At 46.3% G+C, this 72,089-nt stretch overlaps 1 protein-coding gene, 1 long non-coding RNA gene, 2 other non-coding genes and 2 pseudogenes across 5 annotated transcripts; 4 read left to right on the top strand and 2 right to left on the bottom strand.

Moving 5' to 3' along the window:
• The first annotated feature begins 14,031 nt into the window (after positions 1-14,031).
• On the top strand, positions 14,032-14,921 carry LOC123166091 (16.9 kDa class I heat shock protein 2-like; annotated as a pseudogene).
• Positions 14,922-15,059: 138 nt separating this feature from the next.
• Positions 15,060-15,221, bottom strand: LOC123171603 (U1 spliceosomal RNA). The gene has a single exon (XR_006485312.1). It is a non-coding gene; the product is annotated as a U1 spliceosomal RNA (small nuclear RNA).
• A 27,536-nt stretch (positions 15,222-42,757) lies between these two features.
• Positions 42,758-43,718, top strand: LOC123166089 (17.4 kDa class I heat shock protein-like; annotated as a pseudogene). The gene is made up of 2 exons (XR_006483364.1): positions 42,758-43,039; positions 43,133-43,718. The product of XR_006483364.1 is annotated as a 17.4 kDa class I heat shock protein-like (transcript).
• A 57-nt stretch (positions 43,719-43,775) lies between these two features.
• On the bottom strand, positions 43,776-43,936 carry LOC123171601 (U1 spliceosomal RNA). Its single transcript, XR_006485311.1, has one exon. It is a non-coding gene; the product is annotated as a U1 spliceosomal RNA (small nuclear RNA).
• An 834-nt stretch (positions 43,937-44,770) lies between these two features.
• Positions 44,771-49,048, top strand: LOC123166090 (uncharacterized). The gene is made up of 10 exons (XR_006483365.1): positions 44,771-45,167; positions 45,265-45,297; positions 45,485-45,573; positions 45,805-45,857; positions 46,054-46,125; positions 46,422-46,634; positions 47,067-47,135; positions 47,367-48,015; positions 48,274-48,389; positions 48,744-49,048. It is a non-coding gene; the product is annotated as an uncharacterized lncRNA (long non-coding RNA).
• A 1,655-nt stretch (positions 49,049-50,703) lies between these two features.
• LOC123166088 (uncharacterized) lies at positions 50,704-56,003 on the top strand. Its single transcript, XM_044583853.1, has one exon. The coding sequence runs from the start codon at positions 54,331-54,333 to the stop codon at positions 55,534-55,536; it is 1,206 nt and encodes a 401-aa protein (XP_044439788.1). The 5' UTR covers positions 50,704-54,330; the 3' UTR covers positions 55,537-56,003.
• The last annotated feature ends 16,086 nt before the right edge of the window (positions 56,004-72,089 follow it).

Raw genomic sequence — 72,089 nt, 5'->3', positions numbered from 1 at the left:
GGGGGCAGAACTGACCACAGTGATGGGGTGACCCTGGAAATAATGCTTAAGCTTCCGGCTTGCCATGAACACACCATAAACAAGCTTCTGCCAATGTGGATACCGCTGTTTGGACTCGATGAGCACTTCGCTGACATAATAAACCGGCCGCTGAACCGGATGCTCCTTACCCTCTTCCTTGCGCTCCACCACCACAGCCACACTAACGGCTCGTGTGTTAGCAGCCACATACAGCAATAAAGGCTCCTTGTCAACCGGAGCAGCAAGGACTGGGGGCTCTGCCAGCTGCCTCTTCAAATCCTCAAAAGCAGTATTAGCTGCATCATTCAGACAAAGTCATCAGTTTTCTTCATCAACTGATATAATGGCATGGCCTTCTCACCCAAACGGCTTATAAACCGGCTTAAAGCAGCAATACGACCCGCCAAGCGCTGGACGTCGTTTATACACGTCGGCTTAGCCAGGGAGGTGATGGCCTTGATCTTCTCCGGGTTAGCTTCAATGCCTCTGTTAGAGACCAAAAAACCCAAGAGCTTGCCTGCAGGAACACCAAAAACACACTTGGCCGGGTTAAGCATCATCTTGTAGGAGATTATCAAAGGTTTCCCTCAGATCATCTATCAAGGTTTCCTCCTTCCTAGATTTAACCACAATATCATCCACATAAGCATGAACATTGCGCCCAATCTGGTTATGAAGACAGTTCTGCACGCAACGCTGATAAGTCGCCTGTGCACTCTTGAGTCCAAAGGGCATAGACACATAGCAGAAGGCTCCAAAGGGAGTGATGAACGCCGTCTTCTCCTGGTCCTTAACTGCCATTTTAATCTGATGATATCCAGAATAAGCATCCAAGAAACTTAAGCGCTCACAACCCGCCGTAGCATCAATGATTTGATCAATACGGGGAAGGGCAAAAGGATCAGCCGGACACGCCTTGTTTAAGTCCGTGTAGTCCACACACATCCGCCAGGTGCCGTTCTTCTTGAGCACGAGCACCGGGTTAGCTAACCACTCTGGGTGAAAGACTTCAACAATAAACCCGGCCGCCAAGAGCCGGGCCACCTCTTCACCAATAGCTTTCCGCCTCTCTTCATTAAACCGCCGAAGGAATTGCCTGACCGGCTTAAATTTCGGATCAACATTGAGAGTGTGCTCAGCGAGTTCTCTAGGTACACCTGGCATGTCAGAAGGTTTCCATGCAAAAATGTCCCTATTCTCACGGATGAACTCGATGAGCGCGCTTTCCTATTTTGGATCCAGATTGGCACTGATGCTAAACTGCTGAGATGAATCACCTGGAACGAAATCAACAAGTTTAGTCTCATCAGCCGACTTAAATTTCATTGCCGGCTCATGCTCCGTAGTCGGCTTTTTCAGAGAGGTCATATCTGTTGGGTCAACATTGTCCTTGTAAAATTTTAACTCCTCTGTTGCACAAACAGATTCTGCATAAGCTGCATCGCCTTCCTCACACTCCAAGGCCACCTTCCGGCTGCCATGAACCGTAATGGTCCCATTGAGACCCGGCATCTTGAGCTGTAAATACACGTAACACGGCCGTGCCATGAACTTGGCGTAAGCCGGCCGCCCAAATATGGCATGATACGGGCTTCTTATCTTGACCACCTCAAAGGTCAATTTTTCCACCCTGTAGTTGTGCTCGTCTCCAAAGGCCACTTCCAACTCGATCTTGCCGACTGGATAAGCCGACTTACCAGGTACCACACCATGGAAAATAGTGTTTGACTGGCTGAGGTTCTTATCAATCAACCCCATACGACGGAAAGTCTCATAATAGAGGATGTTGATGCTGCTGCCTCCATCCATGAGCACCTTAGTGAACTTATATCCTCCCACCTGAGGAGCCACCACCAAGGCCAAGTGACCCGGATTATCCACCCGGGGAGGGTGATCCTCCCTACTCCACACGATAGGCTGCTCAGACCATCTTAAATAGCGTGGAACCGCCGGCTCAACAGCATTCACAGCCCTCTTATGAAGCTTCTGATCTCGCTTACACAGACTGGTGGTAAATACATGATACTGTCCACCGCTAAGCTGCTTTGGATTGGTCTGATAACCCCCCTGCTGCTGTTGATGACCCTGGCCAGACTGCTGATTAAAGCCCCCTTGACCGTTCTGAGGATTAGAATTTGAGCCGCCGCCCGGGCCATGAAAGCCGCCGGCGCCTGAGCCACCGCCCGGGCCATTGTTGCCATTAAAGGCGTTGGAATTCTTAAAGGCCTTCATGATTGCACAATCCTTCCATAGATGAGTAGCTGGCTTCTCTCTAGAGCCATGCCTTGGACAGGGCTCATTCAACAGCTGCTCCAGCGTCGGGCCTGACCCTCCGGCTCGGGGAGGGGGCCTCCCCTTGCGTCTCTGGCTATTACCCTGTGAGCTGGCGTTGGCCACGAACTCTAGGCTGTCGTCGGCCTTACACTTGCCACCTCCTTGGTTCCCCGGGTTATGCTGAGGACCCTTGCCATTGCCGTTCTTCTTTCCCTTCCCTGTCCTTTCATCATCTGAAGCGGGGTCCTTGGTACTATCAGAATCGGCGTACTTGACGAGAGCCGCCATCAGCGTACCCATATCATTGCAGTCGCGCTTAAGCCGCCCGAGTTTCATCTTCAGGGGCAGAAAACGACAATTTTGCTCCAACATTAAGACTGCAGAGCCGGCATCCATCTTATCCGATGAATGTATGATCTCTTTGACCCGGCGAACCCAATGTGTCGTAGACTCACCCTCCTGCTGTTTACAGTTAGTCAAATCCACTATTGACATAGACTGCCTACAGGTGTCTTTGAAGTTTTGTATGAACCGGGCCTTCAGCTCAGCCCAAGATCCGATGGAATTCGGCGGTAGCCCTTTCAACCAAGTGCGGGCAGTCCCATCTAGCATCATGGTGAAGTACTTGGCCATCGCCGCTTCACTGACCTCCAGCAGTTCCATGGCCATCTCGTAACTTTCGATCCAGGCTCCGGGTTGTAAGTCAGCCGTGTAATTAGGCACCTTCCTAGGGCCTTTGAAGTCCTTGGGTAGACGTTCATTGCGGAGAGCTGGCACTAAACAAGGGACACCTCCAGTCCTCGTAGGGATACCCACGTCGACGGAAGTCGTCGGATAAGCCGGGGGAGTCTGGTAAGCCGTCAACTGAGGCACCTGCTCCGCCTCTTGCCGCGCTCTGTCTTGGTCTGCTGCGTGAAAGGCTCCGTTATGAGCCGGGCCATGGCCAGGGGGCGGGTCATGGCGTCGGACATTACTTGAGCCGGTCGCTGAGACCATGTGTCTGCTATAACTCGGGCTCCGGCCTGGACGAGGGGTCGAGTGGATCCTGTCCCGGCTGTAAGAGTACGCCTCTTGCTGCGCCAGCGCTGTCTGAAGGAGTTCTCTGACCCGGCGGGTTTCAATAGCCGTTGGAGAGTCGCCGTCAATTGGGAGGGCCGCCAGCCGTGCTGCTGCGGCGACCATGTTCTCCAGCGGGTTAGCATAATGACCCGGTGGTATTGGCACATACTGAGGCGGGGCAGGGTTCACCCGGGGAGGCCCCATCACTTGTGGCTGAACAGGGGTCCCAGACCCGGGCACTATGATCCCTGGCGGATTACTAGACCCTGCACCTGGCGTGTTGAAGAGGTTTCGAGGATCATAGACCGGAGGGAGTCGAGATTGGGCCTTTTGATGCCTCCTTCTCATGACCTCATTGGACGCGTTCTGATCCATCGTGAGCCGGAAGGACTGCGCCTGAATCAACTGAGTTTGGGCGTCGAGAGCCGCCCTCTCCGCAGCCATCCTGATCCCTTCCGCTGCCAGATCCTCCTTGGCTTTCACTAGATCTAACTTTAACTGTGCTACCTCCGCGTCGTGCTGAGCTTGATCCGCCGGGTCAACCGCGGCGGTCAACAGGGCCATCATCTTGTCCGTGAGACCCATCAGCACCTGAGCCGGTGAGGGCACCGGGTTTCCCGCCCCAGCAGCAGGGTTCTGAACAGGCTGCGCACCGGCCATGAAGATTCCAACCCGGCTCGGCGGCTCAAACGGGTCCGGAATACTGTCACCATCGGAACAACCCATGAGCCTGCCATCTTGAAGTTGATACAACGAGTTTGACTCATCTGTGGACGACTCGCCGTCAGAGCCGGCGGCCGTCTCATCACCAGATCCAGATCCATCAGAGAGCCCTCCATGGATACATCCCACAAAAGCATGCTTCAAGGCAGGCAGGGCCCGGGCGGGTCGTGCGCGCTGAGCCGTCTCGATGAGATCGGCGCAGAGATCCGGCTCAGGGCCCGGCTCACCAATCTTGCCAATGAAAACATGAATTCCGCCGAAGGGGACCCGGTACCCGTACTCAATTGAGCCGGCGTCGGGGCCCCAGTTTGCATCGTCGATGTAGAGCTTGCCGCGACGACTCTTGGTCATCCGGCCCACAGCGTATCCCTTGAGCCCTTCGAAGCTGCCCTTCAAGAACTCAAATCCACCGTGCGCTGGCCCCACGGTGGGCGCCAACTGTCGTGGAATTGTCACGGCAGATGTCCTCAAGCTAGGACTTAGTCGTGGAGCCATCGCCGCTAGGAAGCTTGAAGGGGTTAAACGGGACAGGGAACACGAGGGTTTATACTGGTTCGGCCCCTTACGGTGAAGGTAAAAGCCTACGTCCAGTTGAGGTGGTATTGATTAGGGTTTCGATGACCAGGGAGCTTAACTGCTATGCCTGGCTCTCGACGAGATCTTTCTTGCCCCTAAACCGCTGCCGGGTCATCCCTTTATATAGAGAGGTTGACGCCCAGCAGCTCTCAGAGTCCCGGCCGGCTCATAAGAGTGTCCGGCTCGGACTCTCAACTATTCTTACCTTACACTACAAGTTCTACCATAATGACGGTTGTAACTACGGGCCTTAAGCCATCTCCGGGTCTTAAGCCCATCTTCGGCCCACCGTCTTCAAGCTTGGCACCGGGCTTCAGGTGATGACCCTTATGAGTAACCCGGCCCCACCGGGCGGGTGACTCTAAGGTCTATATCCTCAACAGTACTCTTGAATCATTTCGACCCATCGAGTCTGCCTGAGGTTGAGGTTGGGCTGGGTGAAGATGTACTTGAGACTCTTGTGATCGGTGAATATGTCCACTTTTCTTCCCAACAAGAGATGTCTCCATGTTATTAATGCATGGACAACTGCCGCCAACTCAAGATCGTGAGTGGGGTAGTTCTTTTCATTAGGCTTCAACTGACGAGAGGTATAGGCCACAACTTTCTTCTCTTGCATTAACACAGCACCGAGACCTTGGAGAGAAGCATCACAGAAAACTTCAAATGGCTTGGATTCGTCAGGAGGAGTTAAGACAGGAGCTGTGACGAGTTTCTCTTTGAGAGTGTTGAAAGCAACGTCACACTCAGGAGACCAGACATACTTCACATGCTTCTGGAGGAGGTTGGAAAGAGGATTTGCAATCTTAGAGAAATTCTCAACGAATCTTCGGCAATAGCTTGCAAGACCAAGAAAACTGCGGAGCTGCTTGACATTCTGAGGAGGTTCCCAATTCACAATTGCAGACACCTTCTCGGGGTTAACAGCGATGCCCTTGGCAGAGATGATGTGACCAAGGTAAAGAACTTCATTGAGCCAAAACTCACATTTGGAAAACTTCGCATAGAATTGATACTCTCTGAGCTTGTGAGCACCAATCGCAAATGTTTGGCATGATCCTTCTTATTCTTGGAGAAGACCAAGATATCATCGAGATACACCAGGACGAATTCATTGGTATAGGGGTTGAAGATGAAATTCATCATCCGAGAGAATGTTGGAGGAGCATTGACAAGGCCGAAAGACATGACAGTATATTCATAAGAACCAAAGCTTGTTCTGAATGCTGTCTTGGGAATATCTTCTTCGCGAATGCGAATCTGATGATAACCCATACGAAGGTCAAGCTTGGAGAATACTTTGGCACCTTTGAGTTGCTCGAATAGCTCATTGATGTTGGGAAGTGGATACTTGTTCTTGATTGTCTTCTTGTTCAATGGACGGTAGTCGACACAAAGCCGGTCCGTGCCATCCTTCTTCTGGACAAAAAGAACACCACAACCCCATGGAGATGAACTCGGTCTGATCAAACCCAGATGCTCTTGTTCATCGAGCTGTTTCTTCAATTCCTTCAGCTCCTTGGGTCCAAGCTTGTATGGACGCTTGCAAACGGGTTCAGTGCCAGGCTCAAGATCGATAACGAACTCAACTGGCCGGTGAGGAGGCATACCCGGAAGCTCTTCTAGAAAGACATCTTGATACTCACAAACGACTGGAATTTGAGAGATGGCATTCAATTCGCCCTTCTCATTGAGAGAAAATAACCGAATGGTTTCATCACGAGCGGCATAAATGATAACATCCTCAGAAGAGTGTGTCAAATGAATTTCCCTGGCAGCACAATCAAGTTGAGCCTTGTGCTTAGAAAGCCAGTCCATCCCGAGAATTAGATCAATATCCGAGTCACCAAGAACAACTGGAGAAGACAGAAATTTATAGTTCCCCATCTTGATGGAAACATCCGGAACCATGTAGCTTGCATTCATGCATTTTCCCGGAGAGACAAGTGCTAACGGTCTAGGCAAATCTTGAAAAACCAACTCATGCTTGGATGCAAATGCTCTTGATATGAAAGAAAGTGATGCACCAGTATAAAAAAGAACTTTTGCAGGAACATCATTAACTGAGAGATTACCCATTATCACATCAGTAGATTCCTCCGCTTGAGCTGCATTCATCATGTTCACCTTTGCAAACTTGGAATTATGCTTGACCACTGCATTGCTGGAAGATCTCGCAGGAGGAGGAGGCGGAAGGCGCCTTTGGTTCAAGCACTTGTTAGCATAGTGACCTTTCTGCTGACACTTGTTGCAAGTCACGTCTGAGAGTGGACGGTGATAAGGAGCATTCGACTTTGGAGCTTGATTCTGAGACTTGTTCTAATAGCCAGAGTTGGAAGAGTGGGAAGATCCATGGCCACCTTTGTTCTTCTGCTGGTAAGGCTGACGAAACGGAGGAGGAGGAGGCAACCAGAACTTCTGTTGCTTAGCAGCCACTAGTGAGGAAGAAGAAGACTGAACTGCGTCCCTGACTCTCTTCTTAGAAGCCTCACACTTGAGCTGAGCAGCCTCTTGCTTCAGTGCCATGTTATAGAATTGATCAAACTGAGTAGGCTCAACAAGAACGAGAGCTAACTGCAGATTCTCTCTAAGGACACCTCTGAAGTGATAGATCATGCTCTTTTCATCAGGAACGTCTTGTTTAGCGAAGCGAGCAAGTTTCTGAAACTGGATGTTGAATTGATACACAGACATGTTGCCTTGCTTGAGATTGCGGAACTCCTCACGCTTGCTCTCAACAACACTTTGTGGAATGTGGTGCGCTTTGAAGTCCCGACAGAAGTCAGTCCAAGTGATCACACGACCTCCTCTGGAATCTTTGTATTGTTGATACCAATCAGCAGCTTGGTCCTTGAGCTGAAAAGAAGCGAACTTGACATAGTCCTCAGGCCTGACATTGCTACATTCAAAATGCTTGTTGATGTCCACGAGCCAATCATCGGCATCCGTGGCCTCGGCACAGTAGCTGAAAGACTTGGGCTGATTTGCGAGAAACTGGTTGAGGGTAGCGAAGTGAGGCTGATTGTTGCCTTGCCTTGATTCCTTGATTGCCTTGCCCTTGGGTGCGTTCTTGCAAGAGTTGCAGAATCATCTGAGCATTGGCGTTGGTGGCTGCCATGATAGCTTGCCATGCCTCCGGAGGCGGAGGTGGTGGCGGAGGGTTCGCCTGACTCCCTTCATTGCGTTCCGGATTCTGACGCGTTGGCGGAGCCATCCTGAAGAGGGTGACATCCGTTAGCATCTTGATAGACAAATAGACAAGTAGAATCAACGGATAGAAATTGCAACATATAGTCTTCACAATAAACATTCGAACGAGGATGAACGAATGAATTCCATAGTAAATCATCACACTTCCATTAAGTTGAGAAGCCACTTAGAAAAAAGTATGGAATCAACATTTGACTTCGAAGCAACTCGAATACCACAATTCAAAACAAAACAAAGTATTGGCTTGCAGAATAAGCCGGAACAAACATATGATAGAGATTTCGTCCGAAGTTTTCGTGGTGGGGCCCACACGGGCTCGATCGTACAGCACCATCATGTACAAGGCTGTGCACATGACATACGAAGCGTCCCCGAGTCGGCATAGCCAAGGACTCTTTAAGACACTACGAGACCACTGTAAAACCAACCGTGGAAAGGCGGACCACTAGACGTCGAACCCCAATCTCATATCATGCGTCTGTCGGAAAGATATCCTAGGAGCTACTTGAATTCCCACTTATAAACTCCCGAAACTTTCTGGTTATGCAATCTGGTGTTGGGGATACAGGGGACACAAAATATATCACCCAAACTAGCAATCCCTAGATCCAGCTGTATCCATCCGTCAACACATAACCAAGAAACCTTCGGAAATCGTGTACCTCAACCTTCGAAAAACATCCGTTATACGAGTTATGGCAATACTCCCGAACTCCCGCCCCAGTACTGGGTGGCGTCGAGGTGATCTCACCAACAACTGCATAAAAGAGATTTCGATGTCGGCGAAACTCAGGTATTCCAGAACTGCAACGATAAAATTGTGACGACAACACCTCGGAGCTCAACTCCCCGGGACACTGCCACAACCCCTAAATGTCAGGAGGCACCAAGAACAATGTTCTCGTCACAAAACCATCGGAACGATTCTAAGATACCCGCGTGATCCTAAAAAAATTTAGTGAAATTTGAGGAGAGAAGAGTCAAAACTTCTACGTCAGGAGACCTCACCAGAGCGACGAAGGGACTGAGGAGTAAAAAGAATCCTACTCTCCGATATATATAATCCTAAGACTCAAAACATTTTTGTTCTAGACTCAACAACGCCAGCGATTCGATCAAGCAGGGGGCTCCTAAGTCGGGGATGGCTCTGATTACCAACTTGTAACGCCCACGATGCGGCTATATCTCCCACGTGTCGAGGCACGACTTAGAGGCATAACCGCATTGTGGTTTTGTCGCAAGAAGGGTCATCTTCACACAATCCCATGTAATGAACAAGAATGGGATAACGAGAGTTGGCTTACAATCGCCACTTCACACAATACATAAATATAATTCATACATCATCCAAAATCCACACATAGACCGACTACGGTCAAAATCCAAATGAAAATAAGATAACCCCAAATGCTAGATCCCCGATCGTCCCAACTGGGCTCCACTACTGATCATCAGGAAAAGACACATAGTAACGACCACGTTCCTCATCGAACTCCCACTTGAGGTCGATTCCATCATCTGCACTGGCATCGTCGGCACCTGCAACTGTTTTGGTAGAATCTGTGAGTCACGAGGACTCAGCAATCTCACACCCGCGAGATCAAGACTATTTAAGCTTATAGGAAAGGATGGTGTAATGAGGTGGAGCTGCAGCAGGCACTAAGCATATATGGTGGCTAACATACGCAAAAGAGAGCGAGAAGAGAAGTAACAGAACGGTCGTCATCTAGTAATGACCAAGAAGTGATCCTGAACTCCTACTTACGTCATTCATAACTCAAACCGTGTTCACTTCCCGGACTCCGCCGAGAAGAGACCATCACGGCTACACACACGATTGATGTATTTTAATTAGGTCAAGTGACAAGTTCTCTATAACCGGACATTAACAAATTCACATCTGCCTCATAACCGCGGGCACGGCTTTCGAAAGATATTACCCTGCAGGGGTGTCCCAACTTAGCCCATCATAAGCTCTCACGGTCAACAAAGGATAAACCTTCTCCCAGGAAGACCTGATCAGTCTCGGAATCCCGGTTTACAAGACATTTTGACAATGGTAAAACAAGACCAGCAAAGCCACCCGAATGTGCCGACAAATCCCGATGGGAGCTGCACATATCTCGTTCTCAGGGCACACCGGATTGTCCAAGATTCCGATAGGCGAGCCCAGAGTTGCCCCTGGTGGCCACCGGCGACTGACAGGTTGGACCAATACTCAGAGGAGCACTGGCCCGGGGGTTTAAATAAAGATGACCCTCGGGCTCGCGAAAACCCGGGGGAAAAGGCTTAGGTGGCAAATGGTAAAACCAAAGTTGGGCCTTATTGGAGGAGTTTTATTCAAGGCGAACTGTCAAGGGGGTCCCATAAATCACCCAACCGCGTAAGGAACGCAAACTCAAGGAACATAATACCGGTATGACAAAAACTAGGGCGGCAAGAATGGAACAAAACACCAGGCATAAGGCCGAGCCTTCCACCCTTTACCCAATATATAGATGCATTAATTAAATAAGAGATATTGTGATATCCCAAAATATCCATGTTCCAACATGAAAACAACTTCAACTTCACCTGCAACTAGCAACGCTATAAGAAGGGCTGAGCAAAAGCGGTAACTTAGCCAAACAACGGTTTGCTAGGAAAGGATGGTTAGAGGCTGACACGGCAATATGGGAGGCATGATATAGCAAGTGGTAGGTAGCGCAGCATGGCAATAGAACAAACAACTAGCAAAGCAAAGATAGAAGTGATTTCGAGGGTGTGGTCATCTTGCCTGCAAGGTTCTCAGAGTTGTCGAAAGCTTGATCCTCGTAAGCGTACTCAACAGGCTCCTCGTTCACGAACTCGTCTCCCGGCTCTACCCAAGACAAGAACACAAGCAACGGAACCACAATCAATCACGGGAAATGCACAAACAACATGATGCAATACATGAATGATATGCGAGATGTGATATGCGATGCATATGCGTGCTCCGGAAGGAAAATGATGAACAAGGCAGTAAATTGGCAAACCAAGCATGCCACTGGAAAGATGAGATGATTTCGGTCGAAATCGATATAAAGATCACCGGAAACGGATGCACGGTTTGCAAAAGGCAAGCAAAACAAAGATGACACGAATCTGCGATTAACAGCATGATAGCACTTAGAATACAACAAGAAACAAAGCTACAGCACTCCAACGTAGCAACAAAGCATATGGCAGTAATCTACAGGAGATGATTAATAAAAGATGAACACTGAGCTATGGCTAGATCACAACATAACAGGTTCAAACAAACATGGCAAAAGTGCAAAAGATAACAGGTTCACAGACTTGGTGAAATTACTGGACATGCCTGAAACAGCATCAGGTAGCAATGTTCAGAGCACGAAAACAACATGCTAAAGGAACTTAACATGGCAAAACAAGACATGAAAGTATTGTACTAAATTCATATGACAAAAGTCCCTTACTGACCATAAGCCAAAAAGGACCAGAAGATATGATGGCAACCATGTAAACATAGCAAGTTTCGTTAATAGGTTTCAGACAGCAGAAAACAGAGCATGGTAGAAACAATAATATGAAGGCATCTTGGTGAGCTTGATGCACTCACCACAAAGTAATGCATTACAAAAAAAGAATACCTACAGCAAGATGGCATGTTTATAAATCTATCCATGGCAAGAGCGATTACATAGCATGTATGAAATAACTACAAGAACCTTGGCAAAATTGAATAACACGTAAACAATCTGCCAGAAATAGTTTATAGCAAAAGTAGAGCAAGATTGAGTCATGCTATGGCACTCCATAATTGCAAACAAGGGCGTGAATGGATCAATGACAACCATATATACAAAACATCCTTACTGAATATTACCAAAATAAGCATGGATCTCTCTGTAGCCACATGGATACATAGCAACAAAATAACAGCAGTCACAGACTTAGAAAAAATTTACTGTCCCTGAAATCAGAAACATCACGAAGCCTAGTTTGCATGCTTGTGCTAGTCACCACAGAGATCACAAAAATACATGGCATACACCTTTCTAAAGATGGCATGGCATACAACAAAACACATGTAGAGCTCATGCTCATAAGATGCACAGATTAAATGCAACAAAAATAACAAATCTCCAAGTTCTAATAAGTAACAGCAGATAACAGCAACTAGCACTCTTGCACCAGGGATTTGGGCAATAATATGGCCTCAAATGAACATGGTGCAATTGAACAAAATGTAGAGTATCATGAGGCAAACATTTCGATATATCACACGCGTGAAACGGAGCTATATGCAGAGAGTTATACCTTGAGGAAGTATGCAACAGAATGTAGAATATCACAGACTTAGGAAAATTTCGGGGGGAGAAAGAAAGTCAACCCGCGGGCGTTGACCGGATCGGGATCGAGCTCGGCCTGACCTCGAGCTCGCCGGAGAAGGAGCTGCTGTCGGCGGCCGGAGTGAAGGAGGAAGGAGGCGCCGAGGCTCGGGGAAGGTCGGGTGCGGGCGCGCCGGCGCCGGCGACGGGCTACGGCGGCGCCTCGGGGCGCGGAGCCGCGGTGGCGAGGGCGGAGGACGGCGGCGGCCGGCGGAGCTCGGGCTCCCGGCGGACGGCGGTGGGGGCGATGGCGGCGCGGGGCCCGGTGGGCGGAGGGAGGAAGGAGGCGGCGAGCTGCGCGGGCTCGGGCACGGGGAGGCACGGGCCCGGCGGGGGCCGAACGCGGGCTTCCCGGCCGCGGCGGCGCGGCGTACGGAGGCGACACGTGTCGCCCTCCGAGTGGCTGGGGCGGCGGCGCCGATGTGTCCGGCCCCGGGCGAACACGTCCGGCGGCGCGGAGGAGCGGGTTAGGGTTTGGACTGCGAATGTTTTCGGGGGACTCACATATATATAGCTAGAGGGAGTTAGGAGACTCCAAATGGAGTACGATTTTCGCCCACACGATCGTGATCGAACGACCTAGAGCATGGAAGTGAGTTTGCTGGGTTTTGGGCTGTTTAGAGAGGGGTTTGTCTGCAACACACAAACGGACATTGCGGTTGCCCGGTTAACCGTTGGAGTAACAAACGACCTCCAAATGGAACGAAACTTGACCGGTGGTATACCGAGGCCACTTGACAAGCCTCGGTCCATTCCGAAAACGTTTGACACCCGCTCACGAAATAAAACCAGAGGGGTGCGCCGGAGGAGGTGGGAGTGCCGAATTGCAAAACGGACAACGGAAAAAATGCTCGGATGCATGAGACGAACACGTACGCAAATGCAATGCACATGATGACATGATATGAGATGATGACATGAACAAAAATACAAAACGAAAAACAAAACCCGACTGGCAGCAATTAATTAATCTCCGCCTTAGCATACAAGGACCATGGCTCGCAGCGGGTAGTTACGGTGGTTTTGAGGAGACCCGCTCAAGGTCGCTGGTTCGGAGCTATTCCGAGATCTCAAGGAGCGCCAAGCTCAATACGTCCAAGAAGAAAGAAAGGCTTTCACCTACGACTGCAGCTGCTGGTACTTTATTTCTGTCGCTTTCAACTCCCACTCCTTCTCCCTTTGGGAATATCATAACACATAGCCGAAAATGGCAAGAGTTGGAGTTATAAATATGGAAAGTTACATCCGGGGTGTTACACGGCCGGGGTGGTTGGAGCGGCGACGAAGGCAAGAGAGAAAAAGAAAGGAGAAAAAATAAGAGGATAAAGGTGCGGGCCTGGGAAGGATTTTGGTGGGGTTTTAGATGATTCAGGGGTGTCGGAGTCCTGAGTGTACGCTGATCTGTCCACTTAAAGGATTTATACAAGCCCCGTTTGAATGACAGAACACGTTTAAACCATTCGATCCGGTTTAAGGGTCCACTGTTTTACCATCGTCGGCCTCGACCACGTACAAATGCATGACACGGAGAGAAAGTATCTCGTCTCACCAAGCGGCAACCCGTAACCCAGCCTGGCGCCACTGTCGTGCATGCACGCCAGATGTGCGTGCGGTGCCAAGGGAACCTCGTCGCATGCCAAAGCATCACACGAGTCGTCGCTGCGGCAACACGTGTGCACGCAGGCGGCACGTACACAGCAAACGTGTCAAGGCGATGCCCCACGCGGCCATGCATGCATTCGATTTGGTGTACTACTATATAACTGCCCAGGCGGAAGCGCTCTTGCCACTACAAACAGTCCGGTAGCATACCTGTCTCCTGGGATATCGTTTCAACCAAACACCGTACGTGTCAGCCATGTCGCTCATGCCTTGGTTCGGCGGCCGGGGAGGGATGGACCCCTTCTCCTCCGACCTCTGGGACCCCTTCGGCGCTTCCTGGCCCATGGACGCCGGACGCCGAGGCGGCGAAGGGGGCAGCCGCGACGACGCGACCGCCATGGCTCGCACCAACGTCGACTGGCACGAGAACGACTAGGAGCAATCTTCTCGGCCGAGATCCCGGGTAGGTGAAGTTCCGTGTCTTCTCTTTTCTGGCAAGGTGGCTACAAAGAAGTATTCTTAACCATCTGATAGGCTGGTGCTGCTGCCGTGCGTGTAGGGGTGAGGAAGGAGGACGTGAAGGTGGAGGTGGAGGACGGCAACGTGCTCAAGATCAGCGGGGCGAAGACGCGGGAGGAGGAGCACAAGGGCGACGCCTGGAACCGGGTGGAGCGCAGCTTCGGGTCCTTCATGCGCCGGTTCCGCCTGCCTGAGAACGCCAAGGCGGACGGCATCCGGTGCACCATGCAGGACGGCGTGCTCAGAGTCGTCGTGCCCAAGGACGAGGAAGCCCAGAAGCAGCGCAACGTCCGCTCCATCGACATCGCCTAAAGGCACCGCACCTACGCATGCAGTCAACGGCTTCCTAGCGTGACATGCCATCTCCTCCGGTACCAGTGTACCACTACACTGTATGGCGGTGGACGTGTCTCTTATTTTATTAGCGTGTATCGTGTGTTCTATTTTAGCAGTATGTACTGTAAGGCTAGGCTATTCTGTACGGTAGTTTAGAAGTGTGTTGTATGCGCCCTACAGCATACTGTAGCTCTAATCGTGTTCGCGTCCAAAAGTTTACTACTAGTGCACCGGCCTCCCATCTCCAGTAACCATCGTAAACTGCAGTACGAAGGACCAGAACTAGATTTTTAAGACTGGCAGGGACAACAGAGAAGCATGCACAACCCCAGGCAAGGACCAAAATTTAATTTTCAAAGTTTGGCAGGGGCCGCGCGAACACGTACCCCCTCTAGCACAAATTATGACGTCCACTCTCCCCGTAGGAAGATGGTAGGCCAACACACTCTAACAAGGTGCAATGTGAGCCATTGATCTAGGCCACAGCTCTTCTTGATCAGCTGTTGACCCCGTCCAGGTAAGTGCTTTGCAATGTTGGCCAAGGCGCCTATTATATAGGCGGCTCTCCAGCTACACCCTCCTCCCGTTCGCGAGGTGGTACTAAACGTGAGTCGCCCCTGCGCTGCCGTGGTGGTTCCAAGTCGTGGGCCTATTTCTGGTGGTCATTTGTAAGAGTTGGGCTCTAAATTGCTAAGCCCAGTAGTTCCTTCTGGCAATAGTTTTCCTTTCGGCTGGAATCTACTGGTTTGCCTGGAAAAAAACTACCGGCGGGAGTTTAATTCGTAATTTCGCACTTAATAATAGTACAGTTTTGCTGAGAACAGAAAAACCTAGTAGTGCAGTACTGTTCTCTCTGAAAAAACAGTATCAAATGCTCGGTGAATAATATAGATGTGTGCTAGAACAAATTTACCAAGAATTCAGTAGTTTTCACTCAAAAAAATAGGATTCATTTTGTCCATCCGAACTAGTAAGTTTCAATGAATGCGCCCGAATAATGTCACCTGGTTGCTCCCAAAGCACATGGATGGTGCCACTACCCCTTGGTGCTACCGTGATTGTGAACCCAAAAAATTGTGATGCCCCATTTTAGTTTTTTTTTTTTTGAGAGCATGCCCCATTTTAGTGGATTGTCGAAAATATTGAACTGGGCTCTTTGGGCCAACTGGATGTAAAGGAATGCCTAGGAAACCTCCATAGCAATCTCTTGACCTTGTCTCTCTATTGGGAACCTCTAGCCATCAGACATGCTTTGCATCCTATTAGACAAGTGTTTGGCCGTTGGATTGGAAACGAGATGAACGTAAGTTTTTCTTCTTAGATGAGCCCTTCTATGGCACGATGGTCTCTAGGCGCCCTTCTTCCACCCTTAAACAGTGCTTCTTAGTCGGATGCTTCTCTCCCAAGTCTCGACGCAGCAAAAATGGCACACCTAACCCGTGAGATCGAGTATTGTGGTTTTCCTAATGGAGATTGTGTAACCTTCCAGCCGCACATCGGCTCGAGCATCCATTGGGGTTCGTCCTTTTTCATTGTCGCAGGTCAACTAAGAACATAAAAATTTTACTTTGTTAGTAAACCTTAATGAAGTGTTCTGAGTGGAAGTAAACTTTTAGCTGTACGAAACAAAAGAAATTTAATGTGGAAGCATGATGCGAAAGAAGCATCAAAAAGGTGTACTGAATACATTTGTACTAATACTGGGAAGTAGAATCTGGACGCACGATAATAAGAAGCAAATTTTTAGCTGAATGAAACAAAAGGAATATAATGTGGAAGCGCGATTAATACAAAGCATGAGACAGTGTGCTGGGTACATGAGCGTTGTTGCTTGGAAGCATAGTGTGGTGCAAGCTAATCAAAGGCATAAAAATGTGAACTTGGTGCATCGGTAGTCTTACTTGGAAGCTCGGAAATTTGAAAATGAAATGAAAATAAATATTGCCGCCAAATGGGGAGGCATATCTCTGGAGTAGGAAGCACACATAATGTTTGCTATCCCAAAAAATATTTTTTTCTAATTATTATCTGACCTAATATATGAAGAGCAGAACACTAACATGCACACAATGAACACATGAACCAATTAGTACTAGGGAGAGTACGCATTACAAAACTAAATGCAAAAATTGTCATTACAAAACATCGAGTATGGCTGTGGCCGGAAGCGGGCACAGATCCTAATCACACGCCTGGGGAAGGGATTGGGTGGGTTGTCACGGTACAATACCTTTGATTTTGATGAGAGGCACTTCAAAGGGCGCATATGCTAATCACATGCCTGAGGAAGGGATTGGGTGGGTTGTCGCGTTACAATACCTTTGATTTTGATGGGGGGGGGGGGGGCAGTGGAGAAATCATGGTCTTCCGTCGGGGTATGGGAAGATGGATGATGGATGGCAGCCCAGGCCCCAATCGAGCTGGAGATGGGGGGCTGCGCCCCCTAAGGCCACGATGGAGCACCTATAGACTGTAGTGTCGCCCTAGGGCCGCATCGGAGCGGAGGACGATGGATCGTGAGCTCTGTTTGGGAACGCTCCAAGGAAAGAGACGACGGGGGAGTGATTAGAGGGGGGAAATAGCGAGGGTCTGGACGATTTACTTTCTTATTCTATTTTTTTTTGTTGAAAAGTGGCGACGGGTATAGATCATGTGACCGTGAGATTCTGATAGGATCGACGGCTTTTGACATGTCCGACGCGACGCTTGGCTTCTGATCAGACTACTGGGTGGGAGCTTTTCCCATTTATTTAGCAATTTACTGGTTTCCCTTGAAAAGAAAAACTACCGGCGGGAGTTTAATTCGTAATTTCTCACTTAATAGTACAGTTTTGCTGAGAACAGAAAAAACTAATACTAGTACAGTACTGTTTTCTCTCAAAAAAATAGTATTTTTGTATAGAAAAAATGACATAAATCAAATGTTTGGTGAATAATATAGATGTGTGCTATAACAATTTTGCCAAGGATTAAGTAATTTTCACTCAAAATAATACGATTCATTTTGTCCATCCGAACTAGTAAGTTTCAATGGATGCGCGTGAATAATATCACCTGGTTGCTCCCAAAGCACATGGATGGTGCCACTATCCCTTGGTGCTACCGTGATTGCAAACCCAAAAAAATTGTGATACCCCGTTTTAGTGGATTGTCGAAAATATTGAACCGGGTTCTTTGGGCCAATTGGATGTAAAGGAATGCCTAGGAAACCTCTGTAGCAATCTCTTGATCCTTATCTCCATTCTATTTTCCCCTCGAGAAAAAATCTCAATTCGATTTGGGAATCACTAGCTATCAGACGGCTGATGTTTTGCATCCTATCACACCAGTGTTTGATCGTTGGAAACCAGATGGACGTCAAATCTGCTTCTTAGTCTTAGATGAGCCCTTCTAGGGCACGATGATTAAGTGCTTCCATATAAGAAATTGATCCCGCGAGATACGCCCACTGTTGGGGAGGTAACCATTGAGTGTAACCCGCCCAGGAGAGGCCGGGTTATGCTCAGGATGGTTTATCAACACAAAGCCTGTGAAGATGCTGAAGAGGGCGGTTCACTATGCAGACTCATTGAAGGCTCGAAGCCCAAAGGCGATTTAAGGCCTAATAAGTGTAAATCGTCATATATGTATGACTTGTATTATAAGGCATGTACGGTTAGTTACCGAGCCGGACACGCTGTTTATGAGCCGGTCAGGACTTCGTAAGCCGCCGGGCGTCGACCTGTGTATATAAAGGGACGACCCTGCGGTGACTTAGGACAAGAAACAAGAGATCGAAAGCTAGGTCAAGCGTATTCGCTCCCTGGTAATTGAGACATAAGCAATACCACCTTCACCGCAAGGGGCCGAACCAGTATAAACTCTCTGTGTCCTTTGTCCCATTTAACCCCTTTAAGCTAACCTAGTTGCGATGGCTCCACGACTAAGTCCTCATACTAGGACATCTGACATGACAATTCCACGACAGTTGGCGCCCACCGTGGGGCCAGCGCACGGTGGTTTCGAGTTCTTATAGGGCAACTTTGAAGGGATCAAAGGGTACGCCGTGGGCCGGATGACCAAGAGTCGTCACAGCAAGCTCTACATCGACGACGCAGGCTGGGGCCCCGAGGCCGGCTCAATCGAGTACGGGTACCGGGTCACCTTCGGCGGGATTCACGTCTTCATCGGCAAGATCGGCGAACCGGGCCCTGAGCCGGACATCTGCAACGACATCATCGAGACGGCTCAGCGTGCACGACCCGCCCGGGTTCAACCCGCCGTGAAGCACGCCTTCGTTGGATTCATCCATGGGACGGATTTTGAGGAAGGATCCGTGTCTCGCGGTGAGACGGCCATCTATTCTGATGGTGAGTCGTCCAAGGGCGAGACTACTTCATTGTATCAACTGCAAGACGGCAGGCTTGGGGGCTGTTCCGATGGCGATAGTATTCCGGACCCCTATGAGCCGCCGAACCGGGTCGCGATTTTCATGGCCGGTACACAGCCATGGCAGTACGACTGCAGCGGCAATGATTTCCGGGTCAGCAACGGCGGCGGCGGCCGGGGTAGGAGGCCCTGTGCGGCCACCGGCTCAGGTCTTGTCCGACTTATTGGACACTTTCACAACATTGTCGTTGACAGCAGAGGTTAATCCGGCAAATCAAGCTCAGCATAACGCGGAAGTTGCAAAACTGCGAGACGAGATAGCTCAAGCCAAGGAGGATCTGGCGGCTGAGGATGCGAGGATGACTGCGGAGCGAGCCGCTCTGGATGCTCAGGCACAACGGATCCAGGTTGATTCCTTACGGCTCACGTTGGATCAGAACGCTTCAAACGAAGTCATGAGGAGAAGGCACCGGAGTCGTCTACCTCCGGTTTACGAGGCAAGGAACCTCTTCAACGCGCCTGGAGCGGGGGCCAGTAACCCGCCAGAGATAAACCGGGTGGTAGCCACGCCTAGGACCGGAGCGCCGGCTCAGCTGCACAGAACAGATCCGCCTCGTCTGAATAATATCCCGCCATAATATATGCTGATGCCACTGGGTCATTATTCTAACCCTTTGGATAATATGATCGTTGCGGGGACACGATTGGCGGCTCTCCCAGTTGAAGGCGAGTCTCCAGCTGCGATTGAAACGCGGAGGGCTAGAGAGCTTCTTCAGACAGCATTGGTACAGCAGGAGACTTATTCTTACAGTCGTGAGAGGATTCACTCAACCCCTCGCCCAAGCCGGGGTTATAGAAGACACATTGACTCACCGGTCGTTTCAAGCAGTGACAGGCGCCATAACCAGCCTCGTGGACATGATCCAGCGCGTGATGGTGCTCAGGATTTGGTAGACCAGGGCAGAGCGCGTCGAGAGGCTGAGCTGGCGGCTCAGCAAGCGGCTCATCAGCATCCTCCGATTTATCCGACGACTTCGGTGGAGATAGGTGTAACCTCCAGAACCTTGGGAGTGCCATGTTTAGTGACGGCTTTACGTAACGTATGATTGCCCAAGGATTTCAAGGGTCCTCGTAAGGTGCCCAACTACACAGTTGACTTACCCCCTGAAGCGTGGGTTGAGAGTTATGAGATGGCGATGGAGCTGTTGGATGTCGACGATGCTGCATGTGCTAAGTACTTCACCATGATGTTGGAAGGAACGGCCCGCACTTGGTTGAAGGGGCTGCTAGCCAACTCCATTGGGTCATGGGCCGAGTTAAAAGCCCGGTTTATCCAGAATTTTAAGGATATGTGCAAGCAACCTATGTCGATTGTAGATTTGGCCTCATGTGTCCAAGAAGAGGGTGAGTCGACAACCCATTGGGTGCGCCGGGTTTCAGCGATCCTGCACTCGTCGGATCGCATCAATGCCGATTCGGCAGTCTTAATGTTGGAGAGCAATTGTCGTTTCACGCCCCTGAAGCAGAAATTAGGGTGGCTCAAACGCCACTGCAATGACATGGGGACGCTCATGGCAGCTCTGGTTATATATGCCGACTCTGATAGTACCAAGGACCCCGAGTCTGATGAATAAAAGGCCGGGTAAAGGAAAGAAGAGTAGCAACACCAAGGGGCAGCATCATAACCCGACGAGTCAAGGGGGCAATGGTAAGCGCAAGGCTAATAACAATTTGGATTTTGTGGCTAATACCAACACACAGAATAATGGCCAGCATCGTAAGGGAAAGCCACCTCCTCGGACGGGAGGGCCAGGTTTCAATCTTGAGCAGATGCTGAATCAGCCCTGCCCAAAGCATGGTACACGGGAAAGGCCGTCCGGTCACCTCTGGAAGTATTGCCACATTATGAAGGAGTATAAAAATTCCGATCTTTTCCAGAACAGTCATGGGCCGGGCGGCGGCTCAGGTTCCGGCTCTCATGGTCCGGGTTACGGTGGTGGCGCGTCTAATTCTGGTTTCCAGGGCCAAGGCAATCAAGGTGGCTACAACCAGCAGAACAATCAGGGGAATCAGCAGCAGCAATCTGGTTATCAGAGTAACCCGAAGCAGTTGAATAGTGGGAAGTACCACGTCTTCACCACAAGTTTATGCAAGCGGGATCAAAAGCTCCATAAAAGGGTTGTGAACGCCATTGAGCCGGCGGTTCCCCATTACTTGCGATGGTCTGAGCAGCCCATTGTGTGGAGTCGTGAGGATCACCCGCCCCGGGTTGATAATCCGGGTCACTTGGCTTTGGTGGTGGCGCCTCTGGTTGGAGGATATAAATTCACTAAGGTACTCATGGATGGGGGTAGCAGCATCAATATCCTTTATTATGAAACTTTCCGTCGCATGGGATTGACTGATAAAAATCTTAAGCCGTCGAACACTGTTTTTCACCGTGTGGTGCCTGGTAAGTCAGCATACCCGGTTGGTAAAATAGCTCTGGAGGTTGCTTTTCGAGATGAGTATGATTCCAGATCTGAGACGTTGACCTTTGAAGTGGTTAAGATCAAGAGCCCTTATCATGCTCTGTTTGGGCGGACGGCTTATGCTAAGTTTATGGCAAGGCCTTCTTATGTTTACTTGCAGCTGAAGATGCCGGGTCACAAGGGCACTATAACAGTGCATGGGAGTTGCAAGATAGCCTTGGAGTGTGAAGAAGGTGACGCTGCTTATGCTGAGTCTGTCTGCGCAACAGAGGAATTGAAGTTTTATAATGACAATGTTGACCCGGCAGATATGACATCTTTGAAAAAGCCAACTACGGAGCATGATCCGGTCTTGAAGTTTAAGTCGGCAGATGACACTAAGCTAGTTGATTTCGTTCCTGGAGATTCATCCAAGCAGTTCATCATCAGTGCTAATCTGGATCCGAAATAGGAAAGTGCACTCATCGAGTTCATCCATGAGAACCGGGACATCTTTGCATGGAAACCTTCTGACATGCCACGTGTACTGAGGGAACTCGCTGAGCACACTCTTAATATTGATCCAAAGTTTAAACCGGTCAAGCAATTTCTTCGTCGTTTTAATGAAGAGAGGCGTAAGGCCATTGGTGAAGAAGTGACCCGGCTCTTGGCGGCTGGGTTCATTGTTGAAGTTTTTCATCCTGAGTGGTTGGCTAACCCGGTGCTGGTGCTTAAGAAAAATGGCACTTGGCGTATGTGTCTGGACTACACAGATTTAAACAAGGCTTGTCCGGCGGATCCTTTTGCTCTCCCCCGTATTGATCAGATTATTGATGCTACGGCGGGTTGTGAGCATTTGAGTTATTTGGATGCTTATTCTGGTTATCACCAGATCAAGATGGCAGTTAAGGACCAGGAGAAGACAGCTTTCATCACTCCTTTTGGAGCCTTCTACTATGTGTCTATGCCTTTTGGGTTTAAGAGCGCCCAGGTGACTTACCAACTGTGTGTGCAGAATTGCCTTCATGATCAGACCGGGCGTTATGTTCATGCCCATGTGGATGATATTATGGTGAAGTCCAGGAAGAAGGAGACCCTGATTGATGATTTAAAAGAGACCTTTTGACAATCTCCGGGTCTACAAGATGATGCTTAATCCAACCAAGTGTTTCTTTGGTGTACCAGCAGGCAAGCTCTTGGGCTTTTTGGTTTCAGAACGCGGTATTGAAGCTAAATCGGAGAAGATAAAGGCTATCACCTCTTTGGCTTAACCGGCGTGTATCAATGATGTTCAACGTTTGGCGGGTCATATTGCGGCCTTAAGCCGGTTCGTAAGCCGGTTGGGTGAGAAGGCTATCCCTCTGTACCAAATGATGAAGAAGACAGATCACTTTGTCTGGAGTGATGCTGCTGATCAGGCATTTGAAGCCTTGAAGAAACAATTGGGTGAGCCGCCGGTTCTTGCTGCTCCTATTGATAAGGAGCCTTTATTATTATATGTGGCTGCCAATAGCCGAGCTACCAGTGTAGCCATTGTGGTGGAAAGGAAGGAGTCACGGAAAGAGCATCCGGTTCAACGGCCGGTTTACTACATCAGTGAGGTACTTATTGAGTCCAAGCAGAGGTATCCACATTGGCAGAAGCTGGTGTATGGGGTTTTCATGGCTAGTCGAAAGCTCAAGCAATATTTTTTGGGTCATCCTATCACTGTGGTTAGTTCTGCTCCTTTAGGGGATATTATTCAAAATCGAGAAGCCACAGGTCGGGTAGCCAAGTGGGCCATTGAGCTTGGACCTCATGGTCTAAAGTATGTGCCTCGTACAGCCATCAAGTCTCAAGCACTTGTGGATTTCATCAATGATTGGACAGAGTTGTAGATTCCCGAGGAGAAGCCGAATAACACATATTGGACTATTCAGTTCTATGGGTCTAGGCAGTTGGAAGGCTCGGGGGCTGGTGTTGTCTTGACTTCCCCGCGATGTGATAAATTTTCTTATGTTCTTCGGTTGATGTTCCATTGTACTAACAATGCAGCTGAGTATGAAGCCTTGCTCCATGGTCTTCGGATGGCTAAGGAGATGAACTTAAGCCGGGTGAGGTGTTTCGGTGACTCAGATCTGGTGGCTCAACAAGTTTCTGGCACTTGGGACTCTAAGGATCCACTCATGGCGGCTTATCGTCGAGAGGTTGATGCTATTGCAGGTCATTTCAAGGGTTATCAAGTTGAACATGTTGATCGCAGGAAAAATGAGGCGGCTGATGCTTTAAGCCAGTTAGGGTCTCAGCATAAGCCGGTGCCACCTAACACTTTCCTGGATATTCTGCATAACCCTTCTGTCAAATTGCCTACAGAGGAGGATCTTGCTATCCCTGACCCGGAAGCACAACTGGTGGCGGCTCTTCATGTTATTCCTGATTGAACAGTTCCATATTTGGCTTATATGACCCGGGGCGAGTTACCTGAGGATGAAACTTTAGCCAGGCAGATAACTCGGCGGTCTAAGTCAATGACTATTGTCAATGGAGAGTTGCATCATCGCAATGTTACAGGGGCGTTTCAACGTTATGTCTCTCCTGAAGAAGGCTGTGAGATTTTACGGGAGATTCATGAAGGAGATTGTGGTCATCATGCTGGTTCTAAATCTCTTGTAGCCAAGGCTTTCCGTCATGGGTTTTATTGGCTGACGGCTCACGCTGATGCTGAAGATCTAGTCAGTAGATGTGACGGTTGTCATAAATTCTCACGACGAGCTCATGTGCGGGCTCAAGAATTGAGGATGATTGCAATTACTTGGCCGTTTGCAGTCTAGGGGCTTGATATGGTTGGGCCTTTCAAAAGGTCCAAGGATAAGAAGACACACCTCCTGGTAGCGGTTGACAAGTTTACAAAGAGGGTTGTGGCAGAGCCAGTCAGTAAATGTGATGCGGCGTCGGCAGTTCAATTCATCAAAAAGGTGATTTTCCTTTTTGGTTTTCCCCATAGTATTATAACTGATAATGGCACTAATCTATCCAAGGGTGCTATGAAAGAATTTTGTCAACGTGAGCATATCCGGCTTGATGTCTCATCGGTGGCTCACCCCCAGTCTAATGGTCAAGCTGAGCGAGCCAATCAAGAGATCCCGAGAGGTATCAAGCCCCGGCTTATGGTTCCTTTGCAGAGGACGTCGGGTTGTTGGGTGGAGAGTTACCCTCAGTGATGGAGTATCAATACTACCCCCAGTAGATCTACGGGTTACACGCCTTTCTTCATGGTTTACGGAGCCGAGGCGGTTCTCCCTAGTGACATCCGTCACAACTCGCCCCGGGTGGCGGCTTATGTTGAAGCTGACAATGAAAAAGCACGTCAGGATGCACTTGACCTGTTAGATGAGGAGCGTGACCTTGCGGCGGCTCGTTCGGCGATTTACCAACAAGATCTGCGCCGTTATCACAGCCGCCGGGTTAAAACCAGAACCTTTCAAGAAGGTGACTTGGTGCTCCGGCTTATCCAGGATCAATCTGATATGCACAAGCTATCCCCACCTTGGGAAGGGCCCTTTGTGGTCAGCAAAAATCTGAACAATGGGTCATACTACCTTATCGATGTTCGAAACCGCAAGGACACACGCACATCGGAGGAGGTGACCCGCCGGCCGTGGAATATTGCTCAACTTCGGCCTTACTATATCTGAGCCACCGGCTCTCTTGATGTACATATTTTGACAATGTATATATTATAATCAATATAATAAAGTCGGCATCCCTGATAAATCAGGGCCTCTTTCGTTTCATTTCTAAGAATAATGAAGTCTTTATCACTACAGATGGTCATTTTGGGGCTTCCTGCTCATGGAGCATAGCTGTGAATATCCCTCTTGATCCGGCTTATACGCCACTCTTACAGATGGTCACTTGGGGGCTTCCTGCTCATGGAGCATAGCTGTGAATATCCCTCTTGATCCGGCTAATACGCCACACTTACAAAACACTTGGGGGCTTCCTGCTCATTGAGCATAGCTGTGAATATCCCTCTTGATTCGGCTAAAACGCCACAAACCACTTGGGGGCTTCTTGCTCATTGAGCATAGCTGTGAATATCCCTCTTGGTCCGGCTTATACGCCATGTTTACAAAGCACTTGGGGGCTTCCTGTTCAAACATAGCTGTATTCACCAAAGAGAACATAGCATTACTACCCTCGTGAACTGGCTTTGAACACCAGGTGTATTCACCAAAACCTTCCGGGTTATCCTGCTTTGTAGAATCTGCCACTCCGCCTGGGTAATCCCGGAATGACAAGCTGAACTCTTGACAGTCAATCTTATATAGACCCTGAACTTGTCAACGTTAAACCGGCGATCATGTGAGGCCGGATTCACAAAGTGTAAAAGGTTAACTCAGTGGCTTGGCGGCCCATGAAAGCCTCGTTTTCTCGATTTTGATTCCTTATCCTTTTTTCTGAGCATTTTTTGGGATTTATATATTTACGCCGTATTAACATATGGTTTAAAACAATTCAGGCCATGTAGCCTAACTCTCTATGGCTCATATTTGAGTCTATCCATGGTTTCTGATAACCCGGCCTGACTTTGGACTATAAGTCGCCAGTATATGATGATATTAAATACTTAGAAGCATTGTGCTCTGAGTTTCGGGATATTACCCCTTGCTGCATATGGTGTTGTAAGTCGGCAATATTATCACCCTTACTGCGTTGGTATGGTAAGCCGGCAGTGTAGTCAAATATCACAGGTATGACATTTTTGTTATATATGGTTCTAGTTAAACCAGCCCTGGTTATGGCCTTTTATAGTCACCAGTAGGTTTATGTTGGGCGTTATGACCCGCCTGGCGGTAAACCGCCAGAGCAATTTGGTGATTTGTTTTTTATGCAGAACAAGAGATACACAACTGCTCTATATAAGGATATCATCAAAATAATTGCATATCTTCAACTGATGGATCAGCAGTATTAGACAAAATAAAACATGCACGATGGCATGGCGGATCATGAGTTTAACTAGCCTATTGCAAAGGCATTTGATGCCCCACGGGAATAATTGTCTTAGCAGTTTCGCAAAAAGCAGACGCTAAGCTGACCCACGGCTTATGACTCTTGGCCTTGCTGAGTTGAAGGTTGCGGCTCGTCCAGCACCGGTTCATCTGCCTCCTCTTCACCCAACGGCTGGAAGTCAGTGGTTGACCAGTCGATCCCAGTTAAAGCTCTGAATACAGCTTCATCACTTATAAGTGTGGATGGATCAACATCAGGGGCATAAGTGTGCTTACAGATCGGAGGAGTCAGGTCCGGCGCATCATGAGTCGGCGCTTTCACCTTCTTATTGTTGGCATCATAAACCGGTTGGTAATGGGTAAGATCAGTGTCTTCATCCAGTTTACTAGCCAAAGAACGCAATTCCCTCGTAAGGGTGGCGAAGTCGTCTGCACTGAAGGGTGACCCATCTTCTTTTATACTCGGACAGTCGTTTGCCAAGTCCGCCGGGACAAGATCAACTAGCCATGCTTTGGCCGGGGTTAGCGCGGTAAGTGCACCGGCTCTTGCAGCTGATTTCTTCAACTCTTCGATCCGTGCAGGCATCATAGATAGTTTATCCAACGTGTCCTTGATAAGGGTTGGAGCCGGTTTGTTGTGAGCAGCTGTGCAGATGACCCGTTGTGTGCCAGTATATAGCTGTTCTATGAGCGTGTAAGCAGCTTTCAGCTTTTTCCGCATGTCTGAGCCAAGATGGGTAACCCGGGATCCTGTAACATCAAGGATGTTTGTAAGCCGGGAGCACATTGGATAACATATTATAAAAGGTTAAGAGGAAGCTATTTTACCGAAAACAGCAGCAGTCATGGCATTAATTTGTTTTTTTAAGCCAGCAAGCTCTGCAGATACCGGCTCAAGGGCCGCTTCAGCATCTTCAGCCCTCTTCAGCAGGGCTGACTTCTCTGTATCCCAACCCGCTTGTTCAGCTTTGAAGCCTTCCTTCAATTTCTCCATCGCCGCTAAGGCACTAGTCAACTCATCCTTGGCCTTGGAGTTTCTGCTTGTTGAGACTTGATGTTTTCTTGAAGGTCAGCGACTTGGGATTCTTTACTGCTAAGCTCAGTCTACAAGAAGTAAAACAATAAATGAGATGGCAATGAATTTATTTGAAGTCCCAAGCACAATACAAGTATTATACTTGGCACTTGGGGGCTAATGTCTATTGCTTCTTAAAATATTGTGAAGTTCCAAGTACAATACAAGTATTATACTTGGCACTTGGGGGCTAATGCATATTGCTCTTCAAAAATGGCTTTATTTGCTAACCCGGACAAATGGCGGTGATCTGGTTTATGAAGGCTATGAATGGGATTTCTAGAAGATGATTAGTCTCGACTTAACATATTTGTTAAGCCGACCCTTGGGGGCTACAAACACAATGTTAATTCTTGCTGAGTTAAAGTCCCGGCTTAACATATTTATTAAGCCGGCCCTTGGGGGCTACAGATGCAAAGTTGAGGCGCTGGTATTATGAAGTCCCAATTTATATTGCAAGTATAAACCGGTCCTTGGGGGCTACTGGAGTTGATCTATGTAGCTATTGAAGTTTACAACACATGTTATTCTATCATGTCCAATAAACTTGGCGGCTAAGGGGAAGAATATTCATGTAACAAGGAGTTGCAGTGTTTACCTCATAGCGCTCCTTCATCAGGTTCACTAAGCCGGCTTTAAAGTCACGGCTGGTGTACAGACAGTTTAAGTAACCAGAGTGGAGGTCTTGAGCACTGAAATGGGTATAGCTCTCCAAGTCTGCTTTCCACTTGCCTTTATCTTCAGCAGAAATTTCTTCTTTAGCGATGTGCCTAGATAAGACAGTAGGTTGACCCGGAGCTGTGAATCCAAAGCCGGTGACAATAACGTCATCAGTCTTCTCCTCGGCAGGTTTGATTGGGCTTGGCGGCTTAGAGATAGCCGGCTCAACATCCATATGATCCATGGAAGGCTCATGGTCTTCCGGAGGTGATTTGTCAATGGTGGCTTCTGCAGTTGGATGAGGAGACTCTGGTTGTTTCTCCGGCTCAGACAGATTGAGATCGTCGGCCGGCTTATTCAGCTTGGCTTTCTTGCTGGGCTTGTCTTGGCCCCTGAAAATAAGAAGTGTAAAGAGGTTAGTATAATGATCAAGCATAAGGTGTGAATGGTTAAAATATATCCTTACCCAGGTACAGTTTGAAAGCCGGGATTTGTGTCCCTGATGACTCGCCAGAGGAGGAATGAGAAGTCCCCTGATAGTTCGAATCAGATGGGTTAAGAGGTTGTCGGAAATGACCTGCCTTGGGATAAAGTATATCAGAAATATGAAAGACCTCTGGGCGGTGTTTGCGAGTCGGCGTATTTGGTAAGCCGGAAGAAGTGATCTGCCCACCACTATGCCGGGTAACTCGGCGAGCTTCGTGTTGCTGTTTCTTCAAAAGAAAGTTGGGATCCAAGTGAGCTAGAGGGTGAGAAAAGCTTACTTTCCGGCTTGCTTGTCGGGTTTTCTATGTTGGCAGAGGTTCTGAGCCGAAAGGAAGAATAATTACCTTTGCGTCACCTGCACGGCTGGCCTCTGCATCGTCCTGATAACAATCATTGTCAATGAGATGTATAAAAAAGGAGCCAATAGAGTCAAGTTCTACCTCTGACTCATTATCCTCATTATCATCAGCGGACTCAGTAGTCTTCTTGGTAGACTTCTTGGTGGCCTTGGTTTTGACACGAGCCGGTTTGGCCGGTTTATCCTGCGTTTTCTTCTTCCAAAATGGAGAGTCGGCCTATTGAGGTTGAAAAGATCATAAGTAGGCATAATTATTGAAAATATGGATTGAGTAGAAGGTGTGCAGTTCTTACAGCTGGCGGCTTGTTTAAGGTACAGAAAGGACTAAGTTCTGTTTTGCTACACTCCTTCACAGGTTCATTCAGCAGTTTCTTGGTAGCTTTAGTAATTTCCGCATCAGACAGCTAAATGTCACAGTGGCGCTGGGGATCTGTCGCCTCACCAGTGTATTCGCACATTAAGCCGGGGTGACGGCTTAATGGCAAGATACTCCAAGACAACCAGCAACGTACAAAATCGACGCCAGTTAAGCCATTGGCCATAAAGGCCCTGAGCTTTGAGAAGGATGGTGCGTATTTTGCTTGTTCCTTCGCATTAAGCCATTGGGGGAGTGGATGTGTGCTGCTAAGTCGGTGTTCACGGTAACCCGGCAGAGGGTTCTCACCGGCTGGAGATGTATCTTGACAGTAGAACCAAGTTTGGTTCCAGTCTTTGGGGTGACTATGCGGCTTGGCATGAGGAAAGCTGACTTATTTCCTCTTTTGAATTGAGACTCCACTGAGTTCTTGGCACGGCCCGTCAGTGAACTCTGTTTGCCGGTTTAAATAATAGAACTCCCTGAATAAATCAACTGTGGGCTCTTCTTGAAGGTAAGCTTCACAGAATACTTGGAAGTTACAGATGTTGGACACGGAATTGGGTCCAATGTCTTGAGGGTGAAGTTGAAGGAAATGAAGCACATCACGAAAAAACTTTGATCCGGGTGGACTGAATCCCCGACTGAAGTGGTCAGCAAAAATAATTACTTCTCCATCTTTCGGTTGAGGAGGAAATACTTCACCAGGGACCCTCCAGTGGATGACCTCTTTTTTGGCTAAGGCGCCGATCGCGACAAGGTTGTTCAGCTCTTCTTCAGTAACCCGGGATTGGACCCAGTTGCAAGAAGTATATGTCTTAGCCATTTCCTCAATGATCTGAAAGAAAGGTTACGCCGGTTCAAGTTTACATGGTTAAGCCGGATTATGGTTAAAGGGCAAATAATAATAAAGCGTACAAAGGTGTTAAGCCGGATTATGGTTAAAGGGAAAATAATAATAAAGCGTACACAGGTGTTAAGCCAGAGATTGGCGGCTTAAGAGGGGACTAATGGTGCCTGGCAGATTACGGTTTAAAAAGTTAAGCCGCCCACACAGTCATTGGTTTACAGATCTAACAAAGGAAAAATTGCTAAGTGATGGAAAACAGGTTTCACAGATTGATATCATAATTTTGGATCTACGGTGCGTCAGATAATGGAAAATATCTAGACCTAAATTACGGTGCTTGAGCAGTTCATAAGATCCAGATCGAGTTTTCCGTTCAAAAGGAGATGCCCTGATAGTGAAAATAAGTGCTATGAATATTACCGCGCAGGAAAGATACCAAGTTCGAATAAAAAATGAGTGCTACAGCCAAGAACGAGGACGAACTTCGATGAACTTCGGGAAACCCTAATGGGATCTATGAGAAAGGAGAGAAGGAAAGTGTACCAGGGCTGTTGGACAGCGGAGGTGTGTGGACGAAATCTGGTCCAAACAGGTTGATGCAGCGGCCGTTGTCGAGGCAGAGGCAAAGGTCGACGGCGGCGACAGAGTTCGAGTGTTCGGGCGTTGCGAGGTGGAAGACAGAGACGAAGAGGCAAGGGCGGAAAGTGAAAGGGACCCCCGGCCCTATTTATAAGATGAAAGGATAAGTGACATGCACAGGAATCGAGGAGGCCAAAAAATGGATGTGACAACGCAGATGCTTCGATTTTCGGAGACTCATTAAAGCAAAGGATATATATTAAGATATGGGCTTTGTGAAATATTAATAACAGATGACGTCACAGCGGGGTACCATGATCCAAGGAGATGACGTCACGGCAAGTTACAAGGCTTCACAAAGATAATGAAGAAGGATTTTTCTAAGTGTTGAAGATTGATATGAACAAGTTCAAATCAACCTGGGGCCTAATGTTGGGGAGGTAACCATTGAGTGTAACCCGCCCAGGAGGGGCCAGGTTATGCTCAGGACGGTTTATCAACACAAAGCCCGTGAAGATGCTGAAGAGGGCGGTTCACTATGCAGACTCATTGAAGGCTCGAAGCCCAAAGGCGATTTAAGGCCCAATAAGTGTAAACCTCCATATATGTATGACTTGTATTGTAAGGCATGTACGGTTAGTTACCGAGCCGGACATGCTTATTATGAGCCGGTCGGGACTCCATAATCCGTCGGGCGTCGACCTGTGTATATAAAGGGACGACCCGGCGGCGACTTAGGACAAATCGAAGCTAGGTCAAGCGTATCTCCCTGGTAATCGAGACATAAGCAATACCACCTCAAACTGGATTAGGCCTTTACCTTCACCGCAAGGGGTCGAACCAGTATAAAATCTCTGTGTCCTTTGTCCCGTTTAAACCCTTTAAGCTAACCTAGTTGCGATGGCTCCACGACTAAGTCCTCACACTAGGACATCTGACGTGACAATTCCACGACACCCACCCCATCGCTTCTCTCTCTAGGCGACCTTCTTTCGCTCTCAAAGAGTGCTTCCTGGTCGGATGCTTCTCTCCCAATGCAGCCAATATGCCACACTTAAAGCGTGAGATCAAGTATCGTGGTTTTCCTGGTGGAGATCATGTAACCTTCCAGCCGCATATCGGCTCTTGAGCATCCATTGGGGTTCGTCCTCTTCGATTGTCGCGTGTCAACTGAGAACATAAGAAATTAAGTTTGTTAGTAAACCTTAATAAAGTGTTTTCAGTGGAAGTAAACTTTTACTTGTATGAAACAAAATGAATTTAATGTGGAAGCATGATGCGAAAGAAGCATAAAAAAGTGTATTGAGTACATTTGTACTAATACTTGGAAGCAGAATCTAGACGCACGGTAATAAGAAGCAAAATGTAGCAAAAGGAATATAATGATGAGTTGTTAGATGACTATGATGATGATGAGTATGACTTGTTATTATGATAATGATGATGTTGAGTTGTTATATCATTATGATCATGATGATGATGCTAAATCTAATCCATGTTTCCTTCACATACTGATATAATAACTCATAATGATATAACAATCTCTAAATTGCTACTATATCAAAACTTGTATAACGATGTATAAATACACTACAAAACAATAGAGAAATGTAATACAGACGAGTAGTAGTAGCACGTGTCATGGGCTCGCTACTAGTAACTATCAGTAGCGCGTCTTTGGGCCGGCGCTACTACTATTTGAGGTATCAGTAGCACGGTTGTGAACCGCGCTACTGATAAACTTTAGCCGTAGTGACATACTAGTAGCGCCCCCGCCCGCCCTACTGCTATTACAAAATCATGCGCTACTGCTAGGGCTTTCCGTGGCGACACTGCCCTCAAACTCTAGGGTCATCATCCTCATCGGCGGGCGTCTCCTCGATGAAGGCGGAGATCGTCATATTCTCTGGCGACGAGGAGGACCAGCTGCAGCAGTAGTCCGCATCGGCGGCGCAAGCCCAGGTGTACACCGCCACAGACGAGGAGTACGAGCAGCAGATGGGGCTAGTTGATGCTGTTGGGGAACGTAGTAATTTCAAAAAAATTCCTACGCACACGCAAGATCATGGTGATGCATAGCAACGAGAGGGGAGAGTGTTGTCTACGTACCCCCGTAGACCGAAAGCGGAAGCGTTAGCACAACACGGTTGATGTAGTCGTACGTCTTCACGATCCGACCGAACCAGTACCGAACGCACGGCACCTCCGAGTTCAGCACGCGTTCAGCCCGATGACGTCCCTCGAACTCCGATCCAGCCGAGTGTTGAGGGAGAGTTTCGTCAGCACGACGGCGTGGTGACGATGATGATGTTCTACTGACGCAGGGCTTCGCCTAAGCACCGCTACAGTATTATCGAGGTGGACTATGGTGGAGGGGGGCACCGCACACGGCTAAAAGATCAAGCGGTCAATTGTTGTGTCCTTGGGGTGCCCCCCTGCCCCCGTATATAAAGGAGCAAGGGGGGAGGTGCGGCCGGCCAGGGAGGAGGCGCGCCAGGAGGAGTCCTACTCCCACCGGGAGTACGACTCCCTCCCTTCCTTGTTGGAATAGGAGAAGGGGGAAAGAGGTGGGGGAGAGGAAGGAAAGGGGGGCGCCGCCCCCCTCTCCTTGTCCTATTCGGACTAGGGGGATGGGCGCGCCGCCCCCCTCTCCTTGTCCTATTCGGACTAGGGGGGAGGGGCGCGCGGCCCTGCCCTGGCCGCCTCTCCTCTTCTCCACAAAGGCCCACTATGGCCCATTAAGGCCCTGGGGGGTTCCGGTAACCCCTCGGTACTCCGGTAAAATCCCGATTTCACCCGGAACACTTCCGATATCCAAATATAGGCTTTCAATATATCAATCTTCATGTCTCGACCATTTCGAGACTCCTCGTCATGTCCGTGATCACATCCGGGACTCCGAACAACCTTCGGTACATCAAAACATATAAACTCATAATATAACTGTCATCGAAACGTTAAGCGTGCGGACCCTACGGGTTCGAGAACTATGTAGACATGACGAGACACGTCTCTGGTCAATAACCAATAGCGGAACCTGGATGCTCATATTGGCTCCCACATATTCTACGAAGATCTTTATCGGTCAGACCGCATAACAACATACGTTGTTCCCTTTGTCATCGGTATGTTACTTGCCCGAGATTCAATCGTCGGTATCTCAATACCTAGTTCAATCTCGTTACTGGCAAGTCTCTTTACTCGTTCCATCATACATCATCCCACAACTAACTCATTAGTTGCAATGCTTGCAAGGCTTAAGTGATGTGCATTACCGAGAGGGCCCAGAGATACCTCTCCGACAATCGGAGTGACAAATCCTAATCTCGAAATACGCCAACCCAACAAGTACCTTCGGAGACACCTGTAGAGCACCTTTATAATCACCCAGTTACGTTGTGACGTTTGGTAGCACACAAAGTGTTCCTCCGGTAAACGGGAGTTGCATAATCTCATAGTCATAGGAACATGTATAAGTCATGAAGAAAGCAATAGCAACATACTAAACGATCAAGTGCTAAGCTAACGGAATGGGTCAAGTCAATCACATCATTCTCCTAATGATGTGATCCCGTTAATCAAATGACAACTCATGTCTATGGCTAGGAAACATAACCATCTTTGATCAACGAGCTAGTCAAGTAGAGGCATACTAGTCACACTCTGTTTGTCTACGTATTCACACATGTATTATGTTTCCGGTTAATACAATTCTAGCATGAATAATAAACATTTATCATGAAATAAGAAAATAAATAATAACTTTATTATTGCCTCTAGGGCATATTTCCTTCAGTCTCCCACTTGCACTAGAGTCAATAATCTAGTTCACATCACCATGTGATTTAACACCAATAGTTCACATCTTTATGTGATTAGTTCACATCTCCATGTGACTAACACCCAAAGGGTTTACTAGAGTCAATAATCCAGTTCACATTGCTATGTGATTAACACCCAAAGAGTGATCATGTTTTGCTTGTGAGAGAAATTTAGTCAACGGGTCTGCCAAATTCAGATCCGTATGTATTTCGCAAAATTCTATGTCTATAATGCTCTGCACGGAGCTACTCTAGCTAATTGCTCCCACTTTCAATATGTATCCAGATTGAGACTTATAGTCATCTGGATTAGTGTCAAAACTTGTATCGACGTAACCCTTTACGACGAACCTTTTTGTCACCTCCATAATCGAGAAACATATCCTTATTCCACTAAGGATAATTTTGACCGCTGTCTAGTGATCTACTCCTAGATCACTATTGTACTCCCTTGCCAAAATCGGTGTAGGGTATACAATAGATCTGGTACACAGCATGGCATACTTTATAGAACCTATGGCTGAGGCATAGGGAATGACTTTCATTCTATTTCTATCTTCTGCCGTGGTCGGGCTTTGAGTCTTACTCAATTTCACACCTTGTAACACAGGCAAGAACTCTTTGTTTGACTGTTCCATTTCGAACTACTTCAAAATCTTGTCAAGGTATGTACTCATTGAAAAACTTATCAAGCGTCTTGATCTATCTCTATATATCTTGATGCTCAATATGTAAGCAGCTTCACCGAGGTCTTTCTTTGAAAAACTCCTTTCAAACACTCCTTTATGCTTTGCAGAATAATTCTACATTATTTCTGATCAACAATGTTGTAGTGCTCCCACTCACTTTCTTGTAAATACAGGCTTCACCGCAAGTCTGTATAAAACTATATCCTTTGATCAACTTATCAAAGCGTATATTCCAACTCCGAGATGCTTGCACCAGTCCATAGATGGATCACTGGAGCTTGCATATTTTGTTAACACCTTTAGGATCGACAAAACCTTCTGGTTGCATCATATACAACTCTTCTTTAATAAACCATTAAGGATTGCAGTTTTGTTATCCATTTGCCAGATTTCATAAAATGTGGCAATTGCTAACATGATTCGGACAGACTTTAAGCATCGATACGAGTGAGAAAATCTCATCGTAGCCAACACCTTGAGCTTTGTCAAAAACCTTTTTCGACAAGTCTAGCTTTGTAGATAGTAACACTACTATCAGCGTCCGTCTTCCTCTTGAAGATCCATTTAATCTCAATGGCTCGCCGATCATTGGGCAAGTCAATCAAAGTCCATACTTTGTTCTCATACATGGATCTCATCTCAGATTTCATGGCCTCAAGCCATTTCGCGGAATCTGGGCTCATCATCGCTTCCTCATAGTTCGTAGGTTCGTCATGGTAAAGTAACATGACCTCCAGAATAGGATTACCGTACCACTCTGGTGTGGATCTCACTCTGGTTGACCTACGAGGTTCGGTAGTAACTTGATCTGAAGTTACATGATCATCATCATTAGCTTCCTCACTAATTGGTGTAGGAGTCACAGGAATAAATTTCTGTGATGAACTACTTTCCAATAAGGGAGCAGGTACAGTTACCTCATCAAGTTCTACTTTCCTCCCACTCACTTCTTTTGAGAGATCCATTCTTAGCAACGAATATCTTGCCTTCGGATCTGTGATAGAAGGTGTACCCAACATTTTCTTTTGGGTATCCTATGAAGACGCACTTCTCCGATTTGGGTTTGAGCTTATCAGGTTGAAACCTTTTTCACATAAGCATTGCAACCTCAAACTTTAAGAAACGACAGCTTAGGTTTCTTGCCAAACCATAGTTCATACGATGTCGTCTCAACGGATTTAGACGGTGCCCTATTTAACGTAAATGTAGCTGTCTCTAATGCATAACCCCAAAACGATAGTGGTAGATCGGTAAGAGACATCATAGATCGCACCATATCTAATAAAGTACGGTAACGACGTTCGGACACACCATTACACTATGGTGCTCCAGGTGGCGTGAGTAGCGAAACTATTTCACATTGTTTTAACTCAAGGCTAAACTCGTAACTCAAATATTCGTCTCCGCGATTAGATCATAGAAACTTTATTTTCTTGTTACGATGATTTTCCACTTCACTCTGAAATTATATGAACTTTTCAAATGTTTCAGACTTATGTTTCATCAAGTAGATGTACTCATATCTGCTTAAATCATCTGTGAAGGTCAGAAAATAATGATACCCGTCACGAGCATCAACACTCATTGGACTGCATACATCGGTATGTATTATTTCCAACAAGTCAGTAGCTCGTTCCATTGTTCCGGAGAACGGAGTTTTAGTCATCTTGCCCAAAAGGCACGGTTCGCAAGCATCAAATGATTCATAACCAAGTGATTCCAAAAGTCCATTTTTATGGACTTTCTTCATGCGCTTTACATCGATATGACCCAAACGACAGTGCCACAAATAAGTTGCACTATCATTATCAACTTTGCATCTTTTGGCATCAATATTATGAATATGTGTATCACTACGATCGAGATCCAACAAACTATTTTCATTGGGTGTATGACCATCGAAGGTTTTATTCATGTAAACAGAACAACAATTATTCTCTGACTATAAATGAATAACCGTATTGCAATAAACATGATCAAATCATATTCATGCTCAATGCAAACGCCAAATAACATTTATTTAGGTTTAACACTAATCCCAAAAGTATAGGAAGTGTGCGATGATGATTATATCAATCTTGGAACCATTTCCAATACACATCGTCACTTCACCCTTAACTAGTCTCTGTTTATTTTGCAACTCCCGTTTCGAGTTACTATCCTTAGCAACTGAACTAGTATCAAATACTGAGGGGTTGCTATAAACACTAGTAAAGTACACATCAATAACATGTATATCAAATATACCTATGTTCACTTTGCCATCCTTCTTATCCGCCAATTACTTGGGGTAGTTCCGCTTCCCGTGACCAGTCCCTTTGCAGTGGAAGCACTCAGTTTCAGGCTTAGGTCTATACTTGGGCTTTTTCACCTGAGCAGCAACTTGCTTGCCGTTCTTCTTGAAGTTTCCCTTTCTTCCCTTTGTCCCTTTACTTGAAACTAGTGGTTTTTGTTTACCATCAACACTTGATACTTTTCTTGATTTCTACCTTCGTCGATTTCAGCATCACGAAGAGCTTGGGAATCGTTTCCGTTATCCCTTGCATATTATAGTTCATCATGAAGTTCTACTAACTTGGTGATGGTGACTAGAGAATTCTGTCAATCACTATTTTGTCTGGAAGATTAACTCCCACTTGATTCAAGCGATTGTAGTACCTAGACAATCTGAGCACATGCTCACTGCTTGAGCTATTCTCCTCCATCTTTTAGGTATAGAACTTGTTGGAGACTTCATATCTCTCAACTCGGGTATTTGCTTGAAATATTAACTTCAACTCCTGGAACATCTCATATGGTCCATGACGTTCAAAACATCTTTGAAGTCCCGATTCTAAGCCGTTTAAGCATGGTGCACTAAACTATCAAGTAGTCATCATATTGAGCTAGCCAAACGTTCATAACATCTGTATCTGCTCCTGCAATAGGTTTGTCACCTAGTGGTGCATCAAGGACATAATTCTTCTGTGCAGCAATGAGGATAAACCTCAGATCACGGATCCAATCCGCATCATTGCTACTAACATCTTTCAACTTAGTTTTCTCTAGGAACATATCAAAATAAAACAGGGGAGCAAAACGCGAGCTATTGATCTACAACATAGATATGCTAATACTACCAGGACTAAGTTCATGATAAATTTAAGTTCAATTAATCATATTACTTAAGAACTCCCACTTAGATAGACATCCCTCTAATCCTCTAAGTGATCACGTGATCCAAATCAACTAAACCATGTCCGATCATCACGTGAGATGGAGTAGTTTCAATGGTGAACATCACTATGTTGATCATATCTACTATATGATTCACGCTCGACCTTTCGGTCTCAGTGTCCGAGGCCATATCTGTTATATGCTAGGCTCATCAAGTTTAACCTGAGTATTCCGCGTGTGCAACTGTTTTGCACCCGTTGTATTTGAACGTAGAGCCTATCACACCCGATCATCACATGGTGTCTCAGCACGAAGAACTTTCGCAACGGTGCATACTCAGGGAGAACACTTATACCTTGATAATTTAGTGAGAGATCATCTTATAATGCTACCGTCAATCAAAGCAAGATAAGATGTATAAAAGATAAACATCACATGCAATCATAATTTGTGACATGATATGGCCATCATCATCTTGTGCCTTTGATCTCCATCTCCAAAGCATCGTCATGATCTCCATCATCACCGGCATGACACCATGATCTCCATCATCTTGATCTATATCAATGTGTTGTCACATGGTCGTCTCGCCAACTATTGCTATCGCATAGCGATAAAGTAAAGCAATTATTTGGCCCTTGCATCTTATGCAATAAAGAGACAACCATAAGGCTTCTGCCAGTTGCCGATAACTTGAACAAAACATGATCATCTCATACAACAACTTATATCTCATCACGTCTTGACCATATCAAAACATGCCCTGCAAAAACAAGTTAGACGTCATCTACTTTGTTGTTGCAAGTTTTACGTGGCTGCTACGGGCTGAGTAAGAACTGTTCTTACCTACGCATCAAAACCACAACGATAGTTCGTCAAGTTAAGTTCAACTAAAGTTGGAGAAACTGACACCCGCCAGCCACCTGTGTGCAAAGCACGTCGGTAGAACGAGTCTCGCGTAAGCATACGCGTAATGTCGGTCCGGGCCGCTTCATCCAACAATACCGCCGAACCAAAGTATGACATGCTGGTAAGCAGTATGACTTATATCGCCCACAACTCACTTGTGTTCTACTCGTGCATATAACATCAACGCATAAAACCAGGCTCGGATGCCACTGTTGGGGAACGTAGTAATTTCAAAAAATTTCCTACGCACACGCAAGATCATGGTGATGCATAGCAACGAGAGGGGAGAGTGTTGTCTACGTACCCTTGTAGACCGAAAGCGGAAGCGTTAGCACAACGCGGTTGATGTAGTCGTACGTCTTCACGATCCGACCGATCAAGTACCGAACGCACGGCACCTCCAAGTTCAGCACACGTTCAGCCCGATGACGTCCCTCGAACTCTGATCCAGCCGAGTGTTGAGGGAGAGTTTCGTCAGCACGACGGCGTGGTGACGATGATGATGCTCTACCGACGCAGGGCTTCGCCTAAGCACCGCTACAGTTTATCGAGGTGGACTATGGTGGAGGGGGGCACCGCACACAGCTAAAAGATCAAGCGATCAATTGTTGTGTCCTTGGGGTGCCCCCCTACCCCCGTATATAAAGGAGCAAGGGGGGAGGTGCGGCCGGCCAGGGAGGAGGCGCACCAGGAGGATTCCTACTCCCACCGGGAGTAGGACTCCCTCCCTTCCTTGTTGGAATAGGAGAAGGGGGAAAGAGGTGGAGGAGAGGAAGGAAAGGGGGGGCGCCCCCTCTCCTTGTCCTATTCGGACTAGGGGGGAGGGGGCGCGGCCCTGCCCTGGCCGCCTCTCCTCTTCTCCACAAAGGCCCACTATGGCCCATTAAGCCCCCGGGGGGTTCCGGTAACCCCTCGGTACTTCGGTAAAATCCCGATTTCACCCGGAACACTTCCGATATCCAAATATAGGCTTCCAATATATCAATCTTCATGTCTCGACCATTTCGAGACTCCTCGTCATGTCCGTGATCACATCCGGGACTCCGAACAACCTTCGGTACATCAAAACATATAAACTCATAATATAACTGTCATCGAAACGTTAAGCGTGCGGACCCTACGGGTTCGAGAACTATGTAGACATGACCGAGACACGTCTCCGGTCAATAACCAATAGCGGAACCTGGATGCTCATATTGGCTCCCACATATTCTACGAAGATCTTTATCGGTCAGACCGCATAACAACATACGTTGTTCCCTTTGTCATCGGTATGTTACTTGCCCGAGATTCGATCGTCAGTATCTCAATACCTAGTTCAATCTCGTTACCGGCAAGTCTCTTTACTCGTTCCGTAATACATCATCCCACAACTAACTCATTAGTTGCAATGCTTGCAAGGCTTAAGTGATGTGAATTACCGAGAGGGCCCAGAGATACCTCTTCGACAATCGGAGTGACAAATTATAATCTCGAAATACGCCAACCCAACAAGTACCTTCGAAGACACCTGTAGAGCACCTTTATAATCACTCAGTTACGTTGTGACGTTTGGTAGCACACAAAGTGTTCTTCCGGTAAACGGGAGTTGCATAATCTCATAGTCATAGGAGCATGTATAAGTCATGAAGAAAGCAATAGCAACATACTAAACGATTGAGTGGTAAGCTAACGGAATGGGTCAAATCAATCACATCATTCTCCTAATGATGTGATCCCGTTAATCAAATGACAACTCGTGTCTATGGCTAGGAAACATAATCATCTTTGATCAACGAGCTAGTCAAGTAGAGGCATACTAGTGACACTGTGTTTGTCTATGTATTCACAATGTATTATGTTTCCGGTTAATACAATTCTAGCATGAATAATAAACATTTATCATGAAATAAGGAAATAAATAATAACTTTATTATTGCCTCTAGGGCATATTTCCTTCAGATGCTCCATCGCTCCGTCCTCCACCTGAATGGCCCGATGGCACCACCGGTGACACTCCTCCCCGTGAAGCTAAAGCCGGCATCCCTGTGAAGTTGAAGCCTAACCGCGGTGTCCAAATCGGACGCCACATGAAGCAGGAGCAGATTTTGCTGCTCCCCCGGCGCGTCAAGGAGGAGCGTCGCTCACCGTCACTCTTGCCCAATGCGATTGCAGCGAAGGCATGCGGTCACGTTCTCCACTACCTCGGCAGCGGCTGGGGTGGTGGCAGTTGTTCGTCGTCCCGGAGCGCCATGAAGGTGCAGGAGTGCGCCGACAGGGAGCAGCGCCGGCGGGATAGGCACAACGCGGCGCGCCGGTCCAATTTTGCGGACTCCGATGTCCCGCCACCACACATCACGGTGGATCCAGACCTAGCGTACGCCTAGGCCCTAGACTGCTCCGTGACGACGTTGGAGACGGCTAAGCGTCGTCTCCAATGCCTCGACGGCGAGATGGCCAAGTACGGCGGGAGTGGTCTCTCGGCGAGATCGGTGCCACCAACACTGCCTCCTTCAAGGACCACCGCCCTCTCCCCCAGCCCACGTCCTTAGGTTGGCGCAGAAGCATTGTGCACGACATAGGAAGAAGCAGTAAGGATCATCTGCGAGCGTCGGGCGACTGCCGGGAAGCCCTGCCGCGACGCCACCCCCTTTCGCGGCCCGAAGCCCGACTCCAACGCCAAATCTGGCGACGATGACAGAGGAGGAGCCACCGGCCAGCCTGACACGGCTTACGAGGTCACCATCAAGTATATGGTAGCTTAGGTTTTTCTTAAGGTTTTTAGTTCGCTGAATAAAATATCGTCCGGTTTTATGAAAAATTATCCTAATTTACATGAACTTCGTTCTGGTTATGTCAAAATCCGCCTGCTTTGTACGAATTACATTAGGATAATTCAAATAGTTATTGAAATGTATGCAGACAGTGACGGTCTCCGGTAACAATGTCCATACATTGGTCCTCGGTCCGTGGACGGACGCGGAATTTGCGGTCGCCGTTGCAGATGTACTATTAAGTATCTGTGTTTTACTACCATCGTCGGCCTCGACTACGTACAGATGCATGCCATGGAGAGAAAGTATCTCGTCTCACCAAGTGGCAAGCCCGCAACCCAGCCTAGCGCCACTGTCGTACATGCACGCCAGATGTGCGTGTGGTGCCAGAGCAGCCTCGCTGCATGCCAAAGCATCACGCGAGTCGTCGCCACGGCAACACCTGTGCACGCGGGCGGCACGTACACAGCGAACGTGTCAAGCCGATGCTCCACGCGGCCATGCATGCAAGCGATTTGGAGTACTATAAAACCGCCCACGTGGAAGCGCTCTTGCCACCACAAGCAGCCTGGTAGCATATCTGTCTCGTGGGAGATCGTGTCAACCAAACACCACCGTGCGTGTCAGCCATGTCGCTCATGCCTTGGTTCGGCGGCGGCCGGGGAGGGATGGACCCCTTCTCCTCCGACCTCTGGGACCCCTTCGGCGCTTCGTGGCCCTTGGACGCCGGGCGCCGAGGCGGCGAAGGCGGCAGCCGTGACGACGCCACCGCCATGGCTCGCACCAACGTCGACTGGCACGAGAACGACAAGGAGCACATCTTCTCGGCCGAGATCCCCGGTACGTAAAGTTCCGTGTCTCTTTTCTAGCAAGGCGGTCACAGAGAAGTACTCTTAACCATCTGATCGGCTGATGCTGCTGCGGTGCGTGTAGGGGTGAGGAAGGAGGACGTGAAGGTGGAGGTGGAGGACGGCAACGTGCTCAAGATCAGCGGGGAGAAGACGCGGGAGGAGGAGCACAAGGGCGACGCCTGGAACCGGGTGGAGCGCAGCTTCGGGTCCTTCATGCGACGGTTCCGCCTGCCGGAGAACGCCAAGGCGGACGGCATCCGGTGCACCATGCAGGACGGCGTGCTCAGGGTCGTCGTGCCCAAGGACGAGCAAGCCCAGAAGCAGCGCAACGTCCGCTCCATCGACATCGCCTAACGGCTAAAAGCACCGCACCGACGCATGCAGTCAACGGCTTCCTAGCGTGACATGCCCTCTCCTTCAACACCACTGAACTATGTATGGCGATGACGTGTCTCTTACTTTATTTGCGTGTACTGGTAGTAGCCAATCTGTATCGTGTGTTCTATTTTAGCAGTATGTACTGTAAGGCTAGGCTATTCTGTACGGTAGTTTAGAAGTGTGTTGTATGCGCCATATAGCTGCTACAGCATACTGTACTTCCCATCTCCAGTATCCATCGTAAACTGCAGTACGAAGGACCAGAAATATATTTTTAAGACTGGCAGGGACAACAGAGAAGCATACACAACCCCAGGCAAGGACCAAAATTTAATTTTCAAAGTTTGGCAGGGGCCGCGCGAACGCGTACCCCCTCTAGCACAAATTATGACGTCCACTCTCCCCGTAGGAAGATGGTAGGCCAACACACTCAACAAGGTGCAATGTGAGCCATTGATCTAGGCCACAGCTCTTCTTGATTGGCTGTTGACCCCGTCCAGGTAAGTGCTTTGCAACGTTGGGCAAGGCGCCTATTATATAGGCGGCTCTCCAGCTACACCCTCCTCCCGTTCGCGAGATGGTACTAAACCTGAGTCGCCCCTGCGCTGCCGTGGTGGTTCCAAGTCGTGGGCCTATTTCTGGTGGTCATTTGTAAGAGTTGGGCTCTAAATTGCTAAGCCCAGTAGTTCCTTCTGGCAATAGTTTTCCTTTCGGCTGGAATCTACTGGTTTGCCTGGAAAAAAACTACCGGCGGGAGTTTAATTCGTAATTTCGCACTTAATAATAGAGTGCTGTTTTCTCTCGAAAAAACATTATTCTTATTGGGAAAATGACATAAATCAAATGTCTGGTGAATAATATAGATGTGTGCTAGAACAACTTTGCCAAGGATTCAGTAATTTTCACTCAAAAAAATAGATTCATTTTGTCCATCCGAACTAGTAGAAGTTTCAAGGGATGCGCGCGAATAATGTCACCTGGTTGCTCCCAAAGCACATGGATGGTGCCACTACCCCTTACTACCGTGATTGCAAACCCAAAAAATTATGATGCCCGATTTTAGTGCATTGTCGAAAATATTGAACTGGGTTCTTTGTGCCAGCTGGATGTAAAGGAATGCCTGGGAAACCTCCGTAGCAATCTCTTGATCCTTATCTCAATTCTATTTCCCCCTAAAAAAAATCTCAATTCTATTTGGGAACCACTAGCCATTTTAATGGATTGTCGAAAATCTCTACTCCTTATGGACGACTCGGTAAATAGTCTACGCGGTTTAATTTCGCTGGTTTTTTTCGTCATCCTTCCACCTTTGGTTTTTTTCGTCATCCTCCCACCTCCGTTAACTCGCAATCCCTGCGGAGCTTCCCTCCCCAATCCGATCTGACGGAGAGAGTGCCAGATCCGGTCGGGGGAGGCGCCGTAGAGCCTCCACGTCGGTGGAGCAGCACCTCCTGCCACGGGCGCCGCCGCCACCTCCTGCCTCACGACCCTTTGCCGCGACTCCGCCCCCAAGCGCCGCTCCCGCACGCAACTCGAACCCTATCCCGCCATGCCTCGCTGCCTCGCCGCTTGAGCCGCGCTGATGAGCCCGAGCAGCGGTGGCCGACCCCGTCGCCGCCGCCGAGCCTGTGGACGAGGAGAAGGAGAAGGAGGAGGAGACGGAGGCGGCCGAGGACGAGGAGGACACGCTGCTGGACCGCGCGCAGCCTGATCTCACGGGTCTCTTTGCACATGTGCAGGTACAAACCATCCTCATCCAAAATCGTGTTTTCCGCTCTGATTTGCCATGCTAATGTGGTTTCAGACTTGCCCAATATGTGATACTGTGTTTTGCAGTTCGTCAATGGACCAATGCCTAATCTCCCCAAGGTAGTAACTACTAATTTCTTCCACCCTCTTGGTTCTAACTATGTGCTCTGTCAAACTGTTTCCACCTTTGGCCTTTGGTACAACTCAAACATGAGATGTAGTCTTAACCCTCCACCTAACTTTTGTGTGTTTTCTGAATAATAAAAGTATCAAGCATTTGGTTTACTGGTTGTAATTGCTGTTTTAGGTTGATGTTTCACTGGACCCGGTGAAGGAGCTGAGCAGAGTAATATCTGAGGGAAAAAATTGAGGGGCGTGCTTTGGTTGTGCTCTCAGGTATTTTCCACACATAAAACTTGAAGTGTATTTCGCGTATTCCCCATTTTCTTCTTGATGCTTGAGAAAAACAAAAGATGCCTACAAATACACAGAGTTTTGCATCTCATAGTTAGTCCACCTCATGCACCCGTGCTTCTGGTACACGGAGAAACACTTTTATCAGGTTATCCAACGTTTTAATTAGGATGTGTGTCGCTGTGGGTACCTGATACTCTAATATCCTTTCAGCCAGGTTATTTTACGAGGGTTGTGTGCACTGAACCCCATTTCTCTGGACCAAGGTATTCTTCTGGCCCTTTTCCAGCAACGGACATGCGACATAGCCAACTACACATTTTTCCTAACATTGATGTAATGTACTGCTAGAAATTGATTATATTTTTTTCAGTCAGTACATCGGATGTAATGTACTGCTAGAGATACGAATTAGTTTCAAGCACTATGATTTTACATCGAGATGATGTTTCTTTGTAACAGGGACGATGAACAAGATGGGAATGAGGAGGATGCTACTAATCCAGAGTAGTAATATTGGATTACAGGTCATGGGTTAGTAGTTAACTGCAGAAATCAGAATATTGGATAGCAGTAACTAAGGCCATTGGCAATTTCTATCATATATCATAATTTATTTGTGTGATTCCTTTACCAACTACATGTTTCTATTTGTTTACTATATTTTGTTCGTTCCTGAATATTTTATGAATTGTGTATTTCTATTTTAATACATAAGACTCTTTTTCATGCAATTTACTCAATGGCCTATATGAGAAGCCCTAAATAAAGCTATTCCTCATTTGTACGCTTTCTTACTTATATAGATCAAAATATGGAATTCTCTGCAGGTTAACTAATACATGCATCAGCTTTGTATCATAAAGATTTCACCATCCCAAGGTAATGGAAATAAGTTCACAAGATTCTCATGTTGAGGTCTGTACAAAGAGATACAAGGCAATGTCTGTGTGCTGGAAGGAGAAACTCACTGCCAAAGCTATAATCCCTGATGCTAAAGCCTGCATGTTCAGATCTGCAGAGTTTACTCATATTACTGTATGGTATATTATTAACTTTCTTTTTATACTTCATATTTGCAACATATATCATCCATTTTAGTATGATTTTACTTTTCAGACATTTATTAAAAAACTGCAGTTAGGTTCTTCACAGCTAGGAGCTCTTAATCAATTGTAGTTATACTGAAAGATTAAGATGGAGGGAGTCATTAAAAATCAGCAATTGTTCCAGCCAACCAGTAGTAGTGGGTGCAGCATTTGAAGACACGAAAAAGAGCCTTGGACTCTGATGGATGTAATGCCTGCCATTTATATATGTTGATTTAGTTCTACTAAACATATAAATGAAAAAAAAGTTTGTATTTGCTGACATATATCATGTATTTTAGCATGATTTTACTTTTCAGACATTTACTACAAAACTGCAGTTAGGTGCTTCAGAGCAAGGAACTCATAATTTTGTTTTTTCTGCAGAATGATTAATACAGAGGGAGCCCTTTTGTCAGGTCATTTAATCATTAAATCATACGTACATTATCTCAGGTAACTTACTACTACCTTTGTTCGAAAATAAGTGCCGTTAACTTAGTACACCTTTGCACTAAAGTTGTACTAAATCCGTGACATTTATTTTGGGACAGAGGGAGTATTTCATTTTCTACCTGAACCAAGTTGTTATTTCATTTCTAAGAGGCAAAGAGTTCCTCATGGTTAGTTTGCCACATTTTATATGTCTATCTATGTGCATTACTAATTCACTATATGCACCTTTAGTTCCCAGTTTTGGCTCACTTTCTTGATGCATCTCGGATGAGAGGAAAGGAATGGATAATCTGACAAGCAATGTTCGGGCATACCCTTATATTTACGTCTGATGAAATGCTGCGGGTGCAAACTAATCAAGACTGCTGCCATGAGCAAAAGAGCAGACATTACTTATGAGAAAACAATAAAAGAATCTTCCGTGACTACATACCACAACGAGTCAAAGACGATGAAAGCACTACTCCATTGGTGGTGTTAGCAAGTGGAGTCTGGAGGGAGAACAACACAAAGTAGGAAATTGATTCCCTCACCCTTGCTTGCTTCAACGACCCCGCCCGTCTTGGTGGGGTCGATTCCCCCATCGCCCGACTCATCTCCGACGAGTATGGCGTCAGTGGGTACGCCCCGCCGTTCGTATGCTTGGCGGGTCCCAGAACACCCGTGACGTGTATGAGCTTGACTAGGGCGAGGGGCTCGTGCTCGTGCTCGAGCTCGACAAGACGCACTTCGATCTCGTCACCAACTACGAGCTGGACTGTGAGACTCCAGAGCAGGCGGGGGCGACGAAGACGAAAGTGGGGGCAGTTCGAGCTTGTCGCTGCCGGAGACCCTGGAGAGGTGCGCGAAGAGACCTGGTTAGATTTGTTGGCCACCACTGGTAGATGCTCCATGTCTCCTCCTCTGGTTCCTTGTGCATTATTGGGTTGTCTCAATTTTCAGTTTGGAACACTTAGCTATGGATATTTTTTTGATTAATATTGATGTCGTTGTTACATATTGGTACTGGGAAGATTTTATGTATTATTGCTGAGCTCTCATGAGCAGGCCTAATTTTACAGATGTTTAGTGCACCGGTTCCTGTTCATTTACAACACAGCCCTGTGATCTAATTGATGTTTCTCTGAATTTATGACAGGTAAACTGGACTAATAACAAATCGGATGTCATCTCTCATGTTGCCGATTCAACCCTGGACGATGTACTGTTGGACAACGACGCGAGGCCGAGGCAGCCAATGTGAATGACCACTGGGTATGTAATGCCCCCCCCCCCCCCCCCCCCAAAAAAAATATGTATTAACTTTTTTGAGTCCTCTGCTAGTGTTGTTCTATTTGTTATGCATTTTTTCTTAAAAATGTACATCTCCCTTTCATTCATTCATAATTCATACAATAAAAGCGTGTTTTACTGCCTGGTTTGTCTGGGGCTTAAAACCGATAGCTTTATGCAGGAGGGCAGGAGGCTGTATGTTGGTTTTGGAAATACTTGTTTGTCCATAAAAAACTACAGAATGCATGTGCGCTTAGAATTCTGATATAGTCACATTTGGCAATATCCAAGATTATTGTTATCTAATAGATTTTTCATGTTTCTTTCTTTTTGCAGAAATCATTTACCTTTCAATCTTGGAAGGCCCTAAGCTAAAGGAGAGCATCAATTGTCATGAGAGATAAGCAATATCTATTAGACACGCATACTATCAGGCTAACGCAAACCACTCGGGAATGAAGTATACTTACCGTAACTTTCTATGTGTTGACTTGAGTTTTCCTGTTAGTAAAAGAAACATGCCATTTTTTTGCGGTTCATGGATTCATGCTCAATGTTGAATTATTATCTGATCTGCAAAAGCATGCCTTACTGCTGCTCATGGTCACATGATTTATAATTTATAACTACAATTATTTAAATCAGTATCTTGCATGAAGTCTTGACATCTAGCTTGATCAAAGATTCCACTGTGTGCTTATTTCTCCATCATATTGCACAATGAATAATATCAGTAGATAAATATCTCCTTTTTATGCAATGAATTTCATGAAATAAAACAGCGTCGATCACTGTCTCCGACGTAATCTTAAGTGCACAGGCATGGCTTACTGTCACTGCTTTCTTGTAGTATTAGTGTCGTCTTTGGCTGTTTCCTTTCTTGAATTTTCCAATGACAGCGTACATGCCTAAACATATTCAAAGTTGTTGATTATTTTGTTGCAAATATAGTATTTAGTAATTTGACGTGAACCCTTGAAGGTCCAATTAAGGCTATTTGACTAGGAAGCTAGGTGATATGTGCTCAAAAGAACCTACCCCTGTTATGCACCAGTTTTTTGCCTTAGCGTTGTTTCTGCTGTTATGCTATATATCTTGTATTAATTGAATTTTGAAGATAATGATTAAGGAATTCATCTACAATAGGAACTTACTTCCCAACAAGGAAAGTCCAGTGATTGGGCAACAACATGTGGAAGGATAATTACTGGATACTTTTTTTCAGCGAACAACTGCAGAGCGATTTGCTGTCTCAAAACATGTAAGTTGTGATGCCCTCTCTGGAATCGAATGACTAATTCGTAAAACAGGATCTGGTTCTACAATTTTATCAAAATTAATTTGGCACTACAAAAACATTTGTCATTTCATCTAGGAATATTTTTAAATAGTTAATAAATCATGCAGACTTGATATTTTCTTGGTCTCATGCAACTATGTGTTGTTTCTTATTTTACTCAACAATCATTTGTGGCAATTATGAGTTGTTTTTCGCCATTCGTACACTATCCCTTAATTTTACTACGAATATATGAAAGTACACACCAAGGGGTTTGCGAAAATTAAGAAAACTAGGACACAAGCACGAGTCACCTTATGAGGTGATGATGTAGGAGACACAATGAGGTGAAAGAGATGTGATGGACATAGAAGAGTAAACCCATGAGGACAAAGAGATGTGAAGCACATAGAAGGAGGAAGCAAGGACCTCGATCCACATTATTGAAGACATAGATAAGAACAAGAGTATCACACTTCACACATCAACCAATCAATGACACATGTTGGTATTGGGGCATATCGCCCTCCCTTGCATTATACCTGTTAATATTAAGATGAAACACTTAGTTGGATGCATTTCTCTTATATTGTTCTATGGCAACACCCGAGCATTCTGCTAGAGAAGATGCTCGGGTGTAGACAGAATCATATATTATATTATTATCATTAGTATCAACATATTTGTAAATGTTTTCATACTCAATCTACGAGGTTAGATTCAACACGAGATCTAAAGTTTTGCGTGAAGCCAAATATGCAGTGTCAACAATACTGTTTGATAGCTTGGGGGTATGATAATGCGGCAAACGGCCAACGGCTGGCTAGCTGTGTGGGAGACACAAGTAGAAAAAGGGGCTTTCGTTCGGGCTTGGTCAGCCCATTAGTCCCGGTTCTGCCACAAACCGGGACCAATGGAGGCATTTGTCCCGGTTCGTGAGCCCAGGGGGCCGGCCGGGGCCTCGTAGGCATTGGTCCCGGTTCGTCTGGGCCCATTTGTCCCGGTTCTTGGCACGAACCGCGACCAATGGGCCTCGCTCCTGGCCCACAACCATTGGTCTCGGTTCGTGGCAGGAACCGGGACAGAAGGATGCCCTTTAGTCCCGGTTCCAGCCACGAACCGAGACCAATGAGTTGCCTATATATGCCCCATCGCCGGCGAGCAGAGCACTCCACAGTGCTCTGTTTTTTGCTGGCCGGCGAGGGGGAGGGCATTGGGTGCTCTAGCTCACCTCCTAGCACTAAGATGGGGAGGCGGTTGCTGCCCATGTCCCTTGTTGTTGGCCTGCCACGACGACGTCGATCGCTGGCTCAATTAGACCACAAATTAGTGGATTTTGTGATAAGAGTGAGGGTTGAGAATGACCGGAATAAGGGTTGGAGTTGGTTTGTTTAGTTATGGTGTGATGGAGAGAGGGTGCCATGACGAAGATGGGCATCATCTGATTTTAAAGGAGAGGGCTTCAGCGAGAAATGCCGTGCTATGGCGGAAAACCGAGTAGAAAGGAGACGGTTCGGCAGGGAAAGGGAAGGGTGCGTTGCGGGGTGGTTTTTTGTGTGTGTTGGGATTTCACCCCCACATGAGCTAGATTTGAGAAAGCCTTGACTATCTAGACGGTTGAATTTTGGGGAGCCCACTGGGCGCCCATTTGATGTTTGAACCTGCCCAAACATATGAAGGAGAAATGAGTTTCGACCATGAAGACGCCTTAATCATTTGTTTAAGTCATTTATATGTATTGTAGCTCATGCTACGGGCATTCTACTATGCTATTTAATCATGGGTGGTATATATCAAGTTATAAGTTCTTGGATGGTGAGCGATTTGGCATGTTAAGAAGATAGGGAGATTGCCGAGAAGGAAAAATGTGAAAGAGTATGATGAAAATAGGAAGACACAATGCTTAATGTGTATATTTCAATTAAAAAATAATTTGATCTATGTGTCCATATTTTTATATTTCATGGCAAAGTATAGGTATTCGGTTTTTGCCCGTAGCAACGCACGGGCATTCTACTAGTATTGAACTGGGTTCTTTGGGCCAACCGGATGTAAAGGAATGCCTAGGAAATCTCCGTAGCAATCTCTTGACCCTTATCTCAATTCTATTTCCCCCAAAAAAAGAATCTCAATTCTATTTGGGAACCACTAGCCATTTTAGTGGATTGTCGAAAATATTGAATTGAACTGGGTTCTTTGGGCCAACTGGATGTAAAGAAATGCCTAGGAAACCTCCGTGTCAATCTCTTGATCCTTATCTCAATTCTATTTCCCCCTAAATAAAACTCAACTATATTTGGGAACCACTAGCTATCAGACAGCTCATACTTTGCATCCTAACCAGTGTTTGGTCGTTGGATTGAAATTGAAAACCATTGGGAACCACTGGCCATCAGAACAATTGAGAACCATTGAGAACCATGATGGCAGCTGATGCTTTGCATCCTATCAGACCAGTGTTTGGCCATTGGATTAGAAACTAGATGGGCATCAAATCTGCTTCTTAGTCTTAGATGAGCCCTTCTAGGGCACGATGATTAAGTGCTTCCATATAAGAAATTGATCCCGCAAGATACGCCCACCCCATCGCTTCTCTCTCTAGGTGCCCTTCTTTCACTCCTTCTCTCTCTAGGTGCCCTTCTTTCACTCTCAAACAGTGCTTCCTGGTCGGATGCTTCTCTCCCGATGCAGCAAAAATACCACACCTAACCCGTGAGATCGAGTATCGTGGTTTTCCTGATGGAGATCATGTAATCTTCCAGCCGCATATCTGCTCGTGGTTTTCCTGATGGAGATCATGTAACCTTCCAGCCGCATATCGGCTCTTGAGCATCCATTGGGGTTCGTCCTCCTTCATTGTCGCGGGTCAACTGAGAACATAAGAAATTTAGTTTGTTAGTAAACCTTAATAAAGTGTTTTGAGTGGAAGTAAACTTTTAGTTGTATGAAACAAAAGGAATTTAATGTGGAAGCATGATGCGAAAGAAGCATAAAAAAAAGTGTACTGGGTACATTTGTACTAATACTCGGAGCAGAATCTGGACGCACGGTAATAAGAAGCAGAATGAAACAAAAGGAATATAGTGTGCGCGATTAATACGAAGCATGAGACAGTGTGTTGGGTACATCAGTACTGATACTTGGAAGCATACTGTGAATGCAAGCTAATCAGAAGCATGAAAATGTGAACTTGGTGCATCAGTAGTCTTACTTGGAAGCTCAGGATTTTGAAAATAAAATGAAAACAATTGTTGCTGCCAAATTGGGAGGCATATCTCTGGAGTACGAAGCACACATAATGTTTGCTATCTCAAAAATTATTATTTTCTAATTATTATCCGACCCAATACATGAAGAGCAAAAACATGCACACAATGAACACATGAACCAATTAGTACTAGGCAAAGTACACATTATAGACGTAAATGCAAAAATTGACATTTCAAAATATCAAGTATGGTGTGGTCGAAAGCGGGCACAGATGCTAATCGCATGCTTGGGGAAGGATTGGGTGGATTGTCGCAGTATAATACCTTTGATTATGATGAGAGACACTTTGAAGAGAGAGAAAACCAGTGAAGAAATCCTGGTCTTCCGTCAGGGGGTGGGAAGATGGATGGCAGCATAGACCCCAATCGAGATGGAGATGGGGGTTGCGCCCCCCCTAAGGCCGTGATGGAGCACATGTAGTGTCGCCTCAGGGCCGCATTGGAGTAGAGGACAATGGGTCAGGGTGGAGGGCTGTCACGGGACTGGGGAGTGAGGTGGGGAGGCGTGGGGAGAAACTTCTTTGTTGGCTGGAGTCCAATCCGAAGATGGGGAGCGGTGTGGGTGGACGATGAGCTTGGTTTGGGCAACACTCCAAGGAAAGAGACAACGAGGGAGTGACTAGAGGGGAAAATTAGCAGGGTCTGGGCGATTTACTTCCTTATTCTATTTTTTTGGTTGAAAAGTGGCAACCGGATTAGATTATGTGACCGTGAGATTCTGCTAAGATCGACGGCTTTCGATAGGTCCGATGGTTCACTTCTGATCAAACTACTTGGTGGGAGTGTTTCCCATTCATTTGGCAAGCATGACAATTCCACGCAAAAAGCTGAAATCATTTTTCATGGCAATTTTTAAAATTGACATTCTCATTATAATATATATTTTGCATGTTCATTTTTTAACACAGTACAGACGAAAGCGCTCATATATACGCGCATACACTCGCCCCTATGAATGCACACACGCACACTCTATCCCTATGTGCAGATTCGAAAGACTGAGCCATGAACGTCTCCTCACACCAAAAGCACATCGCTGAAAATCCTAAAATAAATTCAGAAATAATGTGAAAATAATGCGAGTATCAAAACTTAAACCCTGGTGGTGGGGATATCACTGTCTTTCTAATCAATCCAACCGTTGGTTCGCATTTGCACGTCCGATTTGTCACGTAGAAAAATCTGACGTTTGATTTGTATCTTTTCCTCGCCTACAACCGCCAGAAAACTGGCGCTCACGAAATTACCGTTGCTCATAAAAATTGGAAAGATAACATTCGGCGTGACGATAGCCGCTATCTCTTCGCTCTCCCTGTCTGACTCTCGCCGGCGCCGCGCCCTCCCCCAGCTGTCGCCTCCGCCGCCGCCGCCAGCCATGCTTCTCCTCCAGGAACACGTCCTCCTCCTCTCTCTCGGTCCCCGCGCCACGAGTGCCCTACTCTCCTTCCGGCACCGATGCCTCTTCTCCAACACCCGATTCGCCGCCGCCGCCGCCGTGGCGGCGTCGGCTAGCCCTGCGCCGTTCGCCGTGGCGGACTACCTCGTCGCGTCTTGCCACCTCACCCCGGCGCAGGCCGTCAAGGCCTCCAAGGTCCTCTCCCGCCTCAAGTCCCCCTCCAAGCCCGAGGCCGTCCTCGCCTTCCTCTCCGACCTCGGCCTCTCCGACGCCGACGTCGCCGCCGTCGTCGTGTACGACCCTCTCCTCCTCTGCTCCGAGGTCGACAAGACCCTGGCCCCGCGCCTCGCCGAGCTCCGGGACCTCGGGCTCTCCCCGTCCCAGATCGCCCGCCTCGTCCTGGTCGACCCCGCCCGCTTCCGCCGCCCCACCATCATCTCCAAGCTGCAGTACTACGTCCCCCTCTTCGGCTCCTTCGAGAACCTCCTCCAGGCGCTCAAGTACAACTCCTACCTCCTCAGCTCCGACCTGGAGAACGTTGTCAAGCCCAACGTCGCGCTCCTCCGGGAGTGCGGGTTAGGTGACTGTGATATTGCCAAGCTATGCATCCCCGTGCCGAGGCTGCTCACCAGTAAGCCAGAGCGCATCCAGGCCATGGTGGCGCGTGCCGAAGATGTCGGTGTGCCCCGTGGCTCTGCGATGTTCAGGCACGCGCTGCTGGCTGTCGCATTCCTCAGCGAGGAGAAGATTGCTGCTAAGGTGGAGTTCCTGAAGAAGACTTTCAGGTGGTCGGAAGCTGAGGTGGCCATTGCTGTCGCCAAGCTTCCGGTCGTGCTGAGGAACTCCCAGGAGAGGCTGCTGCGCATGTCGGAATTCTTGATGTCCGAGGTTGGGTTAGAGCCGGAGTACATTGCTCACAGGCCGGCAATGCTCACTTATAGCCTAGAGGCCCGACTCAAACCTCGGTACTATGTTGTGAAGTTCCTTAAAGAAAATGGATTGCTAAAGCCTAACCGAAGCTTCTACACCGCAGCCCAGGTGAGCGAGAAGGTATTCATGGAGAAGTTCATACGTCCTCACAAGGGAGCTGCGCCTCGCCTCGCTGAAGACTATGCTGCCACTCTCAAAGGGGAAGTCCCCACTAGATTTAGATGCAAAAACCAAGAAGGCTTGAATAGTATTTAACTGCTTTTTTGCACAATGAAGTTTTCACTCTGGAGTCTGCACAGCAAGCTGGCAAGTCCTGTTTCTGTGTTGTTTTTCTAACACTCTAACTGGATGTTTGGTGTCCACTATAGTATGTCACTTGCAGTTTTGGTAGTTGCTAATATTTTCTGAATTCGAATATATGTTTTGGTCGTCATCCAGTAGAGAAGAAAGCATGGCACAGTCATGAATTGGTTCTTCATATGTCATGCTAACACACAAGTTTCTGAACCTGGCTTGTTCAGTCTGCATTTTGTACTAAGATCAGACAACTATCAGCGTCTTTTAGGTCTCAGTTGGGACGTTAGAATCGTCCTGTTCCTTTAGGAAATAAACTTATTATTGTTAACTCTTGTGGAATTCTGCATTAAAAACATGCCTTGTAATGTGTATCAACAGCTTCCCTAATACAGTACTGTATATTACTTATTATTTCGATTGGCATACTCCACACGATTTTGTGCATCCTTATGAGGATAGTGTTCCAGGCCTTGCTGATACTTACTCTTCTAGCTGTTGTTGAAAATGCCAACAGAGCTGTTCTGTGGAACAACGTAGGTAAAGAGGAAGTGCTGACACTTGTTGTAGAAAGTTGTAGTAAGAAAGAAGTGTTCTAAGGTTTGTCATATCCAGTGTTCATTCCTGCAATGTTTTACAGTTTTGCTATGAGTTATCAGTTACAGCATTACTAACTGATGAAGAACTATGCTTTACACGCCAACTTTCCGTCTGTAGCTAGGTATGGATTGCTGAATAAAATTTCATAGTGGATTTACTGATCTGTTTCTTAGGTTCTTCACAACCAGATGCATATGTATATATTTTTGTGTTATTTGCTTGGCTAACTTAGTTCAGTACACTGTTCATTTCTATTATTCTGGAAGTTAGTTAGTTGAAACTAGCAAGTTTTTGAATAAATACATATCTGGATTAGTTTGCTGCTATCTTTTTGGGCTAAATTTATTTTTAATAAGTTTTCCTTTGCTGTGCACAAACCAAGCCGAAAATGTGTGTGAGCCTTCGTTATAGAATGACAGTTCTGAAAATCAGAGATCTCATATATAGTTAGACAGACTATATGATTTTGAATAAGCTAGACAGAAAGCTTTATAAGACGAAACTATCAATTCACCATGATTTCTTTACTTTGTCCTTTAGTTAATTAATTTAATAGGGTTAGAACTGCCATGGGTTGTTTACTGGTTGGGGCACGAAGAAATAAAATGCTGGATGTTATTGTTAGGCCTTGCATACAGCAAGCTACAGCTTGGATGTTTAGGCTACGTCGCTCTTATTTCAGACCCTACATGGTGAAACCTTAATTTTTTTTTTGTGGATATGGTGAAACCTTATTCGTTCAGAAAACTGTATGGATTCTGGTAGCAAAACTTTCGAGGAAAACTACATATTTTGATATTAAGTTCGCGAAGCCACATTGTAATAACCCGAATTTTTGGGGTTTTTATTTTATGTTAAAAACTAGGATGAATAAATAAATTGTATTATTTTTGTAAATAAATAATTGAGTAAATAAGATATGCTAGTTCATTGTCTCAAAGAATTATAATAGAAATGTATTTTCCTCATGAATAAAATATTAGACAAAAATAGTTATACGCTAAGGAGAAGTATGTATATATGCGTTTGAGACTAGCATCCATGCATCCATGTGGTATTAGAATGGAAAGAAATACTACTACTAGTTAGTTGGTAGTACAAGCTAGTAAGGAGACGATTGCCAGGTCCTAGAAGATATGCATGCATGTAATGATGAGAGTGCACACGCATGTACTATCCTTCCAAGCTAAGTAAACATATGTGTAAATAGATGTTGCGTTGGCAGCCTAGCTAGTGGCTTGGTATTTCTAGCCTCACACATAGACTGTTGCCTGTTGGTAGTCAACCCAAGTATGTTTGACACGTGTGAGAGGAAGATACAATGAGAGCAACTCATTTTGCTTATCTGAAGCGGCGGCCGACGTTGCCTTTGACCAGTTCCAAGGGTCAGCCACGTTTGAGATATTTTAGCTACCGGCCGACGAACAACCTGCTTGGTTTCAAATAAGTCACCAATTTATAAGTTGAAAAGTGAAAAAATGACTTATTTTATCAAACAGACCCAACTTATAAGTCATAAGTTGCTTCACCCCAACTTAAAACTTATAAATCATCCCCTTTTACGTGGGTCTCATCATTTTTATATAAAAAAACAAGGTGGGAAGGTGTAGTTAGATGATTTATAAGTCAGGTGACAATCAAACAGACATGACTTATAAGTCATTGGTTTTAAGTCACCTGACTTATAAGTCAGGTGGCTTATTGGAACCAAACAGACCCTATAAATAGGACGCTCCTGCTGTTGCCTCACAGCACACCTTCGGGAGAAAGAAACAGAGACCAGTGCAGTGAGCATAGGAGAAAGAGAAAGAGTGAGAAGATAGAGAGAGAGATGAAGAATCCATCATGCGTCTGGGAGATTATACAGAGAGCGTGTAGGCACTAATGGAGGGAAGAACTGAGTCATATGATCGGAAGAGTATATGTTATTTTAAAGCAGATATCTAATTCGGTGCCCAGGCTCATCTGTTCCTGCTCAGAAAAAAAATCAAAATAAATACTAGAAAAATTTAAAAAATTCTATTTTTTTTGTGATAGATAATGTGACACTCCGATAGTTAAGCTACAGTAAACCCCTGTTAATGATGCCAGGTCATCATAATTAAAATTTTACTCAACCTCATTTGTTACAAACTAAGTTCAAATTCAATTTCAAAACGCAAGTCTAATTATTATTTCTGCCGACATGGAACCTAAAGTGTTCATAGTTTTTCAATTAATTACAAAGTAATTTTCATGGTGAAACCAACAATTATTTGAACTAGTGAAATGCCTCTAACCTTTTTTAAAACAGGACCAAAATAGCAACTTTTAACTCAGTTATTATATTTAACCAAATTCAAATGAATTCAGATAACCCTCAAACTTTTTGTGGCATTCAAAAATATTGCATAGTAGTCATATGACAAGTTTCGTATTTTACAAAATCCATTTGGAGCTCAACTTAACATAAAACAGTAACAAAATTTAGGAAACAGAAAATATAAAAAAGAGAAAAAGAAAAAAAGAAAAAAAAACCGGGCGCACTGTTAGACTGGGCTCTAGGCGCACACAGTGCGGCCCAGCCCAACCGCCCCCAGCCTTTCCTCCTCCTCCTCGCTACAGGAGAAGGCCGGGGTGCCATGGCCGCGGGCACCCGGCGCCGCACACGGCCGAGACGCGAGGGGATAAGAGCGACCCCAGCCGCTCCCTCTCCCTCCCCGAAACCCTAGCCCCCTCTGTCTTTTCCCCGCCTCGCATCGCTCTCTCTCCCCCACCATCCCGAGCGTCTCCGTCGCCGTTCGTCGCACTCCTCCGCAGCGACCGTCTACCCCGCAGCCTACCGACGTGTCCAGAAGCTCCGTCGGCGTCTTCTTCGACTTCCTCGCCCACTGGAACAAGCTGGCCCCTGTCCATATCCGGATCCAGCCCCGTCTTCAACCTTCTACATCGCCGGTCGCCACCTTCGATTCGCCGCCGCTGGAGCCTCCCCGAGCCCGTTGCCTGTCCCTACAACACCGTAGTGAGCTCCTCCTCTATTCCCCCCTGCTTGCCCCTTCGATTCATTGCCATAGCCTCTGTCCCGAGCTCATCCGAGCTCGCGCGTATGCGTACATACGTGTGTGCCTACTGTTGCTGCTCCTGGCCGCGCCCGCCTAGCCTTGCCCGCGCTCCCGCCACGCCCTTGGCCACCCCGCGCATGCCCGCTGCCGCCTCGCCCACACGTCGGCCGCGCCCTGCCATGCTGCTGCTGCTGCGGCGCTGTACTGCTACGGCTTGCGGCGGTGCTAGTTGCTGCATACTGCTACTCTTCTGCGTAGCCTCCGCTGCTGCTCTAGCTAGACTACGGCTGCTCCTAGATGCTGCTGCTAATTCCTCCAGCTGCCGCTGTTAGTTGCTGCTCCAGCCGGTGCTAGTTGCTGCTAATGGCCATGGACGTGGCCATGTTCAAGCACATGTGGTGTGCGTGTGTAGGCACAGCCACCACCGGCCAGCCGTGCAAATTAGCTTAGGGGTTAATTATTAGTAGGTTAACTGCTAGCAAATGACAGTGGGGCCCTCCCCCATAAACAAAAAAAAGAGATAACAAATATAATTAATAATTAGATTAATTAATTAATTAAATTAATTAACTTAACTAATTTAGGTTAATTAACTTAACCTAATTAACCTGCCCAATTATAGTGATTAACTCTTTAATTAGTGTGGAGGCAATGACAAATGGGACCCATCAGTCAGTTGACTGGTCAATGGTCAACTTTGACCGCTGGCGTCATGATGACGCTGTAAATGTTTTCGAATTAAAATAAATTCTAGAATGTTATAAAATTTTAAAAAATCATATAAAATAAACCGTAAGTCAGATGGAAATACTTTGTACATAAAAGTTGCTCAGAACGACGAGACGAATCTGGATAGGCAGCCCGTTCGCCCGCCACACATACCTAGCATAGCAAACACGCAACTTTCCCCCTTCGGTTCATCTGTCCGAAAACGCGAAACACCGGGAATACTTTTCCGGATGTTTCCCCCCTTTCCCGGTACCACCTCCTACCGTGTTAGGGCACACCTAGCACCGCGCATTGACATGTCTTCCATCGTCATGCTTATGTTTGCATTATATTTATTGTTTCTTCCCGTCTTCTCCGGTAGACTACGAGACCGACGCCGCTGCTGGTGCCCCGACCGACTACGCTGTCGACGACCCCTCCTTGCCAGAGCAACCAGGCAAGCCCCCCCCCCTTGATCACCAGATATCGCCTACTCTACTCTCTACTGCTTGCATTAGAGTAGTGTAGCATGTTACTGCTTTCGGTTAATCCTATTCTGTTGCATAGCCTGTCATTGTTGCTACAGCTGTTTCCCTTGCCTGCTATCCTACTGCTTAGTATAGGATGCTAGTTTTCCATCAGTGGCCCTACACTCTTGTCCGTCTGCCATGCTATACTACTGGGCCGTGATCACTTCGGGAGGTGATCACGGGTATATACTTATATACTATATATATGACACGTGTGGTGACTAAAGTTGGGTCGGCTCATTGAGTACCCGCAAGTGCGACTGAATGAGGGGGCTGAAAGGACAGGTGGCTCCATCCCGGTAGAGGTGGGCCTGGGTTCCCGACGGCCCCCGACTGTTACTTTGTGGCGGAGCGACAGGGCGGGTTGAGACTACCTAGGAGAGAGGTGGGCCTGGCCCTGGTCGGCGTTCGCGGATACTTAACACGCTTAACGAGTTCTTGGTATTTGATCTGAGTCTGGCCATTTGGTCTATACGCACTAACCATCTACGTGGGAGTAGTTATGGGTATCCCGACGTCGTGGTATCAGCCGAAGCCTTCGTGACGTCAGCGACTGAGTGGCGCGCGCCGCATTGGACCGTAAGCTCGCGCTTGTATTAAGGGAGCTAGGTCTGCTTCCGGCCGCGTACGCAACATGCAGGTGTGCAATGGGCGATGGGCCCAGACCCCTGCGCGCATAGGGTTTAGACCGGCGTGCTGACCTCTCTGTTGTGCCTAGGTAGGGCTGCGACGTGTTGATCTTACGAGGCCGGGCATGACCCAGAAAAGTGTGTCCGGCCAAATGGGATCAAGCGTGATGGGTTATGTGGTGCACCCCTGCAGGGAAGTTTATCTATTCGAATAGCCGTGTCCCTTGGTAAAAGGACGACCCGGAGTTGTACCTTGACATTATGACAACTAGAACTGGATACTTAATAAAACACACCCTTCCAAGTGCCAAATACAACCCGGTGATCGCTCTCTAACAGGGCGACGAGGAGTGGATCGCCGGGTAGGATTATGCTATGCGATGCTACTTGGTGAACTTACAATCTACTCTCTTCTACACGCTGCAAGATGAAGGTGGCCAGAAGCGTAGTCTTCGACAGGATTAGCTATCCCCCTCTTATTCTGACATTCTGCAGTTCAGTCCACCGATATGGCCCTTTACACATATACCCATGCATATGTGGTGTAGATCCTTGCTTGCGAGTACTTTGGATGAGTACTCACGGTTGCTTTTCTCCCTCTTTTCCCCTTTCTATACCTGATTGTCGCAACCAGATGCTGGAGTCCAGGAGCTAGAGATCCCGAGGATGTTTCTACATGGAGTTCGGCTTCGAGGAGTAGTTAGGAGGTCCCAGGCAGGAGGTCTTGCCTTTTCGATCGTTGCTACTTTTGTACTAGCCTTCTTAAGGCAAACTTGTTTAACTTATGTCTGTACTCAGATATTGTTGCTTCCGCTGACTCGTCTATGATCGAGCAATTGTATTCGAGCCCTCGGGGCCCCTGACTTATATTATGATTCTTGTATGACTTATTTATGTTGTAGAGTTGTGTTGTGATATCTTCCCGTGAGTCCCTGATCTTGATCGTACACATTTGCGTGCATGATTAGTGTACGGTCAAATCGGGGGCGTCGGGGGCGTCACAGATAATCCGTTGTGTGAGGTTTGCTTTAAATTTCAACTTATTTGGACATCTGAGTAGCTCTCGGCAAAAAAGACAAATCGGGTCAGAACAATGCGTGAACAGTAAACATTTTTACAGACCCCGATTTTGTCTTTTTTGCCGAGAGCTGCTCAGATGCTCAAATGAGTTGAAGTTTGGAGCGGATCTCGCGCGTCAAATTATCTATCACCCAAAAAATATTGGAATTTTTTGAATTTTTCTAGTATTTGTTTTGATTTTTTTTCTGAGCGTGGGTGCAGATGAGCTCGGGAGCCAAAACTCCGCGTCCATTTTAAAGGAGAAATCTTGTTACTAAGGCAAGTAGCTTCTTTACTAACTCTCAAATCCGTTATCTTCCTTTGATTATCTGATTATATTGTTGCACCATGATCTTTATTGATCATCCGTTGATCCTTGTTGTAATTGAGAGAGTGACATGTAGTCCTCGTAATCTGTTAGTGGAATCAGAGTATTTTGGAGGAACTCATGAAAAGTCATGAGTGTATTGTCTTTGACTGATATTTCAGTGATCCTATCGTTGACTCAACCACATATCCATTTATTGGTGTCATGACGGCAAATGTATAGTACCGGTCACAACTTAGGTATGGGACTGTCTGAGCTCTCCGCTAGGAACGACAGTCGTTCAGAAGCGTGTCGATGATGGATCCGAAGGAGCGATCGACGCTAGTAAGTCGGGTGGTCGGTTCTTGAGGGATCAAAGAGCTCTGCTCTTCTGGAACCTATGTGGTTCTGGCCGAGGCTGTCGACGTCGGAGTACCTCTCTTAAGAGTGTAAAAGTGTGAAATTTCACCCCTGTGACTCCCGGGTCGGGAAGCTTGCGGTCATGTGTGACGCCAATAAAAATCCTTGTTGTTTTCACTAAATCTAGTATTTTTGTTCTTTTGTCCATTTACATACGATTCCAATGGTCATTACCTTGTTATCCTTTGAATTTAGTTTATCTGTTGATCTACACCGTCATATCATTGCTCCTTGTTGAATAGTGAAGTGTCTGCTTGCTGAGTATGAATTGTCATACTCACCCTTGCTTCTGCTTGCTGAGTATGAATTGTCATACTCACCCTTGCTTCCTCTAATTTTTTAGATGCAGACGATGTAACTTAAGCATGTTCAGAAGATGTCGTCATCTAAAATTAGGCTGGACCAGTGGGTGGGAAGCGACTATAGACTGATTTATTTGAGATGTTTGTAAATGTAAAGAATTTGTAAAAGTAAATATATGAGCTTTTGTGATCCACTGCTGGTTTATGCCTGCTTAATCACGCCTTATAGGCCTCGCGGTCTATAGGCTCGCGGCGGCTGTCTCGCCTAGGCCCGTTCTCAGGGCGTGACACACATACTTAGCCCAAATTATTGAACTGAGCTGTAATATTGACACCTTATTATTGTCGTCCATCCTCGCATATTTTGTTCTGTGACTGAGGTATGACCGTATGAGGCTTAACAGCGGATCTGGTATATGTTGTCAGGAACTAGACAAGGATTCACTGAATTTAACACTAAATCGTCACAGTTTCAGAGGAAAATTGGGAATTGAGCTAGGGTTTGAATAAATACATATCTGGATTAGTTTGCTGCTATCTTTTTGGACTAAATTTATTTTTAATAAGTTTTCCTTTGCTGTGCACAAACCAAGCCGAAAATGTGTGTGAGCCTCCGTTATAGAATGACAATTCTGAAAATCAGAGATCTCATATATAGTTAGACAGACTATATGATTTGAATAAGCTAGACGGAAAACTTTATAAGACGAAACTATCAATTCACCATGATTTCTTTACTTTGTCCTTTAGTTAATTAATTTAATAGGGTTAGAACTGCCATGGGTTGTTTACTGGTTGGGGCACGAAGAAATAAAATGCTGGATGTTAGGCCTTGCATATAGCAAGCTACAACTTGGATGTTTAGGCTACGTCTCTCTTATTTCAGGCCCTACATGGTGAAACCTTATTCATTCAGAAAACTGTATAGATTCTACTAGCAAAACTTTCGAGGAAAACTACATATTTTGATATTAATTTTGCGAAGCCACATATTTAGCCCAAATTATTGAACTGAGCTGTAAAATTGACACCTTGTTCCTGTCGTCCATCCTCGCATATTTTGTCCTGTGACTGAGGTATGACCGTATGAGGCTTGACAGCGGATCTGGGATATGTTGTCAGGAACTAGACAAGGATTCACTGAACTTAACACTAAATCATCACAGTTTCAGAGGAAATTGGGGAATTGAGCTAGGGTTTGTATTACTTAGGAAAGGGGAAAGTAGCTCCGCACGCCACATGCGGCTTTAGGGGTTCAACCCGATTACAATATGATGTCTCTAAGCGAAGAAAAAGGGTGGCTATATAGCCATTACAACGCTAGCTGAAGGAAAGCAGCAACAGAAAGGTAAACCCGCTTTTCGGAAAGTGAACAACGATGCGGGGTAGGCTCAGGATCGTCCAATGGAGGATCAACGGCTCTCGTATCTTCAGGCACGCTGGAACAGGGGAAACAGAGTATGTGGTAGCCTGACAATACCCCCCCCCCCCCCGATAAGATGCAGCTTGCCCTCAAGCTGCGAACGAAGGGAAAACCTTTTGAATGAAGGCCGAATCCTCCCAAGTGGCCTCTTCCACTGGCAAGTTGATCCATTTAACCAACCATCTTACCATCGGAATACTGATATTGCCCTGCACTCTTGGAACGAGCTTTCTCTCCAGAACTACTTCAGGCTCTAGCTTGATTACACCATCGGGGCCAACAAGGGGGACATGCTTGGAAGGAACCACTGTTGGTCCAATGTGCCTCTTGAGCTAGCTTACATGGAAGGTATTGTGCAACTGACAGCCTTCAGGCAACAACAGTTTATAAGCATGATGACCAATCCTTTGCATAATTCTGAAAGGGCCATAGAATTTGGAGTGCAACTTCAGATGTCTGTGTAGACTAAGAGAAGTGTGCCTATAGGGCTGTAGTTTCAAGTAAACCATGTCGCCCACATCAAATTCTCTTTCCTTCCTCTTTTTATCTGCATAAAATTTCATTCTTGCTTGAGCTTTGATCAGATTCTGATTAATTACTTCCAGTGCTAATTCTATGTTCTGGAGCAAGTTCTCACTGTCCTCACATATAGTATTAGGCAAAGCTGACTCAGCCACCATAGTGTTGGGGAACGTAGCAATTTCAAAAAATTTCCTACGCACACGCAAGATCATGGTGATGCATAGCAACGAGAGGGGAGAGTGTTGTCCACGTACCCTCGTAGACCGAAAGCGGAAGTGTTAACACAACGCGGTTGATGTAGTCGTACATCTTCACGATCCGACCGATCAAGTATTGAACGTACGTCACCTCCGAGTTGAGCACACATTCAGCTCGATGACGTCTCTCGAACTCCGATCCAGCCGAGTGTTGAGGGAGAGTTTCGTCAGCACGACGGCGTGCTGACTATGATGATGTTCTACCGACGCAGTGCTTCGCCTCAGCGCCGCTACGATATTATCGAGGTGTAATATGGTGGAGCGGGGCACCGCACACGGCTAAGAGATCAATAGATCAATTGTTGTGTCTTTGGGGTGCCCCCTGCCCCCGTATATAAAGGAGCAAGGGGGGAGGCGGTCGGCCTAGGAGGAGGGCGCGCCAAAGGGGGAGTCCTACTCCCACCGGGAGTAGGACTCCTCCTTTCCTTGTTGGAGTAGGAGAGAAGGAAAGAGGGGGAGAGGGAGAAGGAAAAAGGGGCTGCACCCCTTGTCCAATTCGGACCAGAGGGGGGGTGCGCGCCTCCTTCCTTTTGGCCTCTCTCCTCTATTCCCGTATGGCCCAATAAGGCCCAATACTTCTCCCCGGCGAATTCCCGTAACTCTCCGGTACTCCGATAAATACCCGAATCACTCGGAACCTTTCCGAAGTCCGAATATAGTCGTCCAATATATCGATCTTTACGTCTCAGCCATTTCGAGACTCCTCGTCATGTCACTGATCTCATCCGGGACTCCGAACTCCTTCGGTACATCAAAACACATAAACTCATAATATAACCATCATCTAACTTTAAGCGTGCGGACCCTACGGGTTCGAGAACTATGTAGACATGACCAAGACATGTCTCCGGTCAATAACCAATAGCGGAACCTGGATGCTCATATTGGCTCCCACATATTCTACGAAGATCTTTATCGGTCAAACCGCATAACAACATACGTTGTTCCCTTTGTCATCGGTATGTTACTTGCCCGAGATTCGATCGTCGGTATCTCAATACCTAGTTCAATCTCGTTACCGGCAAGTCTCTTTACTCGTTCCGTAATACATCATCCCACAACTAGCTCATTAGTTGCAATGCTTGCAAGGCTTATAGTGATGTGCATTACCGAGTGGGCCCAGAGATACCTCTCTGACAATCGGAGTGACAAATCCTAATCTCGAAATACGCCAATCCAACAAGTACCTTCGGAGACACCTGTAGAGCACCTTTATAATCACCCAGTTATGTTGTGACGTTTGGTAGCACACAAAGTGTTCCTCCGGTAAACGGGAGTTGCATAATCTCATAGTCATAGGAACATGTATAAGTCATGAAGAAAGCAATAGCAACATACTAAACGATCGAGTGCTAAGCTAACGGAATGGGTCAAGTCAATCACATCATTCTCCTAATGATGTGATCTCGTTAATCAAATGACAACTCATGTCTATGGCTAGAAAACATAACCATCTTTGATCAACGAGCTAGTCAAGTAGAGGCATACTAGTGACACTCTGTTTGTCTATGTATTCACACATGTATCAAGTTTCCGGTTGATACAATTCTAGCATGAATAATAAACATTTATCATGATATAAGAAAATAAATAATAACTTTATTATTGCCTCTAGGGCATATTTCCTTCAGTCTCCCACTTGCACTAGAGTCAATAATCTAGTTCACATCGCCATGTGATTTAACATCAATAGTTCACATCACCATGTGATTAACACCCATAGTTCACATCGTCATGTGACCAACACCCAAAGGGTTTACTAGAGTCAGTAATCTAGTTCACATCGCTATGTGATTAACCCCCAAAGAGTACTAAGGTGTGATCATGTTTTGCTTGTGAGATAATTTTAGTCAACGGGTCTGTCACATTCAGGTCCGTAAGTATTTTGCAAATTTCTATGTCTACAATGCTCTGCACGGAGCTACTCTAGCTAATTGCTCCCACTTTCAATATGTATCTAGACCGAGACTTAGAGTCATCTAGATTAGTGTCAAAACTTGCATCGACGTAACCCATTACGATGAACCTTTTGTCACTTCCATAATCGAGAAACATATCCTTATTCCACTAAGGATACTTTTGACCGCTGTCCAGTGATCTACTCCTAGATCACTATTGTACTCCCTTGCCAAAATCAGTGTAGGGTATATAATAGATCTGGTACGCAGCATGGCATACTTTATAGAACCTATGGCCGAGGCATAGGGAATGACTTTCATTCTTTTTCTATCTTCTGCCGTGGTCGGGCTTTGAGTCTTACTCAATTTCACACCTTGTAACACAGGCAAGAAACTCTTTCTTTGACTCTTCCATTTTGAACCACTTCAAAATCTTGTTAAGTTATGTACTCATTGAAAAAACTTATCAAGCGTCTTGATCTATCTCTATAGATCTTGATGCTCAATATGTAAGCAGCTTCACCGAGGTCTTTCTTTGAAAAACTCCTTTCAAACACTCCTTTTTTTTGCAGAATAATTCTACATTATTTCCGATCAACAATATGTCATTCACATATACTTATCAGAAATGTTGTAGTGCTCCCACTCACTTTCTTGTAAATACAGGCTTTACCGCAAGTCTGTATAAAACTATATCCTTTGATCAACTTATCAAAGCGTATATTCCAACTCCGAGATGCTTGCACTAGTCCATATATGGATCGCTGGAGCTTGCATATTTTGTTAGCACCTTTAGGATTGACAAAACCTTCTGGTTGCATTATATACAACTCTTCTTTAAGAAATCCATTAAGGAATGTAGTTTCGACATCCATTTGCCAGATTTCATAAAATGTGGCAATTTGCTAACATGATTCGGACAGACTTAAGCATCGCTACGAGTGAGAAAATCTCATCGTAGTCAACACCTTGAACTTTGTCAAAAACCTTTTTCCGACAAGTCTAGCTTTGTAGATAGTAACACTACTATCAGCGTCCGTCTTCCTCTTGAAGATCCATTTATTTTCTATGGCTTGCCGATCACCGGCAAGTCAACCAAAGTCCACACTTTGTTCTCATACATGGATCCCATCTCAGATTTCATGGCCTCAAGCCATTTTGCGGAATCTGGGCTCATCATCGCTTCCTCATAGTTCGTAGGTTCGTCATGGTCAAGTAACATGACCTCCAGAACTGGATTACCGTACCACTCTGCTACGGATCTTACTCTGGTTGACCTACGAGGTTCAGTAATAACTTGATCTGAAGTTTCATGATCATCATCATTAACTTCCTCACTAATTGGTGTAGGTGTCGCAGAAATCGGTTTCTGTGATGAACTACTTTCCAATAAGGGAGCAGGTACAGTTACCTCATCAAGTTCTACTTTCCTCCCACTCACTTCTTTCGAGAGAAACTCCTTCTCCAGAAAAATTCTGAATTTAGCAACAAAAGTTTTGCCTTCGGATCTGTGATAGAAGGTGTACCCAACAGTCTCCTTTGGGTATCCTATGAAGACACATTTCTCCGATTTGGGTTCGAGCTTATCAGGTTGAAAGTTTTTTCACATAAGCATCATAACCCCAAACTTTAAGAAACGGCAACTTTGGTTTCTTGCCAAACCACAGTTCATATTGTGTCGTCTCAACGGACTTAGACGGTGCCCTTTTTAACGTGGATACAGCTGTCTTTAATGCATAACCCCAAAACGATAGTGGTAAATCGGTAAGAGACATCATAGATTGCACCATATCTAATAAAGTACGGTTACGATGTTCGGACACACCATTACACTGTGGTGTTCCAGGTGGCGTGAGCAGTGAAACTATTTCACATTGTTTTAACTGAAGACCAAACTCGTAACTCAAATACTCTTCTCCACGATCAGATCGTAGAAACTTTATTTTCTTGTTACAATGATTTTCCACTTCACTCTGAAATTATATGAACTTTTCAAATGTTTTAGACTTCTGTTTCATTAAGTAGATATACCCATATCTGCTCAAATCATCTGTGAAGGTCAGAAAATAATGATACCCGCTACGAGCCTCAATATTCATCGGACCACATACATCAGTATGTATGATTTCCAACAAATCTGTTGCTCTCTCCATAGTTCCGCAGAACGGCGTTTTAGTCATCTTGCCCATGAGGCACGGTTCGCAAGCATCAAGTGATTCATAATCAAGTGATTCCAAAATCCCATCAGTATGGAGTTTCTTCATGCGCTTTACACCAATATGACCTAAACGGCAGTGCCACAAATAAGTTGCACTATCATTATTAACTTTGCATCTTTTGGCTTCAATATTATGAATATGTGTATCACTACGATCGAGATCCAACAAACCATTTTCATTGGGTGTATGACCATAGAAGGTTTTATTCATGTAAATAGAACAACAATTATTCTCTAACTTAAATGAATAACCGTATTGTAATAAACATGATCAAATCATATTCATGCTCAACGCAAACACCAAATAACACTTATTTAGGTTCAACACTAATCCCGAAAGTGTAGGGAGCGTGCGATGATGATCATATCAATCTTGGAACCACTTCCAACACACATCGTCACTTCACCCTTAACTAGTCTCTGTTCATTCCACAACTCCTGTTTCGAGTTACTACTCTTAGTAACTGAACCAGTATCAAATACCGAGGGGTTGCTACGAACACCAGTAAAATACACATCAATAATCTGTATATCAAATATATCTTTGTTCACTTGGCCATCCTTCTTATCCGCCAAATACTTGGGGCAGTTCCGCTTCCAGTGACCAGTCCCTTTGCAGTAGAAGCACTTAGTCTCAGGCTTAGGACCAGACTTGGGCTTCTTCACTTGAGCAGCAACTTGCTTGTCGTTCTTCTTGAAGTTCCCCTTCTTCCCTTTGCCCTTTTCTTGAAACTAGTGGTCTCGTCAACCATCAACACTTGATGTTTTTCTTGATTTCTACCTTCGTCGATTTCAGCATCACGAAGAGCTTGGGAATTGTTTCTGTTATCCCTTGCATATTATAGTTCATCACGAAGTTCTACTAACTTGGTGATGGTGACTAGAGAATTCTGTCAATCACTATCTTATCTGGAAGATTAACTCCCACTTAATTCAAGCGATTGTAGTACCCGGACAATCTGAGCACATGCTCACTGCTTGAGCTATTCTCCTCCATCTTTTAGCTGTAGAACTTGTTGGAGATTTCATATCTCTCAACTCGGGTATTTGCTTGAAATATTAACTTCAACTCCTGGAACATCTCATATGGTCTATGATGTTCAAAACGTTTTTGAAGTCCCGATTCTAAGCCGTTAAGCATGATGCACTAAACTATCAAATAGTCATCATATTGAGCTAGCCAAACGTTCATAACGTCTGCATCTGCTCCTGCAATAGGTCTGTTACCTAGCGGTGCATCAAGGACATAATTCTTCTGTGCAGCAATGAGGATAATCCTCAGATCACGGATCCAATCCGCATCATTGCTACTAACATCTTTCGACATAATTTTTCTCTAGGAACATATCAAAATAAACATAGGGAAACAACAACGCGAGCTATTGATCTACAACATAATTTGCAAAATACTATCAGGACTAAGTTCATGATAAATTTAAGTTCAATTAATCATATTACTTAAGAACTCCCACTTAGATAGACATCCCTCTAATCCTCTAAGTGATCACGTGATCCATATCAACTAAACCATGTCCGATCATCACGTGAGATGGAGTAGTTTCAACGGTGAACATCACTATGTTGATCATATCTACTATATGATTCACGCTCGACCTTTCGGTCTCCGTGTTCTGAGACCATATCTGTTATATGCTAGGCTCGTCAAGTTTAACCTGAGTATTCCGCGTGTGCAACTGTTTTGCACCCGTTGTATTTGAACATAGAGCCTATCAAACCCGATCATCACATACAATAAAATATAGCATCATGCCTTGACCATATCACATCACAACATGCCCTACAAAAACAAGTTAGACGTCCTCTACTTTGTTGTTGCAAGTTTTACGTGGCTGCTACTGGGCTTAGCAAGAATTGTTCTTACCTACGCATCAAAACCACAACGATAGTTTGTCAAGTTGGTGCTGTTTTAACCTTCGCAAGGACCGGGCGTAGCCACACTCGGTTCAACTAAAATTGGAGAAACTGACACCCGCCAGCCACCTGTGTGCAAAGCACGTCGGTAGAACCAGTCTCGCGTAAGCGTACGCGTAATGTCGGTCCGGGCCGCTTCATCCAACAATACCGCCGAACCAAAGTATGACATGCTGGTAAGCAGTATGACTTATATCGCCCACAACTCACTTGTGATCTACTCGTGCATATGACATCTACGCATAAAACCAGGCTCGGATGCCACTGTTGGGGAACGTAGCAATTTCAAAAAATTTCCTATGCACACGCAAGATCATGGTGATGCATAGCAACGAGAGGGGAGAGTGTTGTCCACGTACCCTCGTAGACCGAAAGCGGAAGTGTTAAAACAACGCGGTTGATGTAGTCGTACATCTTCACGATCCGACCGATCAAGTATTGAACGTACGTCACCTCCGAGTTGAGCACACGTTCAGCTCGATGACGTCTCTCGAACTCCGATCCAGCCGAGTGTTGAGGGAGAGTTTCGTCAGCACGACGGCGTGGTGACGATGATGATGTTCTACCGACGCAGTGCTTCGCCTCAGCGCCGCTACGATATTATCGAGGTGTAATATGGTGGAGGGGGGCACCGCACACGGCTAAGAGATCAATAGATCAATTGTTGT

This window comes from Triticum aestivum, chromosome 7D (genome assembly GCF_018294505.1).
Source record: "Triticum aestivum cultivar Chinese Spring chromosome 7D, IWGSC CS RefSeq v2.1, whole genome shotgun sequence".
NCBI classification, from domain to species: domain Eukaryota; kingdom Viridiplantae; phylum Streptophyta; class Magnoliopsida; order Poales; family Poaceae; genus Triticum; species Triticum aestivum.
This window is presented reverse-complemented; position numbering and strand designations above follow the sequence as displayed.

Excerpts from the sequence above, each read along its gene's own strand:
- LOC123166088 (XM_044583853.1), top strand. The coding sequence starts at position 54,331 with ATGCTTCTCCTCCAGGAACACGTCCTCCTCCTCTCTCTCGGTCCCCGC.